This window comes from Gordionus sp. m RMFG-2023, chromosome 3 (genome assembly GCF_954871325.1).
Source record: "Gordionus sp. m RMFG-2023 chromosome 3, tfGorSpeb1-WG-v2, whole genome shotgun sequence".
NCBI classification, from domain to species: domain Eukaryota; kingdom Metazoa; phylum Nematomorpha; class Gordioida; order Chordodea; family Parachordodidae; genus Gordionus; species Gordionus sp. m RMFG-2023.
In genome coordinates, this window is record NC_088777.1 from 33,610,841 (window position 1) to 33,682,645 (window position 71,805).

General features: G+C 27.1%; 2 protein-coding genes across 7 annotated transcripts; one reads left to right on the top strand and one right to left on the bottom strand.

Moving 5' to 3' along the window:
• The first annotated feature begins 21,174 nt into the window (after window positions 1–21,174).
• Window positions 21,175–54,653, top strand: LOC135925864 (prohibitin-2-like). Its single transcript, XM_065461399.1, has 8 exons — window positions 21,175–21,366; window positions 21,506–21,587; window positions 21,678–21,757; window positions 21,814–21,938; window positions 23,330–23,515; window positions 53,324–53,431; window positions 53,886–53,963; window positions 54,303–54,653. Exons 1-8 carry the CDS (start codon window positions 21,240–21,242, stop codon window positions 54,396–54,398), a joined length of 882 nt encoding a protein of 293 aa, XP_065317471.1. The 5' UTR covers window positions 21,175–21,239; the 3' UTR covers window positions 54,399–54,653.
• LOC135925863 (uncharacterized) lies at window positions 53,201–60,140 on the bottom strand. Of its 6 annotated transcripts, none has more exons than XM_065461394.1 (5): window positions 59,967–60,140; window positions 59,778–59,929; window positions 59,456–59,728; window positions 55,416–56,301; window positions 53,201–53,436 (listed from the first exon to the last, which is right to left on the bottom strand). In XM_065461394.1, exons 1-5 carry the CDS (start codon window positions 60,089–60,091, stop codon window positions 53,424–53,426), a joined length of 1,449 nt encoding a protein of 482 aa, XP_065317466.1. In that variant the 5' UTR covers window positions 60,092–60,140; the 3' UTR covers window positions 53,201–53,423. The 6 variants fall into 6 exon arrangements, with proteins under 6 accessions (XP_065317466.1, XP_065317468.1, XP_065317465.1 ...); XM_065461396.1 differs by having other exon boundaries at window positions 59,540–59,731; XM_065461393.1 differs by having other exon boundaries at window positions 59,456–59,731.
• Window positions 60,141–71,805: the final 11,665 nt, after the last annotated feature.

A 71,805-nucleotide genomic window follows, 5' to 3' on the forward strand; every position in this document is an offset into this window, starting at 1 on the left:
TTGTAAATGTCTCTTTAAGTTCGAGGATGATAATTTGGAAGATGATATTATCTTCTTACAGAGATGGCATTAGGTGCTGATCATATTATAAGAGTTGCTTTCATCCATTTCACATAAAGTAAAATACTTACGTAATTTCAAAAATGGTAAAAGATTCTCATTCTCACTTATATCTGCTGTTACATCAATAGTAGAAGCAATAGAATCTTCTAAATCTATAATGGACATTTACATTTACCTATTAAAATAAATATTAATATATTATTATAAATTTATATTAAATAACTTGTAAGAGCTCTAAATCTCGTAAAATTTAGGAAATGAATATTTATATCTATAAAATAAATGGTGGAATGGAAGTTGATAATGGAAGTTGATAAAATATGAAGATAGATATTTTTTTTAAAAATAATATTTTAATTTAATTTTCAAAATTTTTATTTTATTTATTGCTTTTTAAGTAAAAAATTAATTTTTAAAAAGATCGGGATCGAATTTTAAACAAAATGATCTCGATCTCGATCCTCAATTTAAGTCAGAATCATAAATCTCGTAAAATTGACAAATTTGCGATCGAATCCAGGATCGTCGATCTTTTGATTCGATCTTTTAACAACTCTGTGATTATGATATAATGTATAAGAATGGTTAAGCTAAAGAAAATGGAATAATTATTGATTGAACTTAATTATTTTTTGCATCTATCCTTACAGCTGTTAACGCACTTAAAAATAAGCAATTAAGCCCAAATTATATTTCACTCAATTAAAAAACTAATTTGATACATCTGATTAATTAATTAACATTCAAATATTCAATATCTGAGTACAAAATAATTATCCAAAATTCAAAAACTCTGAAATAACTCAAAGTACCAATTTAGATTTATAAACCAGAACATGTCAATAATAAGACTCTCAAAGAAAGAAATATTGCTTAAAAATCTAATATTTATTTTAATTATAATGTAAGCAATATATTAACTGAATACTTCACCTGATAGAAATCTTATCTCATGATATGCTTAATACAATCACACTATATATTTAACAACACAAGAAGAAGTTATAAAATTATGACTTTAAAGAGAAGGCCACATATTTAAAGGCAAAATTCTGTTGCAACTAGTTTGACTATGCAAACCTGAAGATAAGATGCAATAAAAACCTCATTATTATATACTTAGTATACACACTCTAGTTCCACTCACCATCAGCATTTCTCCTTCTTCATCATAATTCCCACAATACAATAATACTATCATAGATCAATTACCCCTTTATGAAACTTTTATTTTGCAATCAAAGCTTTTATATCATGATCACATATAATAAACTGATTTAAAGTTGGACAATGAAAATTATAAAATCATTCCAGAATGAAAATTTTAAATTTATTAAACAATACATAGATTTATCCATAAACACATTTGTGATTTTTAACAATAATGATATTCACCTTCATCTTAAATATGAAAAAAATTCCTAATCCATGAGCCTACCAGACCTCGGCACAGCACCTACCAAATGGAACTGCCCATTATGCAATAAACTTATTAAGGTAACCAAATTGGGGCTATTGCCATCTCATAGTAACCATAAAATAAAGTGTCCTCAATCTGGGCTACCCATCTTATCACCAGCAATTCCTAGAACTCTTAACGCCTTCTCTGCCCTTGCCCTCACAACTAAACAACCCATAGTCACCATTCCCACATCATTGACTGATGTGCTCACTTACCCAATAATCCCTACCTTCACTGTCACAAATGCTTCTCCCTACCTTCACTGTCACAAATGCTTCGACGTTCGACCCAGCCGACTCAAATGTAGAAATATTTCTAACTACACCAAAACCATTTGTAATTTCACGAATACCTAAAGGAGCAAGGCTTCAAGTTGCGAGACACCTGTCAAAAAACTTGACTTCCTTGTTAAATAATTATTCTTCTGTAAGACACTGGCTAGACACCCTGTCATTTGCCTTTACTACCTTACAAGTTCCTGATCCTACCAGTAAAAAATCCCTGACCCAACAAATTAAGGATGCTACTATCTACCCCTTACCCATCAATCATATTACCACATCTTTTACGAGTGACGACACAGATAAAAATAGAAATCACAAAAATGACCTGCTCACCAAGACCAGGCTAATATCTAAAAAATTGGATAACCTGAGTTAAATCCGCCATAAGTCTGGCAACCTCCGACAATAAACTGGCTCCCTATGATTTAGTAACTTATCAGGCCCTTCTCCTAAAACACCAATCACACGATTTTAAAAATGAAATACCGAATTACCCTGAAACTCCTCTAATTGCGGCCACTTATACCGCAAGCGACGTAAGAAAGGCTATTCTCTCCTTCAAACGCGATTCCTCACCTGGGTTCGATGGGTTTCGCCCAATATTCTTACAAGACCTAACCGCACCTTACATAACACAACAATGTGATGTTCTAGAAAAAATTACCCAATTAGTCAACCGTATGCTTACTGGAGGCATAACCACCCGCCATTATTCCACTGCTATACGGAGCTAAACTCATCGCTCTCCATAAACCCAATAAAGATATTCGCCCAATCGCTATTGGAACCACTTGGCGCCGATTAATTGCCAAACTTGTAATTAGCAGATTATTGTTCACAATATCCAATCACCTTTGCCCGAAATTAGGTTAATGATGCTTGGTACCTTAAGGTACCATCTATCAAATTTGAATTTTATTCATTTTTCATTTGGATAGGCACTACCAAATATATTTATAATATATATATGAAAAATCGTGATTTTTGGAAAGCCTCTATGGTCTAGTAGGCAAGAGCTTGGTATACTTATCCCGTGCTCCCGGGTTCGAATCCCGGGAATATCATGTTTTTTTTCTTATTCTAACTTGGTGGTTCCATCCTTGGGGGGATAATATATAGGAGGCCGGACTCGACCACGTGATTCCGTATTAATATATTAAATAATAAGGATCTTATTACATTTTAATAAATTTTGGTCGGTATTTAGCAAATTAGGTTGATATTTAGAATATTTCCATACATTCACTTGGTAGTAAGCATCATTAACCCCGAAATTAGGAGTCAACGTAAAAGGTGGATGTGAGGTATCCCTTCACATGACCCGGATGTACCTACAAACGGATCCCACCAACGATATCCTAGTCAAAATAGACTTCTCGAACGCCTTTAACTCTCTAAGGCGTGGAGCTTTTCTAAATCCTATTCTCACCCTCTACCCAGAATACTCACAATTTATCTTCGATTGTTATGCTAATCCCTCACATCTTCAATTCGGAGATAAATTGATTCTTTCTAACGAAGGTATACAGCAAGGTAACCCTCTAGGTTCCTTTTTGTTCTGGCATTAATAATCTAATACGAGAAATTAATGACCAATGCAACCTAAATCTCCATAACTGGTATATCGACGATGGCATACTAGGCGGCCCACCGACTGAAGTCACGAAGGCAATCCAAATAATAAAATCCAGCTAGAAAAGTTTAGGACTTCGAGTTAATCAAGACAAAAGCGAATATTGTCCTCTTGGAATCATTGACCTTAACCACTATACTATGTTCAATCATACACCTTTGAACGTTTTAACACATCTCGGATCTCCAGTAGGTAAAGACGAGTCATTTACCAAGTTCTTTGCCGATATCCTACGAGAGATATCCCTTATGCGAGATACACTATCTCGCCTCCCAGCTCACCAAGCTTTCTTCTTATTAAAGAACTACCTTTTAATTCCAAGAATTTTATATACACTTCGAGCGTCTCGGATCTTTCAATATGACGTCAACCTCGCTTCACATGAACTGGAGATTAAACGCCTAACAGAAGATATACTCAATCTTAAATTTGGAGTTATCATGGCTATAGGCTACCTTACCAACCAAATCCGGCGGTATTGGTATAAGGTCACCTTCCCTACTTTCTGTTAGTGCGTTCATATCCTCTCGCTTGTCCTGCGAGCCCATCATTCAAACGCTAACAAAACATCCTGACCCCTTACTCCAACAGGAAATTGATATATGGAAATCCCTCTCATTAGTCGATCCTCCATCGTCGGCATTACAGAAGGATTGGGATAAACCCCTTGGCAACTCCGTTGCATTCCTTAAATCGAGGAGCCAACCAGAGGACCATTCTCTACTCTTCTCCATTTCCGAAGGTAGTGGATACGAATTTCTTGAAGCATTCCCATCCCGAAACCTTGACCAGCTCCTAAGCAATGATGAGTTACGTCACGCCATAGGTCTTAGACTGAAAAGGCAGATTCATTAGGCATTCAAAATGCAACGATACCATTGCCAGGGCCTTAAAATCCGCCGGCATACCATCAACCCTCGAACCTACTGGCCTTTACAATCAGATGGTAAGCTGCCCGATGGTTCGACTATGATCCCTTGGAAGAGGGGGGAATTCCTAACTTGGGATTTCTCATGCATCGATCCTCTTGCCCCTTCCAATATAAATAGAGATGCCATACTAGATGCCGAGGCGAATAAATTAGCTAAATATTCACCAACTCTACCCGCCAATTATACATTCCTACCATTAATCGCCACAACCTTAACGTCATTCGGCTCTCATGCCCTAGACTTCTTTAAAGAGTTAGGAAAACGGATCTCTGCTAGGACCGAGGATCCCAACGAGGGATTCTACCTACGCCAACGATTAGCCATAAACATAGTAAAATACAATTATCTCAGCTTTATTTTTTCAATATCCGAAACGCCGTAATTGAACATCCTATATGCATAGTATAGACTTTGGCCATTTTGTTGCATATTATTATAATGTTAGCGCTAAATTTATATTATTGTTTAATTAATTATTATATTATAATTAAATCATATTAAATATTATAATTATATATTACTAAAATTTATATTAATACAATTTATATATTTTTATTTATATTAAATTAATTTAATTACTTTAAATATTATATTAATAATATATTATGTTAAATATTACAATTTATTAAAATTTATAATATAATTGCAAATGCTTTATCGCGAAATCCAATAGAGAAAAATAATGATAGAATAACAAGCGAAAATAAAACAGTGATGTATATAAAAAAAATCTTACTTATGACACATTAACCCTATGAAAAAAAGAACTTAGAGATGAAACCGCTAAAGATCCAATTTTAAGAAGGGTAAAAATATTAATAAATGGTACAAATATCAAAATCAAGCACCAGAATTACAAGCTTTTAGAACAAGAATAGATGAAATAGAAAATGATGATGGTATTTATTTTGGAATGGCAGATTAATCATTCCGTACTCACTTCAAAATAAAGTTTTACATATATTGTATACGGGACATAATGGTATTACATCAATGAAATCCATTACGAGACATTATATATGGTTGGAACAATTAGATAAAGATATCGAAAAACTAGTTAACAGTTGGATGTAAAAAACATTGCAGAGATATACCAGGTGTTGCCGTATACCCGTGGAATCCACCATCACAACCCTGGAAAAGGGGAGAAGAAAAAGGAAAAATCGTAAGAAAACACGACCAACTACGAACAAGGGAAGAACTAATTAAATCCCGAATTAATAAAAATAGATGACAATATAAAGTTAGAGGAAGGTAAAATAAAATCAAGTCAAGAAGGAATTTAAAACCGATATCCAACGAGGTAACGAAAGCAAACAAAAAGATTAATAAACGAATTTGAACTTGGTAAAAAAAAAGATTAATGACAAACTTGAACTTGGTAAACAAAAAGATTAATAGACAAACTTGAACTTGGTGGGAAATAAAATAATGTTATATTTTATAAGGTTATATTAAACGCTATTTGTTGAATATTATATTTGTCATACAATATTATAACTTACCTATATTTATTATATTATTGAGGTCAATCTAATTGCATAATATTAGAAACTAAATTACATAATTATAAAATACTATATATAGATAACAGTACATTTACCAATCCCTTATTTACATTTGCGAATTTGATTAAAGAACCAAACACGAGAAGAAAATGATGTTTTATTTGAAAAATTATTCCTTTATTGAATGATAAAAAGATAATTTTTAATATTTTTAAAATAAATTAGACAATAAATATTAATTTGTTTGGGTTTCTTATTATACTGCATTTTATGGGAGATGATAGACTTACGCCAAATGACCTATTAGCAAGAAATAAAAGCTATATTTTTTCTTATTTAAACGCATTTTCCGAATCGGTAAAAAGTTATGAAAATATATTCATCATATCATATCAAGCATGTTTGTCATGAACATTAACGAAGTTAATTGCCCAATATTTTTTGGTCAAAAAATGGTTGTATAAATAATATCGTGAAATAAATTCAATTACCTAAGAAATTAAATAAAAGTGATAGACCATTAGGATTTACAAAGTACATTGACTTTATTTATTGTTAATAGTAAATTATATAAAAAATGCATAAAATTCCAAAGAAAATCATAAATAAAAAGTTAAAAATTCAGAACATAGTGATTTAACTACAACATATGATGTTGGCTATCAAAAACAAGGCCTTAATTCCCAAAACTCTGTTAACCCTTACCAAAGGTAGGTTGATATAGACAAATTTATAAAAAAGATGATAAAAAATTTTCTTTATAAAAAATCTGGGCATGACTAAAATACGCGCCCTCGAAAATTACGCGCTCCAACGCGCCCCCTATTAAAGAAGTTTAATATAAATTATATTAATATAGAATGGTATTTAGCGTAAGATGAATTAGAAATTTTTTTTTATTTAAAAAAAAAATAACATAATGAAATTATTAAAAAATAATTTTTTTATATGACTGAAATACGCGCCTATACGCGCCCCCTATCAAAGAAGCTTAATTAAAAAATGAACTCAAAATCATATATAGCTTATTAAATGGAATTAAAAAATGAACTCAAAATCATATATAGCTTATTAAATGGAATTAAAAAATGAACTCAAAATCATATATAGCTTATTAAATGGAATTAAAAAATGTTAATATTATATTTTAAAACTTTTTATAACTTAGTAAGCTTTTGAAAAAAACATTTTTTTAACTACGCACCCCTATGAGCCCCCTATCAAAGAAGCTTAATTCATAAAAAAATTAAAGCATAATCATATTAAGCTCATTAAAAGGAATCAAAAATGTTAATATTAAGTTTATAAATTATTCATAACTTAGTAGGCTTTGAAAAAACACTTTATTTATTTTTTGACTAAACTTCACCTAGGCGCCCTCGGTAAATATATATTATTTTTAAAAAATGAATATAGAATCATGTTTATTAAGGAGATTTAGAAAATGGTATTATTTATTTTATTTAAAAGAAATTTTAATTATCAAAAAAAAAATTTTTTTGACTAAACTACGCGCTACTGTTGTTAAACGACTGAGCCAAGCCAGCTTAGCCGAAAACTCAGCAAGTTTTTGAGCCAAAAATTTGGGTCAGGCTCAAGCTGGCTCATTGAGCGCTCAAGCCGTTGGCTCACTCAAGCCGATTATTGAGGCGAGATTTATTTATTTGAGATTAGTGTTAGTGTTGCTAAACTGCTGAGCCAAGCCGGCTTAGTCCTAAACTCAGCCAGTTTTTGAGTCGAAAATTGACTCAGGTTCAAGCCAGCTCATTGAGCCATTTTAGTCGGCTGGTTCGAGTCGGCTCAAGCCGGCTAAGGAGTTGCCTCAAGCAGTCTTTTAAGCCAAAATTTATTTATTTTTGATAAGTGTTGTTAAACGTCTGAGCCAAGCCGGCTTATCCCTAAACTCAATCTAGGTTTTGAGTCGAAAAATGACTCAAGCCGGTTTCTTGAGCCAAATTAGTCGGCTGTTGACTTGGCTCAAGCCGACTTTTGTGCCGAAATTTATTTATTTGTTAGTGTTGTTAAACGTCTGAGCCAAGCCTGCTTAGCCCTAAATTCAACTTGTTTTTAAGTCAAAAATTGACTGAAGCTCCCAAAAGAAAGATCCCATACTTAAAAAAGATCTACCACACATATTGCATCGGTATGGCAGACTATTGTTTTTTTCTACCCGCATTATGAAGTTGCAAAATGTATATTGTATTCATGACGATACTAATTGGTTATTTAGACCAGAGACCTGCAAAGGTACCATTTGCACGGCCCGGCTCGAATTTTTTTTAAAAAATGATTCAGACAAAACTCATTCACAAGTTACTTAAACATTTTGAAAAATATTCATTTTAAAAAAAAGACTGGATATTAAATAATCGGAACCAGCTATTTTAAAATATCTTTAAAAAAATGATATATTCATTTTTAAAAAAATAACATAAAAAAGGATTGATTCATTTTATTTATTATTATATTGAATTTGTTTAATGTAATTTTTTAAATTATTATTTTAATTATTTATGCTTATTAACCCATGCTATAAATGAAAAAAAAACACAAATTTAGAATTTTTATATAAATTATACCCCTCATATATATTTTTTAATAATATTTTATTTTTTTGTTATTAAATTTTATTTGTACATGTTATTTTATTTTATAGGTATATAAATTAAAATATAAATCATTTTTTTCTTTTAAGCTAAAGATATTTAGATAAATAATCTTTCATTAACTCAACATTTTATTTCTTTATTTTTTCATACAATTTGATTTAAATATTAATTAATTTTTTTTATTAAATATTTTTAAAGGTGGTTTTATTAATATTAAGTATTATTTATGAATTTTTAAATGTGTTTTTTTTAAATATTAATATCAGATAGCTTCAGAGGTAATTTGCATTGTTCAAATTTTTAAAATAGAAAAATTTCGTCCAGGATCGTATTTTCAAAAAAAAAAATTAGGCCTGGCAAGGATTGTTTTAAAAATATTTAGACATAATCCGTGATTTATATACTCGGGGCCGGCCCGTCCCGGACTTTTTTAATGTTTTTTTTGGTCTAACCACCATCTTTCAATCGCTTAAGTTGTTATTGATATTTCTATCTTCAATATCAACAAAGATTTTACCTTATAATAATATATATATATACATTTTGTTTTACATATTATGATTTGATAAGAATTTTAAATCTTCTTTGTAAATAAATCATTTTTGAAGAATTCTTTTGAGAATTTTATTATAAATAAACAATCTTTTAACTAAATCGTTTATAGTTTTTTTTAATCATCTTTAAAATTATCTATTTTTTTAGTATATTAAAAGATGTTGTTTTTTCTAAATAATATTTTACAAATATTTATATCTTTTTTATGTTATTTTATATGATCTTTTTAACGAAAATATTTTAATGTGACAATTGTCATATTTGATTTTTGAAACTTTTTGACATAAAGGGTAAAATAATATTTATATTGTAAAGATGTTAAATTATAAATTCAATGAAGATGTTCCTTGAAAAACTGGCAATTATCATAATCAATATTTTTAAAATATTAGATTTTTTTGACGCTATTTAAAACATGCTAAATTACAATTTCAATTAAGATGTAACATATAAAAGTGACAATTGTTATAATCGTTGTTTTTAAAATTTTTTTGATGTAAATGGGCTAAATATTGCTAAAATGTTTAAATAAAGCTTCAGTGAAGATGTACCCTAGATAAGTGACAACTGCCATAATCGTCATTTATAAAGGTTTTTGAATTTTTTTAATGCAAATGGGTAAAAATATATATTGTAAACATGTTAAATTAAAATTTCATGAAGATGTACCATGGAAAAGTGACAATTGTCATAATCGTTATTTTAAGTTTTTTGACGCAAATGGGCAAAAATATAGATTGCGTACATGTTAAAATAAAACTTCAGTGAAGATGTATAGATAAGTAGCAATTGTCATAATCGTTATTTTTAAAGTTTTTTGAAATTTTTTGACCCAAATCGGTTAAAATATATTGTAAAAATGTCAAATTTAAATTTCATGAAGATGTAGGAAAGTGACATTTGTCATAATCGTAATTTTTTAACATTTTTGAAATTTTTTGACACAAAAGGGTAAAAATATATTTATATTGTAAAGATGTTAAATCATAAATTCAATTCATTGGAACAATTATCAAAATCGGTATTTTTAAACATATTAGATTTTTTTGACGCTAATGGACAAAAATATGTATTTTTAACATGTTAAATTAAAATTCAATTAAGATGTAACATATAAAAGTGACAATTGTCATAATCGTTATTTTTAAAGTTTTAAATTTTTTTTGATGTAAATGGGCTAAAATAAATATTGCTAACATGTTTAAATAAAATATCATTGAATATGTACCCTAGATAAGTGACAATTGTCATAATCGTTATTTTTAAAGTTTATTGAATTTTTTTGCCGCAAATGGGTATAAATATAGGTTGTTTATTGTCACTTTCCTACATCTTCATGAAATTTAAATTTGACATTCTTACAATATATTTTAACCCATTTGGGTCAAAAAAAATAAAAAAACTTTGAAGTTTTATTTTAACATTTACGCAATCTATATTTCTTCCCAGTCAATAAAATTCAAAAATCTTAAAATAACGATTATGACAATTTTCATGAAATTTAATTTAATATGTTTACAATCTATATTTTAACCCATTCGTCAAATAAATTCACAAAAACTTTAAAAATGACAAATATGACTTGTCACTTTTATATGCTACATCTTCATGAAATTTTAAATTAATATGTTTACAATATATATTTTTATCCATGTTAAAAAAATTCAAAAAACTTTAAAAAAAACGATTATGACAATTGTCACTTATCTATAGTACATCTTCACTGAATTTTAATTTAACATGTTTACAACCAACCTATATTTATACCTATTTGCGTCAAAAAAATTCTGTAAACTATAAAAATAACGATTATGACAATTGTCACTTATCTAGGGTACATCTTCACTGAAGTTTTATTTAAACATGTTAGCAATACTTATTTTCCCCATATACATCAAAAAAATTTAAAAAACTTTAAAAATAACGATTATGACAATTGTCACTTTTATATGTTACATCTTAATTGAAATTTTAATTTAACATGTTAAAAATACATAATTTTTGTCCATTAGCGTCAAAAAAATCTAATGTTTAAAAATATCGAATATGATAATTGCCAATTTTCCAAGGAACATCTTCATTTAATTTATAATTTAACATCTTTACAATATAAATATTATTTTACCCTTTTGTGTCAAAAATGTCTAAAAATATCGAATATGACAATTGTCACATTAAAATATTTTCCTTAAAAAGATCATATAAAATAACATAAAAAAGTTTAATATAAATAATTTTAAAAAAGTTATTTATAAAAACCCAATTCTTTTAATATACAAAAAAATATATAATTTTACAAAGATGATAAAAAAGCTATAAGATTGTTTATTTATAATAAAATTCTCAAAAAATTTCCTCAAATACAAAGAAAATTTAATTCTTATCAAATGTTCAAAAATCTTTTTCAAAAGATTTTTTTTGCTTAAAATTTTGGACATGAAAATCACTAATAAATTGTAGCAAAAATAATATTACAATAGCAGCATATTATTTTTTTTTATTAAAAAAAACATCAAATAATAATAATATAATATAAATTATTATGTTTAAAAAAAAATTTAAAAACAAAAAAAATATTTATTATATTCTTTTAAAATATTTAAATAAATAAATTTTGGCTCAAAATTAGACTCGAGCCAACTCCTGAGCCGGCTTGAGCCAATTCCTGAGCCAGATTGAGCCAACTTTTGGGCCGGCTTGAGCCAACTACTGAGCCAGCTTGAGCCAACTCCTGAGCCAGCTTGAGCCTAAGCCAATTTTTCGGCTCCGACCTCGAGGTTCGGAGCCGTAAAAACTCGGCTTAACACTACTACGCGCCCTCTATCAAAGAAGTTTAATTCATAAAAAATTAAAGCATAAACATATTAAGCTCATTAAAAAGAATCAAAAAATGTTAACATTAAGTTTATAAATTATTTATAACTTATTGGGATTTAAAAAAATACATTAATTACTTCTTTTTTTGACTAAAATGTGCCCTCGGTAGTAGACATATAGTTGATAATCCTCTATTATTTAAAATTGGTTAAAAAATATTAAGTAAATGCCACTTTATGGACGTATTTGTTAATATTTTAATAAATTTTACTAATAAATGCTTTTAATAATAAATCTAAATAATAATTTGCTCAATTCTTTAACGCCATCTATTTTTTTGAATACTTTATTAAAAATATTATTATCTATCCCACAATGGATGTAATCTTATGATATCTTTTTTTCTCTTTTTTACGTGTTTTTAGGAATGCTATTTTTTTTACTGTTAAATTTTTAATACCAGTATATTTTAGATATTATTACAAACTACTATTATTTTAAGATATAATATACCAACAAGAGGTGGTGCGACAATAATATATAAAATCCTAATTGCTTTCATCATATCACTCTGGTCTTTATTTTATAATTACAAAATCTTTCATTTCTAATATGGCATCCTTGCATAATTATTTTTTCTAAAAAATTTTAGTGTTTTTATTTTATCAATTTATATAACATAATAAATTTTGATATAATTATACTAATTAAGTTTATTTGACTGGCAATCACCTCATGAAATATATTAATATATGATTGATTTGTATCTATGACATTTATAGCATTGATAATATATATATATGACATTTATAGCATTGATAATATATATATATGACATTTATAACATTGATAATATATAATATAAATCTCATTTATAACATATCCCCACACATATGATCTTACAATTCCTCAATAAGCCGATTTGTAGGTTTCCTGGCTCTTTGTGATTTCCGCGTTTCTAGTTTTCCGTTATCTTCCACATTTTCTAAAATCTCAACTATATCCGACTCTTTATTTTTTATATTTTCCTCTTCTCTCTCTGACTCCATATTTTCTCCATTATCTTTCCCTGGCCCAGACTTCTCCATTTCTTTAGCTACCTCCCTTTTTCGAAGTTGATCCGCATGCTTTCGTATCATTCTATCCTTGCTTTCTACCAAACAAGAATATCTGCCAGTTCTGAATTTTATAATTCCTTCTCTCCAACCTGAATTTATTTCATTATGCACCCATACCGGTTGTGCAATCTCAAATTCTCTCATATGACTATGTTCATCATGCGCTACTTTTTGTCTTATATTCGATCGTTCCATTTCATAACTAACATTAGGACGTAACCAATTCAATCCCGTTTTTAAATTTCGCCCCAATAATAACTTAGCCGGTGAACGTCCAGTTGATTGATGCTCACCCATTCTATATGCTAGCAAAACTTCTCCCATGGCTTCCTCGGGCTCCCTGATGTCTTTCCTAGTTGCAAAATATCGACTCTTGAGGGTTCGTATCGTTCTTTCCGCTAAACCGTTCGTTTTTGGATGGTACGGTGTTGTATGTATCTATTTAATATTTTTCTCGAAACAAAATTTTCGAAATTCTCCAGAAATAAATTGAGGTTCATTATCTGATACGATTTGTCTAGGTGTTCCAAACCGTGCGAACCATTTCCTTAAAACCCTGATCATTGTCGTGGACGTGGTCTCTCTCATTAACTCAACCTCAGCCCATTTAGTATGTGCATCAACTCCAACTAACCATGAATACGAATCAATAGGCCCCGCGAAATCCAAATGAATTCGTTCCCATGGTATATTAGATATGTTCCACGAATATAAAGGAACCTCCATAAAATTCGACCGATTACTTTGACAAGGCATACATTGACGAACATATTGTTCAATATCTTTATCGCAATTCGGCCACCAGCAATAATTCTAAAAATTGATTTCATAGCATTTATTCCTGGATGCCCTCTGTGTATAATCGTTAAAATTGATTTCCTCAAAATGGTTGGAATTACCAACCCCCCATTCCATTCAATAACATCATGATCTACTGACAATTCCTCTCTACGATTATAAAAACAAACTAACTCTGTATTTTTTTTCGCATCAAAATCCATCCATCCATGCTCAATGTTTTTAACTACTTTTTTAAACAAGCTATCATTCCTTGTTTCCTTTTGGAGTTCAACTTGACTAATATTTATATCGTGCAAATTTATAGCTCTAATTTTTAACGCGTTTTTTTGATCATTATTTAATTTTATGCCATCTATTGGCATACTAGATAATGTATCAGCTACTTTATTATCTATTCCAGGAACATATTCAATATCAAAATCATATGCGGACATTTTCCAAACCCAGCGCGTTAATCGACTATTGGATATTTTTGGTAGTTCCCGTTTATCACCAAATAATTTTTCCAAAGGTTTGTGATCTGTTCGTAATAAAAATTTTCGACCAAAAATGAATGTATGAAATTTTTCCATACCAAACAAAAGTGCTCGTGCCTCTTTTTCTATTGGTGCATAATTTTTCTCTGACTCTAGAAGTGTTCGCGAGGCAAATGCGATTGGTCTGCTAATATCTATTTTCACTAAATGACATAACACAGCTCCAAAACCAGTGTTGGAAGCGTCACATTCCAATATAATTGGCAAGTTTGGCGAATATGGAATTAGCGTTTTATTTGTTGACAAAAGCTGTTTTATTTTATCAAATACCTCTTGTTCCTTGTCCGTCCAACCCCAGCAAGATTTAATGCTTGTTAATTTATGCAGAGGAGCGGCAATTCCATGTAGATGTGGCAAAAATCTCTCGTGATAATTCACAAGTCCTAAAAAAGATCGTAATTGGTGTATATTATTAGGAGTTGGTATCCTTCGAATAGCATCTATTTTTTCTTTCGCTGGATGTATTCCATATTTGTCTATTATGAAACCCAAAAAAGAAACTGATTCATTTAAAAAACGTATTTTGGCCCATTTTGCCTTCATATCCACCTGTTTTAGTTTCATTAGTACTTTTTTTACGTTATTCAAATGTTCTACATCATTTTTCTTCGTTATGATAATATCGTCAAGATATACTCCAGTCATTTGGCAGTCTTGTAATAAATTGTCCATATATCTTTGAAATATGGTCGGCGCACTAGAAAGACCGAAAGGCATACATTGATATTGGAAATAACCAATGTGGGTCGATATGGTTAAGTATTCTTTTGAACTTTCTTTTATTGGTAATTGTAAATATGCATCTTTCAAATCTATTACCGTAAATTTCAATCCATCTTTTAATTTGGTTAAAAGATCATCCACCGTTGGTATAATATGATAATCGTACAAAATATATGGGTTTAATGTCACCTTAAAATCCGCACAAATCCTGATTTCTCCATTTGTTTTTCGTACGTTTACCGTTGGAGTGGCCCATGTCAATCGTTTTTGTGTTGGATCAATCCATTCAATATTCCTGATTTAACCAATCTATCGAGTTCCATTTCAATTGGTTTTCGTAATGGAAAAGGTACTCTACGAGCTGGCCATGATTTCGGCCTTGCTGCCTCACTCAAATGTATGCTAACTTCTATATCATTCACCCGTCCAGGCTTGTCATCAAAAACACTAATAAATTCTGTTGTCATGCCAGCAATTTGTTTATTGGTTGTCATAACCTCTTTATTTGTGATACTACGTATAGTCACTTGTCGTGAATAATGGAATATCATTTGAACGGGTCACCACAATCGGTAGTGATCTGCTTATCTTTCCAAGACGAACCCTCACCATAGTTTCACCCAGCACATCTAGCGGTTGGTTACCATATACTGATAAAGGTTTGGTTGGTCCAAGTTTGGGTCGGCCAATTTCATCCCAATATTGTTTCCCAATCACCGATACCTGTGCCCCCGTATCATAGTCAAATTCTATAGGTACTCCATTTATCCAAACAAATATCTTTGCACTATTTCTACCACTTTGGGAAATATTATTAATTGAATCTGATGAATCATTGTCATCTATATGCATAGCAATTAACTTCTGTCCCTTACAATATTTAGCATAATGCCCTACCTTTTGGCAATTATAACATTTTACCCTTGATGCAAAACATTGAAAAGGGGGATGAGTTCTTCCACATTTTGAGCATTTATTAAACTTATACATATCATTATTGTTAAATTTATTGTTATCTCTAAACTTAAAATTATTATTATTGTAATAACTAAAATTACCCTTTTCTTTGTTATTATTATTATATGAGTACTTTTGATTTGAAAAATTTTCTTGATTATTCTCTATCTGCTCCTTAGGTTTATTGACTTTTTTTACCATCATATTTGTCACTTCATCCTCAGCCCTTTCTATTGCCAAAGCCATATTTAAAACCTGTTGAAAACTCACCATTTCTCCTAAGTCATTTATTCCATCTGGAAATCTAGTGCGAATATCTTTCTCCAATGCACTCATTTTGATTCCAGCCACCATCTGACCCCTCAATCTCCTATCTAGGTCAGATTCAAATTTACATTCTTGAGCCAATTTTTTAAGTCGAGCTGCAAACTCCGCAACTGATTCACCAACCCCTCTTTCTATCCGAATAAATTTAATTCTCGAGCTAAATAATGTTGAAATAGGCTTAAAAACTTTCTTACCAACTTCAATAATCTCTTCATAATTAAGATCTTTCAATATTTTTGGATAAACAAAGGACCTCATCTCTGCTAAATTACTAATACCCATATACGCAAATAATATTTTTTTTTGGTTTCATTATTTATTAATATACCTCTTATCTCCAACATATCATCAATATATTCAATTTAATCAGCAAAGTTGTTTTGATTATCGAAATTATCGATTTGATCATAATGTTATAATTTTTTTCTTATTTATTCATAATTACTTTATTTTTGTCTTCTTTGTTCATAATAAATCATCGACAACGTCGCCAATATACTAATTAAGTTTATTTGACTGGCAATCACCTCATGAAATATATTAATATATGATTGATTTGTATCTATGACATTTATAGCATTGATAATATATATATGACATTTATAACATTGATAATATATAATATAAATCTCATTTATAACAATAATTACATCGTTAGTGTCATGGCTATATCTGCAAATTAACCAACATCTATTATTTGTATGGCAATGTAATTTAAGATTATTATGCTGAGAGCATAATATTTCATAATTTCAGTGGCGTCGCTAGGGGGGGCGCGCGCAGGGGCTCGAGCCCCCTGAAGGAATTTTTTTTAATGACTCCTTAATACCCCCTCGAACTAAAAATAAATTTTTTAAATTGCTCCCTGAACGATTTCTTTTATAATTCTATTGAGTAATATATAGATTTATTTTATTATTTAAAAATTAATAAGGCTATCTAAATTTTTATTAAATGAATACTATTTTAATTATTAGATTAGATTAATACATTTAAATTATATTTTCACTATGCCAACTTGCGATCAAATTCTGTGTTAAAAATAGAATATCAATATCACTCACTAAATATTAATTTGGCATTAACAGTAGAAGCTTAATTGACTTTTATTATTTAAATTATTATATAACCCGAAGTAACAAATTTAGTATTGTAATTAGCCGAGTTTAACATCACTAATCAACTATATTATTGATTTTTAAATTTAATTATCATGTCTCTTTCTAAAATTATTTTCAAGGTCCAAATCCAAATAAGTATAAGAGATTTATTTATAAAACGTAAGTAGATATATATTTTATAATCCTCTATTATATATAATTATTTATAAAATATTAGGTAAAATGCCACTTTTGCAAACGTATTTGTCAGTTATATAATATATTACAGTTGATATTTTTAAAACTTTACTAATAAATGCTTTTGATAATAAATATAAGTAACAATTTGCATTCAATTATTTAACGCCATCTATTTATTTACAATATTAATATTATTAAATATTTTATTATTCATCCCACAATGGATGTAATAAATTAGATATCTTTTCTTCTCTTTTTTTATGTGTTTTTAGAAAAGTTATTTTATTCTTCTTTGAAAAACAGTTTTAAGTTAAATTTTTAATACGAATATATTTTAGATATTATTACAAACGACTATTATTTTAAGATATAATATACCAACTAGAGATGGTGCGACAATAATATACAAAATTTTAATTGCTTTCATGTTATCACTCTAATTCTCATTTTATAATCACAAAATGTTTCATTTTTAATATGTCACCCTTGCCGTGTAAATAACTCAAGCCCAATATATTTGCATATTTGTTTCATCAATTTATCTAAACATAATAAATTCTGATATGGGTTACCATCATGGGTGACATGGCGATGACTGTAAATTAACCAGCATCTATTATTTGTGTGGCTATGTAATTTAAGATTATTACTACAGCTGCTGAGAACATATGATTGCATATTTTAGATAATCAATAATGGTCAACTGTGTAGTAGTTTATGTATCATAAAAAATGGAAGATAATCTTTTATAAATTTAATATCTCACAATAATTTTCTCGATTATTTATCCACCTTACATCATGTAAGAGGAAGCTCTAACTCCCATATTATTTTATGATTTGGATTGGTCGTTTATATTCTCTTCTTCAAGAATTGTTGAATTGGTAAAGCCTATAAATTTCTTCTTATTAGTCCATTTTATAAAACAGTGTCTACTGTAATAAATAGATTTTGTATTATAAAAATATTATTTTTAGATATTATTAATTATTTATATGCTACTTTATTTTGTATGCAAAATATAATAAATGACAAAATATGAATTTCAGAATAATTGTTTAGAGTTAGCAAATTTTAAAAAAGTTCAATGTATTAATATAAAACCCGGCCGAAGGCCCGCAAATTGGGATAAAAATTTTTTAGTTGAGCCCCCTGAGATTGTAAAGGCTAGCGACGCCCCTGCATAATTTAAATGAACTGTCTAGTCATTTATATATAATTAAAAATGGAGATAATCTATTTGAAATTTAATATCTCACAATAATTTTCTCTATTACTTATCTAGCTTCATAATGCCATCTAGGTCTAACTACCATATAGTCGATAAATGATATCTACTGCTTCAAGGTAGTATCTATCAAATTTGTATTTTGTTTTTTTTCAGTTGGATAGGTACTACCATATTTATTTATAATATATATTTGAAAAATCGTAATTTAAAGCGTCTATGGCCTAGTCGGCAAGGCGGCGCTTACCAATCCGATGGCTTTGGGTTCGAATCCCAGCAAAGATCATTTTTATTCTAATCCAACTTGGTCGTTCCGTTCCGTCCTTAAGGGGGGGGTGATATTTAGGAGGCCGGACTCGACCATTTCATTTCGTTATAATATGTGTTAAATAATAAGGGTTTTATTACATTTTAATAAATTTTTGTCGATATTTAGCAAATTAGGTTGGTATTTAGAAAATTGCTATACTTTGATTTGGTAGTATCTATCATTAACCCATATAGTCCTTTGGGTTAGTCGTTTATATTATCCTCTATAAGAATTATTGACTTGGTTAGGCCCACAAATTTTTCTTTATTAGTCAATTCTATAGAACATTGTCTAAAATGGTAACACTATGTTATATTAGTTTAATGATTTTTTGTCATTGCAGGTTGCTAAGAAATATATTGCCCTGTGTGGTTTTTAAAAATCATTATCAATTGAAGTTAACCTTTTTTATCAATTCTTTAAGCAAAATTTCTTTCATATTCGCAATCGAAAATATTTAAATAGTAATAAATGGATATATTGTATTAAAAAATATTATATTTAGAAATGTCTTGTATTGTTTTATTTTTATTATTTGTATGCATAATAAATGACAAAAGACTAAATTCAGAATAATTGTTGAGATTTTGCAAATTTCAATTAATAAGTATAATATAATAATATAAAACCCGGCCGAAGACCCGCAATATTATGTGTATAGGGGTCTTCGCCTCCTATAAATTTTTTTTAAATTGAACCGACTGAGATTGTAAAGGTCAGTGACGCTCCTGGGCCTTCATCTTTGCATTCATATTCATACATCATCCTTGTTAAACTTATTCTAGTTTTTAACATTTCATTTTGTATCCAGATTTTATCTAGCAGCTTTAAATCAGAAATATTTTTATTTAAATTTCTAGACATTTTTATGGCTCTAATGAGGTGAAGGTTATACAAGATATAGAAGATTTGGAATCTTCGATTATTTTCTAAGCTGATAAATCTTCTTAATTTTTAGTAAATATATAATGAAACCCGCTATTATTTTAAAAAAATCAAAGCAGATTTAACGCTTTAAATTTTATTGATTCTCAATCAACGATTTAGCTATCGATATGTTTGGTTTTTGATTTATAGAGATCGAGAGTAGCTAATGATGTGTAGTATATATTTGCAACATAATTGTGTGCTCCCTATTTGCCTTTTTTAATATTAAATTAATTTTACTTAGAATAGCATTAATTACTTATTAACGGTTGTTTTGACATAAATTTATTAGAGAACTTCTTCCCTTGAATTATGATTAATTGGAATTTTTAAGTTTCCTATTCTATGTTTGTTTTATAATTAGCATTGTTTAAATGCTAAGTATTTTAACATTTCCAAGGAACTCCCATGATTTAGATTTTTTAAAAATAGTTTTTACTTAAACACTTTATTATCTCAAATAAATGTTTTATTATATGAATATTATTGTGAATCTCTCCATTTTTTAAATTAATGTTAAACCTATTGAACTATTTCTATTAAAAAATTATAAAATAATGTATAAAAATGTAAATTATATAAAACTTAACTTCATTTTAACGACCCTCTTTTTTTTAGAAAATAAAAAAACCCATATAATAACATGGAAACGATAATCCTCTAGAAATATATTCAAAGAAAATATGATAGCTTTTAATATATAAAATATGTGAGTAATGAGAGAAAAGTTATAACTTATATAATAAAAATATATTTATTTTTTTCCTGATCGGCCTCTTTTTTTCATTTTTTTACTGATAGGACTCAATAAATGACATTTTTTGCAGCCTCGTGGGCAAAATGCTCACTTGGTCTTATGGGCAGTCCGTCCCTATAGCAGATTATGTTTAAAACCAATCTGACGCTCCATTTGAGTATGCTATCTTGAAACTAAGTAGTTTTATATCGAAAAAGATTTTAGATTATATGTAATTAAATTTAAAGCAAAGGTTTGAATTCAAAGATATAATGGAAAAATTCAAGGTATGAAAATCATTTTTGTAACACTAAAATATTCACTATATCATACACTTTTATCGAGCAATCATTTGTCCCTTCACAAAACGTGATTTAAAAAAAAAAACTATATCCTATTTTTATAGATAAAAATGCAGAATAAAATCGTAGAGATACTCAATCGATTGGTTGCTAACCCAAAAGGAACAGGTCCTGCATCAAAGTTATTAATAGGTGCCGGAGTTTTAGGTTACGGTGTATATAAATCCATGTATCAAGGTAAATCATCTATATTATTTTATTATAATGATTTATATCTACACATGATTTGGTATGGAAAAATTTTATGCAAATGATTATAATTAAATTTAAAAATTATATGTTATTTGAAATTTAAAACTATTTTGATATTTTTTAGTTGAAGCAGGTCATAGAGCTATTATATTTAGCAGAATTAATGGTGTTCAAAAAGAAATTTATAGTGAAGGCATCCATTTTAGGTGGTAACAGATTAAGATTTATAAATAATCTAATAAATTATATGGTTCTTTTTATAAATGTATTTTTAAAAATGCATAAATTATTACCAGAATACCATGGTTACAATATCCAATCATTTATGATATTAGAGCTAAGCCTAGAAAGATATCTTCTCCTACTGGTAGTAAAGGTTTAATGAATTTGTTTTGGAATACTATTAAATTTCATTTATTGAATGCATTTAAGATTTACAAATGGTCAATATAACATTGAGAGTATTAACCAGACCTGACCAAATGAAACTTCCAACAATGTACAGATTTTTAGGCATGGAGTATGAAGAAAGGGTTCTCCCATCCATAGTCAATGAGGTTAATATTTTATTTTTCATTTAAAAAATTTGATTTAAATTTAAGTAAATGGAATTTTATAAAAATAATCTTTATTTAAAATAAATTTTTTTGTGGAAAAAATGTAATATTTTTATTAGCATACATTGGACCTCTTTAATTGTTTTATTAAAAAAAAATTTATATTTGTTCTTTTATCTTTCTTTCAAAATGGGCCAGGCTGAATTTTTTTAAAAAATAAAATTATTTCAATTGGTTGATTGAAATTTAAAATATCAGGGCCAGGCAGGAAATAAAAACTTGAAATGAGCTGGGTCAAAAAGATAATTAAATAAAATAGCTGGGCCTATAAATTTGACTTCTGCAGGTCTTTAACGTCAATATCAAAAGCAAAATAAAACATTAATATAATGAGGTTTTGAAAAAATAATTTTTGTGGCTGAGCAGATTCAGTTTTTTATCAAATGGCCTAGAATTATATAGATAGGATTACACATGTTCAGTCTAACTTGAGTCTAGGGTGAGGAAATATCCACTTTGATTGATATGAGAGATATAGGAATCAGGATTCCTGGACAAAAATTCCTTAAAAGCAAGAATTTTTCATGAAATTAATGAAATATAGGACAGAAATAGTGGCTAGCTAAAAAAAACTCAGATGTGATAAATGAAACAGCTGATTAAAAAATAACCCTTTTTCCTTATATTAATTAATATTTTTTTATTTTCAAATGAATTAACATAAAAAACGAATGCATTCATCAAAAATAGGAACGCTTTTAGTTCAAAGTCATAAAGGGAACGCCATTCATCATTTTTTTTTCAAAAAAACGAACTTTATTTACCAACACGATCTTTTACAAATTCACATCTTCAAATCCTGAAAATATATCCCACATATATTCATTAACCAATACCTCTGCCAAAATTACTTAATCAACACCTCTCTTAGTTAAGTATAACCTTGCAAGGCAATAAAAAGTTGACTCTAATTTCAAATAATATTTTACAATCAGCAATTCATCAGAATGAATAAATTTAAGTATAAAAAAGAGGGATTATTTTACTGAAAAGAAATATTTAGAATTGTTTTTTAATTATTATAAAAACATTTAGGATGCACTATGCCCTAACCAATTTTCTGGAAAGCATGCTCGATCTCTTTTAGGATTAACTGCAAAGCCACAGCCAATTTATCTAATAATTATAACAAATTTAAAAAATAAAAATTATTTAAAAAATATTTCAAAACAAAACTTTTATTTTTTGGTTTACCCAATTGTATTAAGACTGCTAACTATTGAGTTTACAAATTTATATTTTTAATATTAGTACATAATATTTAAAGGCACTAATTACATTTTTTTTAAAGGATTATTAATTAGGTTTAATCACATATAATTTAACACTAGACACTCAAAAGCGTGGTGGCAAAATTTAATGCCTCTCAACTTATAACCCAAAGACAACAGGTCAGCTTATTGATTCTCAAATCCTTAGAGGACAGGGCTAGGGATTTTAACATTTTACTAGATGATGTTTCTATCACGGAGCTCAGTTTCAGTCCACAATATACTGCCGCTGTAGAGGCTAAGCAGGTTTATATATGCTTCTTGTATGGGAGGAGAGAGAAGGAAGACAAAAAGGTATTTAAAGATTTAGGTAATTAAGGGTTTGAAGAAAAAGGTTAAGAAGGAAACAATAATGACATGAATATAATGTAAACCTATGGTGTAGCAATAGCAATAATATTTTTATTTGGGGGGAGGGGTTACGAATATATCTTCAGTTCCACGAGGCTTACCCATTTTAAAATTGAAAGTAACGAGTCATACAGGACTACCAATAAGTGTCTCTACATCATATGTCCAGCGAGATTTTTTGGAAAGGGACGGATCGACGACGCTCGTTATTAATGGGGTATCTGGGACTAGAAGACCTATTTTCGTGAAGTTTTACTCATCAATAATAGGACGTAGACCTAAAAAAAAGGAAACACTCGACGAATAATTTATTTTAAACCTTAAGTTACCAAAAAATAAATAAAATAATTTTTAGGGGGAAATCTATGTTAAGGTTTGTTTCCTTGCTATTTATTAAAACTAGGGCTATGCCGATATAAAATATCGGATCGGGACGTTACCTGTAAAACCCGATCCGATTTTTTTACTTTTCTTTTTTTGTATATTTATTTTACATTAATAATATTTTCTAAATAATTTTTTTTAACAATGCAAATGCACAACACCCCTTAAATTTTATTTATTTTTTAAAATGGATTTATAGTATTTTAAAAGTTTTTTTATTTTTAAATCTTTTTAAATAATAACAATTTTATTATTTATACTTTAAATAAAAGAATTTTTTTTAAATATATTATCTTAATTATGGAAATATTTTACAAAAGACAAGGATAATTTTGCAAAATGCATTATATGCTGAATTCTAATTCGGGGAGGAATAATGAAAAATTTATTTAATACTGCCAATATCTGTACTTTTTTAAATTATTGTAGAAATAAAAAAAATAAATTAATTGCATAATTCGATTTTTTGCATAAAAAATATTGATTTCTTAATTACATTTGGTTCAAAGGGGGGTGGTGAAAAATCAATATAAATATCAGATCGGTTTTAAACCAATATCGGATAGGTGAAAATATGTGGATCGGCACCACCCGCAAAGGTAGAAAAAACCCTAAAGGATAAATATTTATAAGGTCCAAAAGGTAACTGCTTTCTGATTCGTGGACTATATAAAATCATAATAGGAGGGAAGATATCTTCCAAAAAATTTAAAATTGCAAAATTTTTATTTAATAATTTATATTATAATTCTTTTTGAATGATTAAATTCTATAAAGATATTTGTCTTTATATAACGAAGGGTAACACATAATCGATATAGTTAGTTGAGATAGTTAGTGTATTTTAAATTTTTATACATTGAATTTTCATTATAAATAAAACGTTGATAATTTCATGTATATAGGGGTATAACAAAAAAAAATTGCTATAAAAAAATGTAATTAAGTGTTCATAGCAAATTTTTGGTAATATTTATTGCCTATTAGTTTTATCAGTTTATTGACTAAAAATTTTACTAGGTAATAAACAAATTTTAACCAACTTCACTCTTAAAAATTGATAGAAAGTATACTAATTTGGGATTTCATTTATCTTTAAAACTTTATTAGTATATTTATTCTGCGTTTAATAGATATGATAGTATAGAGGGAAAAATATATTTATTCAATCCGTTTAATAGATATGATAGTATAGAGGGAAAAAAGTCATTTGCAATTTTTAAAAAAATTGACATTACAGAACGGAAAATAATGAAGCGCTATTTAATAATTCTAGGTAGAAAACCACAAATAATGCTATCATGAAGATACTAAATGATTTATATTTTATATCCTTGACAAGGTTATGTAAATCTAAGCAAAAAGGCTGGGTCCAATGCTTTAGTTGAATGCTAGCTCGCGGCAATGACGTGATAGCTGAATAGAACAACAATTATCGAAGTTTTAAATAATGTTGAGACAAATTATAAACATTTACGCCTATTCTCAATAAGACATAAATCTTCTTCCTGAATAACACCACCATAGATTTACCTCACTATAAAATTGTTTAACTTAATAACTTATTTCTATTGGGCTCACTTTTATCAAGCATCTGAAAAATATCAGCCAAAATTTATAAACATCTTCAACTTGGATTAGGTCCCAATCCTTAAATGCTGATATCTTGCTAAAATGTTACCTCTTTTGCGCATTATCATTTTTTTAAAGAATTAACATTCTGGGAAATTTTATTAAACTCTCAATCTATTCAATTAAAAATTAGCCCTTCCCCCGAAAAAGGATGGCATTGACTTAATATCCATGAAAACCTTGTCGCTCCCTTTTTCTTGTCTTCCCACTAGTGATGTTAAACAGCTATTTTGAGCCGATTTTTAAAAACGGCTTACTCAATATTTTAGCCAGAAAAATATTACCTAAGCCTCGAGATTTCGCTAATAGATATTTAAACCTTGATTCCTTCTACAGACAAAATCTTCAGGCTTGCGTAATATTATTCTGGGTGAAATATTGAGTTAGCCGTTTTAAAAAATGCTCAAAACGAGCCGTTTAACAACAGTACTTCCCACTGATTAAACGATTCTCTTTATCCAACATAGGCTTCTAGAAACAATTCAATGAAATCATTCGATTTATAAGTCTCGAATCAAATAATTTCCTATTCTTAATACAGATAATTCGATTTTTTTTTAAAAAAACAAGATATTTTAAAACACATAAAAAATTCAACATTTTATTGCATATTATGATAAAAACTAGCTGATAACCCGTCAAGAACGAAGGGGTTGACGGTACTAAATAAATAATTAAAAGTTCGAAAAAGAGGTAAATTTTTGACCACACTTCATAAGATATGCTTAATTTCTGATTCATCTTTTATCGAATAAGGGAGAAAGGCATGATGTCCCGTCTTTACAATATATTGTTGAGTTAATCTCCCAGCATTAAGAAGGGGGTTAAGAAGATTTTGTTTAACTGCCATACGGGAAATTTGAAATTGTAGCAGATATTTTTGAACGTCAAAAAAATCATATTAGGCTCCCAACTAGGATCTCCATGAGGAAATAATATAGGATATACTATTGAGTCTAAATTAAGACTTTACACGTTAAGGATTACTAAAAATTTTATATCTCGTTTAAAGGGACGTTCTCCATCATTTGTAGATATTATAACTAAGTTATCAAAGGTAAATTATACCGCCGAAGGTCGCTAGAATGATCTCCGCGAAATATCATATTAATCTTTAACAGTAATACATTTGAATGTTTTGCAAGAAATAACTCAGCTTTCTCAACTTCGCCTAAGGTTTTGAAAGTTAAAGCATATGGATCAACATCAACACATCTAAATGTCTCATGATATTTATATCACAATCAGAATTGGCAGGGTGCTGAAGACGTCCTGCAATGGCCTGAGATTATCTAGTACATACTGTGCAAATTCATGTAAAATATCAGTATGGGGATATAAATAAGATGTGCGATAAATTTGCCCATGAAATTTAAAACAGTAAGGCCCATTACCTGATAACTCTGAAATCTGTGCTTCCAGAAATGCAAAGGCAATAGAATATTGTAAGAACGAATATGACGCATAAAATTTTTGTGCAAGGGATTTAAAGGGTTTGATAAAAGATTTTTTAAATAATCAGAATATTGAGTAAGTATGACTTTACCCTTATGACAACAATAGGTGGATTTACCATCTGAAAGTCTTTCGGCTAAAAAATTTAAAGATTGACGAAATTGGCATATTAAATTCATAGAAAGACAGTTATGTTGCTCCACTAATGGATTAATATTTGGGAAAATGTTAGCAAGATATGTTTAATTTTTTCCTAAATCGTTTAGTGCAAGCACGCATATCAGATTTATCTTATAATAATGTTATAGAATAGCTATTAAATGTCTTTTTTATTTAAATGACCAATTTTAAAAACATATTACTGTATATTTATAAAGCAGGGGGTCTAAAAGGGGTAAATATTATACTGGTCATCAGTGTCCAAGAATTTATAAGTCATGAGCATGGATTTTTCTTTTTATCTGACTATTTGGATTTTTATAAATTTTAACTATATAGGTGAACAACAATAAAAAATACAAATTCTCTTTTACCTAACAATCTTATCCTTTCAATAAAAGAGGTAACCTTATTTCCTAAATTATTTTTTCATTTATTTTAGTATAAGTCTATTTCAATTATATCCCACCAATAAAGGATCTGTAATAATTAATTTTTTCTATTAAACACCATCAAACCTATCATTGACCCATAACCAATACAAATTTTTTTATGAGTCTCAAGTAGGGATGTACCGATATTTTGCCCATTTTAAAATATCGGTTATCGGCCAATATTATAAAATTTTTCGATCCGAACCGATATAAAATGGCATCTATTAAAATGTTATAAAATTTTAAAAAAAATATTTAAATTCATTTATTTTTATAAAAAAATCGAAATCCATTTTTATGTATATTTTTTAATAATTAATTAATAAACATTCTGCCATATTGTTATTTTTTTTGCGCATTCTATTTGTAATGTATTTTTAGTAGTCATAGAATTCTTTCATTTTTTTTATTTAGTATCCAAAATCATAATTTTATTCATATATAATAATAAAAAATAAACATTTAACAAAAACAACAATTTAATACATATCATTTATCCCCAGTCTATCTGGTTTTGATCGTATCCTTTTGGGATATAGATCTTGAATTGTATCTTCTTCCTCCCTCTCCTTTATACTCATTTCATCGTTATTTTTTATTACATCCTCTATGTTTAATATCTCTTCGGTTTTCTCTTCTACTTCGGTTCTTTTCCTTAATTGGTCCGTATGACGTATAATCGTATTACCCACTATACTTACTTTATAACGTTGTGATCCGAGTATGCCTTTAATGGCTTCTTCTCATTTTTTTTCTTTATTATTGTAAAGGCGCGACCAAACTTTTTCATTTATCTGGAATTATTGATTGTGGTATTCTAACTTCTCCTTTTTGTTCCCCCGTTCGAATATTTGATCTAACAATCTTCTAGGTTTAAATTTTAGTAGTATTTCAGCTGGACTTTGTTCAGTTTCTGTCCTTGGTGTATTTCTGTAATTGTAGACAAAAATAGCTAGACTGGTTTCTAAATCCCTCTCGTTTCTTTTATTCATACTCCTGTTAAAAGTTCGAACTAAACGTTCGGCCATGCCGTTTGTCTGAGGATGGTAAGGACTTTCGTGCACTAATTGAATCCCGTTTTTTCACAAAAATCATTGAAATCTTTGCTGCTGAATTGGGGTCCGTTATCAGAAACGATTATCTTAGGAAATTCGAATCTTGCAAAAATATTCCTTAATATTTTCGTGCTTTCGGTTGTAGTGCTAGTCATGGGAACTATTTCTGGCCAGCGACTGCTAGCATCTATCACTACCAACCAATAAAGATTTTGAAATGGTCTAGCATAATCAATATATACTCGGTGCCATGTTTTTGATGGTTTTGGCCAATTTTGAATTGCTGTCTTTTGAGGCATATCGTGTTGTTCCTGGCATTCTCTTCATTTTTCGACCCATGTATCTATATCTTGGTTTATATTAGGCCACCACGCGTATTATCGTGCTCTCATCTTCATTTTTACCATTCCGATATGTTATTGATGTATCATGTCCAACACGTTGTTTCGGTATTGTTGTGTTATTATCATTTTAGTTCTCCATAATAAACAACCTGTTGTGTTATTATCATTTTAGTTCTCTATAATAAACAACGTCTCTCCTTTGGCTATACTCCTTTAAACATGCATCATAATTTATTGGCCATCCAATTTTCTTGGATGAAATAAACTCATTAATGGCTTGTGGTCTATTTGTAATGTGAACTTTTTTCCATATATAAATTTTTTGAATTTTATAACCCCAAATACAAGAGTTTCTCTTTCTATCTGTATAATTTTTTTCAGCTGCATTTAGCGTTCTTGAGGCGAATGCAATTGGTCTCTCCTTATCCCCTTCTATATGTGATATTACTGCACCAATTCCTATGGCTGATGCATCTGTTGCTAATATAAGGGTAATTTTGGATCATAATGTTGTAATATTGGAGTACTACTTATTTCTTGCTTTATTTTTTATATACGCGTCTTTGCATTCATTAGTCCATCTCCAAACAACTGCCTTTTCTAATAATTTGTATAATGGTTTGGCTTTGGCTGCAAAATTTGAAATAAATTTTGAATAGTATGTTGCTGACCCTAGAAATGACTGTAATTGTTTTAAATTTGTTGGTTCTGGTGCTTTTTTTACTGCCTCAATATTTTTTTTCGGTAGTTGTTATCTCGTTTTTTTGAAATATTGTGTCCTAAGTATTCAACATTTTGTTTGAAAAATTTACATTTTTCTATTTTTAGCTTGATTCCATTTTCATCTAGACATTTTAGTACCTTTTTTAAATTTGTTTCGTGTTTCTCTCTATTTTTCCCGGTTTTTATAATATCATCTAAATAACAAGCTACTCCTTCAAAACCTTTTAATAAATTCTCGATGGCTCGTTGAAATATTGCTGGAGAAGACGATATACCAAAAGGTAGTCTTGTATATTTAAATAATCCTCTATCCTTATTGATTACAAGATATTTTTGAGACTCCCCCCCCCCCCCCATTTTAATTTGAAAATAGGCATCCGAGAGATCCAATATTGAAAATTCCTCTCCTTTTCCCAAATTGGCTAATAAATCTTGGATTCTTGGTATTGGATATGAATCAATATTTTGATTTATAGTTCGTTTAAAATCTCCGCAAATTCTTAATGTTTTATCTTTCTTTTGAAAAATTACTATGAGTGAATGATTAATTTTCTCTATTACTCCTATTTTTTGCAATCTATCTAAAACTTCTTCAACTTTATCTTTTAATGCGTATGGTACAGGACGTGATTTACAGAAAATTGGTTTCTCGTTTTTCATATATATTTGTGCCTTAAAATCTTTCAAGCAGCCTAATTCTTTGATAAATAATTGAGGAAATTCATTTTGTATATTAATATTATTTATTTGTATGGTCCTTATCCAATTTCTTCCAATTAGATTTTTGGTATATCCTTTTGTAAATATGAGAGGTAGTTCTAATGTTCGCCCTTTATTTTGTACTTTTACTACAGTCTGACCTAATAGTGGTATATTGGTTCCTGTATAGCTTTTAAGTTTTAGCATGCAATTTGTTAATTCAGGACGATTAAGTTTTTTGTCCAATCTATTTCCTTAATTATACTTACCTCAGCTTCAGTATCTAATTCCATTCTGATATCGCTGTTGTTTATTTTGACATCCACCCAAAATTTAGGATTATATTCGTTTGTTTTATTATTAATAAAATTCACAATTTCTTTTCTACAGACTCGAGCAATGTGCCCAATTTTTTTGCATTTATAACAAGTGGCATTCTTGAAAAAACAATTTTCCCTTCCATGGTTTCCGCCGCAGGAGTGGCATGTTTGGTTTTTTGTAGTTCGCATTATAATTATTATATGATTTTGATTGTTTATCATTATCATTATTAACTTTTTTAATTTTATTTATATTAACATTATGTTCCTCTTCTAAATGATCGATTTAAGTTTCATCATTTTGTATTAATTTTTTATTGCTGTTTCTACTGCACTAGCTCTCTGAATAGCTTTATCTATGTCTATATCGTCTTCGGATAGTAATCTTTGTAAAATTTTTGGATTTTTTATTCCAAATATAAATTTATCTCTTAATGGGGTATTTAAATATACCCCAAAATCACAAGTCGTTGCTAATTTTCGTAGATTTTGTATATAGTCTATTAGTTTTTCATCATTTTGTTGATTATATTGATAAAAATTATATCTCTACTATTATATTAGGTTTGGGATGAAAATGTTTGATTAAAATATTATGTATTTCTAATGCCTCTTTTTTCCCCGGACTATCAGGTGGGCATAAATTTACCAGTATTTTATAAGTATCACACCCTATTGTTGTTAATAACAGATTTTCTTGTGATGATGTTAAACTTGGTTGTGTGTTTTAAATTCTTGAAATAAGTTGTACCAATCTTTGTAACACAGGTTTGAATCCGTTAGACTTTTTATAGACTGCGCCATTTTTGTAATGTATTTTTAGTAGTAATAAAATATCGAAATCTTTTGTAATGTATTTTTTGTAGTCATAGAATTCTTTCATTTTTTTATTTAGTATCCAAATCAAAATCATAATTTTTATTCAAATTCATATCAAAATACATAATAATAAAAAATAAGCATTTTACAAAAATAACAAAAACAACAATTTAATATTCTATTTATAAAAGTGTGCGATAATCTCTTCAGAATCTGTTTTTAGTGAAGCTGGTGAGATTGACAGTTAGCATCGCTGCAGGTTGACCTCTGATAAATTGAAATTTTGGTATTTCTAAAAAGAAATTAATGTTAAATATTATTTTAAATTTCATAATATATTTATTTATTACTTATTATATAATAGATTAATGTTACTACTAATTGATTTAACAATAAAAATATTTTATATACTTTTAGAATTGCAATTGAATTGAATATAAACTATAACTGATCATTATAATATATTTAAATGACATAAGTTATGGCATAATTAAATTATAGATGTTAAATTAAAACCATTAGTATCTTTACAGAATACAAAATTAGATATGATATCAGATCGGTAATCGGCCGATATCAATTTAATATCGGATTGGATCGGCCTCCAAAAGGTGGTATCGGTACACCCCTCGTCTCAAGTATATATTTTTCATTTTATCTGACTAGATTTTTATGAGTAAATTTATACCCTAATTTTGCTTGACATAATAATTTACTATGTTATTTATATATTTTTTAAATTAGTATATTATTTTATATAGATAAGCTATGAAGAATATAATTTCTTATATACCTAGGAATCCAATTTTTAAAAAAGAATTAACATTATTTTCTATTTATTTTAAGATAAGTTAATTTCAATTAAATCTCACAGAAGGATGAAATTGAAAAATATAAAATTTACACTCTCCATTTTAGAAACTCAAGCAGAAAATCGCCGTATCTATAATTAGAACTAATTATCAAATATTTAAAACATCATGGCCCCACCTTGCCATTTGATTTTTTTTTTAAAATGTTTTTTTCTTTTTATAAAAATATACATTTGTATCAATCTTCTTTTTTTTTTAAACTTAAACAGATTTATTATATTCTCTATATTATAATGTTAATTTTTAATTAATAATATTTTATCATATTTGTATATGAATTTTAATAAAAGATTGAATTTAAAAAAAAAATATATCCAAACAAAATGATTATATTATTTATTTGCCTCCAACTATTCTCATTTCTAAAAGGGTTTTATATTTTGTTTAATTATTATTTATTGCTATAAAACATTAATTTTTTTTAAATTTAACTTTTTACAAATAAGAATAGTTGAAAGTAAATGTGTAATTAAATTATTTTGTTTGAATAGAATTATAGATGTAAATTTTATATTATTTAATTTGATCCTTTCTCTGTTGTGAGATATAATTATTGACTTATCTTAAAATAAATGTATAAAAAAGAATATAATATTTTTTTTGAAAAGATAGGATTCCTAGGTATATGAGAATTTATTGTTATTCTTATCTGTATAAAATAATATAGATAACTTAATATATAAATAACAAAGAGTAAATAATTATGTCACAAAAAATTAGGGTATAAATTTACTTATAAAAATCTAAAGTCTGATAAAATGAAAAATATATACCTGAGTCATGAAAATTTTTGTATTGGTAAAGGGTCAATGATAGGTTTGATAGAGTTAATAGAACAAATTATTACATATCCTTTATGTAGTATTTGGACCGATGGGTCCCCCAGTCTGAATGGGAAAAATACAGTCCGTGATCGGGGGTCCGGGATGGTCTATGACGGGATCCAGGGGGCCGGGTTTTATCGATTTAGTCATGGAATCACTTGGACAACGTAGTTAAAATAATATTTTCAAAGTTTACTCATCAAAGTAAAGTTACAAAAAAATATCAATTTACAAAAACCACGAAAATAATTAATGATCCATAAGGTGTTTTGTTTTCAACCTTTATAATTTATAAAACAAAAAGGAAAAAAAAGAAGTTGTTATTTAATCGCGATACCATCATTCATGAAACTGGTAAGAACCAGTTTCAAATGCAATATAAAAATAAGGTATAATATATCAATTTCATAACAAAATAAAGGAAGATGGGAAAACAAAAGAAACAATTAGAAAAAAAAGAAATAAGTTGTACGGGACAAAAGGGGGAGGTAGAACATAACACTCCTCCCCTCTTAAATACGGCTACCCGGCCGTCGGCGCTAATTTCATTCTTTCCTACGAAAATAAACCAAGACGGCATTCGCCGCACCGCTGGTTTAGAGCGGATTTAATAACGAAGGTAAATCCTACCTTAAGTCAATAAAATAAATAAAACGGCATTCGCCGCACCGCTGGTTTAAAGCGGATTTAATTACGACTAAATTTTGAAAATACGTAGGACATATAAAAAAAAGGGATTTGTAACAGGTGGATGACCACACAAAAAAAATCAATATATATAAAATCAAAATACAATGTTTTAAAAAAAAGGTTTTTTTTTGTGTACGGCATTCTCCTCCCCGCTTAAATTGGGCTACCCCGGGGTGGTAGGTATAAGAGATCTTGTGGGTTATTTGAAATTTGTTGAGTCTGTTTGTACGCAGTCGTTTTGTTATTTTGGTTAAGTGATTCAGCCATTTCCCAGGTTTGCGCAATTTTTAACTTCCCTTTAAACATTATATTATCGGACGTAATTACGTGACCTCTTATTCCGGAGGATTGTATCCCCGCTCCGAATTGGGAGGACAGGAAAAGGTCCCAGCTGGGGCCTAGATCGCACTGGGAGGCCAAAGCTATCAAGGCTTCCGCATATTCAGTAATCGTTTCGCCATCTTGCTGGATGCGTTGACGAAGCTTGTTGATTGATAGACCTTTGTTGTTATTATTGTTTCCCAAAATCGTTTTTACGTCCTCTATTGACATTTCCAACATAGGCCTTGGTGTAAAGGCTAACTTTAATTTTGAATATAGACTGTGACCGCATGATGATAAGAATAAGGATAGTAAATTTGCCTCAGGTTGATGTCGGTGGATAAACATAAAACGTTCGAGGTAATGATCTGTTGGTTCTTCCGGGTCGTAGATTATCGAATGTACGTTGGGCGCCAGTGTAGTATTTGGACCGATGGGTCCCCCAGTCTGAATGGGAAAAATACAGTCCGTGATCTGGGGTCCGGGATGGTCGATGACGGGATCCAGGGGGCTGGGTTTTATCGATTTAGTCATGGAATCACTTGGACAACGTAGTTAAAATAATATTTTCAAAGTTTATTCAACAAAGTAAAATTACAAAAAAATATCAATTTACAAAAACCACGAAAATAATTAATGATCCATAAGGTGTTTTGTTTTCAACCTTTATAATTTATAAAACAAAAAGAAAAAAAAAGTTGTTATTTAATCGCGATAATGCAATATAAAAATAAGGTATAATATATCAATTTCATCACAAAATAAAGGAAGATGGGAAAACAAAAGAAACAAGTAGAAAAAAAAGAAATAAGTTGTACGGGACAAAGGGGGGGGGGAGGTAGAACATATCAAATTTAAAATAAATGAATATTAAATTAAAAAGAATATGGAAAATAAGGTTACCTCTTTTATTGAAAGGATAGGATTATTAGGTGAAAGAGAATTTGTATTTTTTATTGTTATTTATCTATATAGTTAAAATTTACCTATAAAAATTAAAAATTTAAATAGTCAGATAAAAGGAAGAATCCATATTTATGACTCATAGATTCTTGAACTTGGTTAAGAGTCAATAGTAGGTTAGGCAGTGCTAATTATATTTAGCCCATCATTAGTAATTTTAATTTATGTGCACAATAAAAAATCATTTGAACTAGATTTTTGTTCATTTATTTGCAATTTATATTGTTGTTAATTAGTCGAGTTCTTTCGACTACGACTAATAGTCGTAGTGATGGAAATCGACTAAATACTTTAGCGACTAAAGCGAGTCGACTAAAACGACTAATATAGTCGACTAAAACGACTAATATAGTCGACTAAAACGACTAATATAGTCGACTAAAACGACTAATATAGTCGACTAAAACGACTAATATAGTCGACTAAAACGACCAATATAGTCGACTAAAAAGACTAGTATAGTCGACTAAAAAGACTAGTATAGTCTAAAACAACTAATTGAGTCGACTAAAACGACTAATTTAGTCGACTAAGTTGATCTATTTAGTCAGCATATAGGTAAAAATATATATTGTAAACATATTAAGTTAAAATTTATGTGAAGATTTACCATAGAAAAGAGAAAATTTAATCGTTATTTTTGAACTTTTTTGAATTTTTTCAAAGCAAATAGGTAAAAATATATATTGTATAAAGATGTTAAAATAAAATTTCAGTGATTTACCATAAAAAAGTTACAATTGTCATAATCGTTATTTTTTAACTTTTTTGAATTTTTTTAAAGTAAATAGGTAAAAATATATATTGTAAAGATGTTAAAATAAAATTTCAGTGAAGATGTACCATAGAAAAAGACAATTGTCATAATCGTTATTTTTTGAATTTTTTTAAAGTAAATACGTTAAAATATATATTGTAAAGATGTTAAAATAAAATTTCAGTGAAGATGTACCATAGAAAAATGACAATTGTCATAATCGTTATTTTTGAACTTTTTTAAATTTTTTCAAAGTAAATAGGTAAAAATATATATTGTAAACATGTTAATTTAAAATTTTAGTGAAGATACCACAGAAAAGTCATAATCGTTATTTTTGAACTTTTTTGAATTTTTTAAAGTAAATAGGTAAGAATATATATTGTAAAAATTTTAAAGTAAAATTTCAGTGAAGATGTACCATAGAAAAGTGACAATTGTCATAATCGTTATTTTTTAATCTTTTTGAATTTTTTTAAAACAAATAGGTAAAAATATGTATTGTAAAAATGTTAAAATAAAATTTCAGTGAAGATGTACCATAGAAAAATGACAATTGTCATAATATTTATTTTTCAACTTTTTTGCTGAAACGAGCTTACTTTAGCCTACGCCATTTATTATTAACTGCCATAATTGACGTGTATGGTTTCGCAAACCTCGCTAGCTCTAAATTGACAAATCAAGATTGAAATAATATCTAGATTTCATAAATACTCATAAAATTTATTCAATTTATAGAAGAGTTTATAAACTTTTCAATAAAATTTAAAATATATAAATTATTATATATTTTAGTAAAAATTAAAATTCTGTCATGTAAAAATCTTTTAAAAATTTTATTTCTAAATAAAATTTTAGCAATCATTTATTAATGAAAACTATATTAGGATAAAATTTTAACCTTCTGGTTTATTTAATTTTAAAATGAGATTAAATGGTTTTCCAAGCCCCTGGGTTTACCTAACCCTAGTATCCCCTATACTATTTTATAATTATGTAATTTAACTTCTAATATTTTGCAATTATATTGAAGTCAATATAATTGATATAAGAAGGTTATAATATTATATAACAAAATATTCAAATAATAGCTTTGAATTAGTGATCTGCATTGGGCCTATTTTCAGTCTCGGCCCGCCCCGAAATATTTTTAAAAAAGTTTACCCAGACGAAACGAAATTTTTTTTTTAAAAAATATACCGGCCGGCTCGAATTAATTTAAATACAGAAATTGATTTGTATAATTTCTCTAATTAAACGATATTTATTATATGGTATCTAGTTTCTATAAATAAAATATTTATATTTTACATAAAAAATTAATCATAAAATTGATAAATTTATATAAAAAAAATTCTAAGGCCCACCCGACCCTCCCGAATTTTCTTAAAAAAATATTCGGCCCCACCCAGCCCAAATCTAATTTTTTTTTTAAAAAAACCCTGCAGAACCTTGCAAATGGTACCTCTAAAGGTCTCTGATTTAAATCATGATTTAAAATTTTACAATTACAATACTATTCTTAAAATTAATCTTTTTATTATATCAGTATATTCTAAAAATTAATATCTTTTCTTAAAAAATAAAAATTGGTACCTCTAAAGGTCTCTGATTTAAATCATGATTTAAAATTTTACAATTACAATACTATTCTTAAAATTAATCTTTTTATTATATCAGTATATTCTAAAAATTAATATCTTTTCTTAAAAAATAAAAATTGGTACCTCTAAAGGTCTCTGATTTAAATCATGATTTAAAATTTTACAATTACAATACTATTCTTAAAATTAATCTTTTTATTATATCAGTATATTCTAAAAATTAAAATCTTTTCTTAAAAAATAAAAATACCCCCCCCCCCCCCCGCCTTGGTAAAAAAAATTATTTAAAAAACAATGAATTTTATATCAAAAAAATAAAATTATTTCCCTCCCCTTTGGTGCCAGCTAGACGATAATAAGAATAAAAATATTTTAAGTTATTTATTTTTTTTATCTTGGAGAAAAATTATTATTAAAAATATAAACAATTTAATTAACTTATTTTTGCTTTATTTTTAGTGTTTAATATAAAATTTAATATAACAAATTAAAATAAAATATAAATAAGTTTTACAATAATAAGAATATAAAAATATTTTGCGAATAAGTCAAATTTGAATATTAACTTTATAAAATAAGGAAAAGGATCTATATTCAACATTTTAAAAATTAATTGTTTTTTAATGTTATTAATATTGTAAAATCAAAATAAGTAAAAAAATAAAAATATGTTGTTAACTAATAAATATTACACAAATCAATATATATATATGTTAGCGGCAATGTGAGGTAGTGGTAGGCAGGGTAATTTTGTTATTTCGGCAAAGTATACATTGCCGAAATAACCAGGCAATGTGTAATTTTTGTAATATTATATTATTAATAATTTTTTCGTTATTATTAATAATTTTTTAAGATTAATATTATATTTTAATTTTAAATATATTTTAATTTGTTACAATATATTTTTTGATTGATATTTTTTTTAAAATATATTTTAATTTGTTAGTGTTATGTTCTACCCCCTCCCCCCTTTGTCCCGTACAACTTATTTCTTTTTTTTCTACTTGTTTCTTTTGTTTTCCCATCTTCCTTTATTTTGTTATGAAATTGATATATTATACCTTATTTTTATATTGCATTTGAAACTGGTTCTTACCAGTTTCATGAATGATTGTATCGCGATTAAATAACAACTTTTTTTTTCCTTTTTGTTTTAAAAGTTATAAAGGTTGAAAACAAAACACCTTTTTGGATCATTAATTATTTTCGTTCGTTTTGTAAATTGATATTTTTTTGTAATTTTACTTTGTTGAATAAACTTTGAATATTATTTTAACTACGTTGTCCAAGTGATTCCAGGACTAAATCGATAAAACCCGGCCCCCTGGATCCCGTCATCGACCATCCCGGACCCCCGATCACGGACTGTATTTTTCCCATTCAGACTGGGGGAGCCATCGGTCGAAATATTACAGTTACAATATATTTTTTGATTGATATTTTTCTTTTTGATCGGTAATTTTTTTATTTTTTGTGTTATATGTTTTTTTAATAAATTTTTTTAAATATATTTTTTTGATTGATATTTTTTTTATTTTTTGTGTTTATATGATTTTTTTTTAATATATTTTTTTAATTGATATTTTTTTTAAAATTTATATTTGATATATCTTTTGATCTCTAATTTTTTTAATTTTTGTTTATATGATTTTTTTAATAAATTTTTTTGATTGATGTTTTTTAATAAATTTTTTTAAATATATTTTTTTTATTGATATTTTTTAATATATTTTTTTAATAAATTTTTTTAAATATATTTTTTTGATTGATATTTTTTAATATATATTTTAAAAATGATTATAATATATTTATATTTTACGTAATTTTATCTATTATATATCTTTTGATAGATAATTTTTTAGGTAATAGTGATAAATGTCATAATCGTTATTTTTGAACTTTTTTGAGTTTTTTTAAAGCAAATAGATAAAAATATTTTTTGTAAATATGTTAAATTAATATTTCAGTGAAAGTGTACTATAGAAAAGTGACAATTGTCATAATCGTTATTTTTGAACTTTTTTGAGTTTTTTTAAAGTAAATGTGTAAAAATATGTTTTATAAACATGTTAAATTAATATTTCAGTTAAAGTGCACTATGGAAAAGTGACAATTGTCATAATCGTTATTTTTGAACTTTTTTTAGATTTTTTAAAATAAATGGGTAAAAATATGTTTTGTAAACATATTAAATTAATATTTCAGTGAAAGTGTACTATGGAAAAGTGACAATTGTCATTTTTAATCGTTATTTTTGAGACTTTTTTAAAGTAAATGGGTAAAAATATGTTTTGTAAACATATCAAATTAATATTTCAGTGAAAGTGTAGAAAAGTGACAATTGTCATAATCGTTATTTTTGAACTTTTTTGAGTTTTTTTAAAGTAAACGGGTAAAAATATGTTTTGTAAACATGTTAAATTAATATTTCAGTGAAAGTGCACTATGGAAAAGTGACAATTGTCATAATCGTTATTTTTGTACTTATTTAAGTTTTTTTAAAGTAAATGGGTAAAAATATGTTTTGTAAACATGTTAAATTAAAGTGAAAGTGTACTATGGAAAAGTGACAATTGTCATAATTGTTATTTTTAAACTTTTCTTAGATTTTTTAAAGTAAATGGGTAAAAATATGTTTTGTAAACATATCAAATTAATATTTCAGTTAAAGTGTACTATGGAAAAGTGACAATTGTCATAATCGTTATTTTTGAACTTTTTTGAGTTTTTTTAAAGTAAATGGGTAAAAATATGTTTTGTAAACATGTTAAATTAATATTTCAGTGAAAGTGTACTATGGAAAAGTGATAATTGTCATAATCGTTATTTTTGAACTTTTTTTAAAGTAAATGGGTAAAAATATGTTTTGTAAACATGTTAAATTAATATTTCAGTGAAAGTGTACTATAAGTGACAATTGTCATAATCGTTATTTTTGAACTTTTTTGAGTTTTTTTAAAGTAAATGAGTAAAAATATGTTTTGTAAACATGTTAAATTAATATTTCAGTGAAAGTGCACTATGGAAAAGTGACAATTGTCATAATCGTTATTTTGAACTTTTTTTAAAGTAAATGGGTAAAAATATGTTTTATAAACATCTTAAATTAATATTCAGTGAAAGTGTACTATGGAAAAGTGAGAATTGTCATAATCGTTATTTTAAAACTTTTTTTAAGTAAATGGGTAAAAATATGTTTTGTAAACATGTTAAATTAATATTTCAGTGAAAGTGTACTATGGAAAAGTGACAATTGTCATAATCGTTATTTTTGAACTTTTTAAAGATCTTTTAAAGTAAATGGGTAAAAATATGTTTTGTAAACATGTTAAGTTAATATTTCGGTGAAGGTGTATTATAGAAAAGTGACAATTGTCCAAATCGTTATTTTTGAACTTTTTTGAGTTTTTTTAAAGTAAATGGGTAAAAATATGTTTTGTAAACATGTTTAATTAAAATTTCAGTGAAAGTGTACTATGGGAAAATGGCAATTGTCATAATCGTTATTTTTGAACTTTTTTAAGATTTTTTAAAGTAAATAGGTAAAAATATGTTTTGTATACATATGAAATTAATATTTCAGTGAAAGTGTACTATGGAAAAGTGACAATCGTTATTTTTGAACTTTTTTGAGATTTTTTAAAGTAAATGGGTTAAAATATGTTTTGTAAACATGTTAAATTAATATTTCAGTGAAAGTGTACTATAGAAAAGTGACAATTGTCATAATCGTTATTTTTAAACTTTTTTGAAGGGTAAAAATATGTTTTGTTAATATGTTAAATTAATATTTCAGTGAAAGTGTACTATAGAAAAGTGACAATTGTCATAATCGTTATTTTTGGAATTTTTTTAGATTTTTTAAAGTAAATGGGTAAAAATATGTTTTGTAAACATATTAAATTAATATTTCAGTGAAAGTGTACTATGGAAAAGTGACATTTGTCATAATAGTTATTTTTGAACTTTTTTAAGATTTTTAAAGTAAATTGGTAAAAATATGTTTTGTAAACATGTTTAAATTAATATTTTAGTGAAAGTGTATTATAGAAAAGTGACAATTGCCATAATCGTTATTTTTGAACTTTTTTGAGTTTTTTTAAAATAAATGGGTAAAAATATGTTTTGTAAACATGTTAAATTAATATTTAAGTGAAAGTGTACTATGGAAAAGTGATAATTGTCATAATCGTTATTTTTGAACTTTTTTTAAAGTAAATGGGTAAAAATATGTTTTGTAAACATGTTAAATTAATATTTCAGTGAAAGTGTACTATGGAAAAGTGACAATTGTCATAATCGTTATTTTTGAACTTTTTTGAGTTTTTTTAAAGTAAATGGGTAAAAATATGTTTTGTAAACATATTAGATTTGGTAAATTTTATTTAAAATAATAGAGAATTTACCCCTATCAATTAACTAAAAGTGCGTATATTATGTTACAAAAATATAAAAAAATAAATAAAAATAATGACCTTATAAAATTTGTGAAAAATATTTTAAAAAAATATTATAAACCCGAGGAAAATTTAAAACATAAATTGGCCAAAGGCATTCAAAGAGAGAGCCTAGCATAATTCAATAAAATATAGTAAAAAAAATAATATCTAAAGGCTTTATTTTTCGAAAAAAACTTAGATAAACTTAGAATGTTTGGTGTATAATCTTAGTAATTGTTTAAAATAAATATAAATATGAGGGCTAACTTTGAAAATGCTAAAATTAATTTCGTAATTATATTCATTTTTGAAAGGCTATTTAATACTTTGATAGATTTAAATTTCAATAGTAGCTCTAACTTGTAATTTCAGATCGTTCACTAAAGTGAATAAATATTTATATTTACTCACAGAATTGAAATAAATAAGTCAAAGATATTATAGTTAGTTGATATACAAATAACCGATGCAGGATTCTATATTTAAATATATTTTGTAGTTAACATGTTAGGAAAAAATAAATTAATCTTACAATTATTTTAATCTTATATTGGCCTACTATTATAAATTATATTAAAAAAACATTTCCGGATGTTATGAAGATTAAAATTTAATCATAATAGTGGAATTTATTTTCATTTAAAGTAATAGATGTTTAAAAATAAAATCTTGAATTTAATCAAACCAAGGAATGACGATTTGCAGGAAAATATCTCATCATTAATTTTTAATATATAAATAAAAGCGAATTTAGGAATTTTATTGTTGATATTACTGTTAGTGACTTAAAAATATAAAATATATCTAAACTGAAATTTTAATTTAATATGTTTACAAAACATATTTTTACCTAGTTACTTTAAAAAAAGTTCAAAAATAACGATTATGACAATTGTCACTTTTCAATAGTACACTTTCACTGAAATAATAATTTTACATGCATACGAAACATATTTTTACCTATTTACTTTAAAATATCTTAAAAAAGTTCAAAAATAACGATTATGACAATTGCCATTTTCCCATAGTACACTTTCACTGAAATTTTAATTAAACATGTTTACAAAACATATATTTACCCATTTACTTTAAAAAAGTTCAAAAATAACGATTAGGACAATTGTCACTTTTCTATATTACACCTTCACCGAAATATTAACTTAACATGTTTACAAAACATATTTTTCCCAATTTACTTTAAAATAACTAAAAAAAGTTCAAAAATAACATTTATGACAATTGTCACTTTTCCATAGTACACTTTCACTGAAATATTAATTTAACATGTTTACAAAACATATTTTTACCCATTTACTTTAAAAAAAGTTTTAAAATAACGATTATGACAATTGTCACTTTTCCATAGTACACTTTCACTGAAATATTAATTTAACATGTTTACAAAACATATTTTTACCCATTTACTTTAAAAAAAGTTTTAAAATAACGATTATGACAATTGTCACTTTTCCATAGTACACTTTCACTGAAATATTAATTTAAGATGTTTATAAAACATATTTTTACCGATATACTTTAAAAAAGTTCAAAATAACGATTATGACAATTGTCACTTTTCCATAGTGCACTTTCACTGAAATATTAATTTAACATGTTTACAAAACATATTTTTACCCATTTACTTTAAAAAAAGTTCAAAAATAACGATTATGACAATTGTCACTTTTCCATAGTACACTTTCACTGAAATATTAATTTAACATATTTACAACATATTTTTACCCATTTACTTTAAAAAAAGTTCAAAAATAACGATTATGACAATTATCACTTTTCCATAGTACACTTTCACTGAAATATTAATTTAACATGTTTACAAAACATATTTTTACCCATTTACTTTAAAAAAAGTTCAAAAATAACGATTATGACAATTGTCACTTTTCCATAGTACACTTTAACTGAAATATTAATTTGATATGTTTACTAAACATATTTTTACCCATTTACTTTAAAAAATCTAAGAAAAGTTTAAAAATAACAATTATGACAATTGTCACTTTTCCATAGTACACTTTCACTTTAATTTAATATATTTACTAAACATATTTTTACCCATTTACATTAAAAAATCTAAAAAAAGTTCAAAAATAACGATTATGACAATTGTCACTTTTCCATAGTGCACTTTCACTGAAATATTAATTTAACATGTTTATAAAACATATTTTTACCCATTTACTTTAAAAAAAGTTCAAAAATAACGATTATGACAAGTGTCACTTTTCTATAGTACACTTTCACTGAAATATTAATTTAACATATTTGCAAAAATATTTTTATCTATTTGCTTTAAAAAAACTCAAAAAAGTTCAAAAATAACGATTATGACATTTGTCACTATTACCTAAAAAATTATCTATCAAAAGATATATAATAGATAAAATTACGTAAAATATAAATATATAATAATCATTTTAAAAATATATATTAAAAAATATCAAAAAAATATATTTAAAAAAATTTATTAAAAAAATATATTAAAAAACATTAATCAAAAAATTTATTAAAAAAATCATATAACACAAAAATTAAAAAAATTAGCGATCAAAAAATATAAAAAAAAATATCAATCAAAAAAATATATTTAAAAAATTTATTAAAAAAATCATATAATACAAAAATAAAATATAAAAAAAAATATCAATCAAAAATATATATTTAAAAAAATTTATTAAAAAAACATATAACACAAAAAATAAAAAAATTAGCGATCAAAAGATATATCAAGAAAAAAAATATATATTTAAAAAAAAATATCAATCAAAAAAATATATTTAAAAAAATTTATTAAAAAAACATATATCACAAAAAATAAAAAAATTAGCTATCAAAATATATTTAAAAAAAATATCAATCAAAAAATATATTGTAACAAATTAAAATATATTTTAAAAAAAATTTAAAATAAATTTATAATAATAAATTAATATTAAATAATAATTAATAAATCTAAAATAAATAATAAATTTATTAATTTGTAAAATAGAATACATTGCCTGGTTATTTCGGCAAAGTATATATTGCCGAAATAACAAAATTACCCTGCCTACCACTACCTCACATTGCCGAAAATATTCCGGCAATGTATACATTGGCGAATATTTCACATTGCCGCTAACATATATAAACATAATATGAAATACATAATCGGAAAAAAATTATATATTAGATATTTAAAACATAATTGTTTAATTATAACGAAAAATATTTTTTTGTAGTTAAAATCTAAATATAGTTGCGATGCAAAATTTAAATAAAATTAACAAAACAGTTTTTAATATATAATAAATAACTATATTTGATAAACTAGGAGGGAAATGGGAGTGTTACGAAGAAACATTTGTAGTTCCCCTTTAGGATTTCAAATTGAACTTTTTGTTTAAGAGATAGGGACTCGTTTTTGACCCCTGTACTTAACGAAATTCTTCTACCCAATTAATTTAAGAACTTTAGGGATTGGGGACCGGGGTTTCCAAGGACGCTAAAAATTAGGGGAATAAATATAAAAGAATTAGGGAGGAATCTATATTTATTAAACTTATTGGTTTCTTGTAGTTCCAAGGGGTCGGTATTTCCGTTAGCCGGAAAGGAGGTAGCACAAGAGACGTCCCAGACAAGTCTTTTGCTGCTGTGCCAAGTAGACATGCCGTCGGGGCGCTTACCGTCTGCATTTAGGAGACCTAATGGCTCCAAACTATTGGAGAAACCGGCCGAAATCAAGGCTTTGCCGATTAATCTATTAAGGTTGTCGTGCCTCAGGAAACGGCCACTGACTTTGAGGCACGAGAAACAATATCTAGAGAAAGGATCAACCTGTTTCTGACAGGCAGCACAGGTGTCCACAGAAGGGATAAGACAACCAAGCCTATGGCCAATGACAGTTTGAAACTCATCGTCTGCGAGTAACGTTTCCTTTTTTATTAAAAAAATAAAAATTATAAAAAAAGAACAAAATAAATAAAATATAATATTATCCAGAAACTTTTTTTTTATAAACACTTTTTTCATATGATCATTTTTAACTTATTTCGTCATTGTTTATTTTATTTTCTATAAAATTTACCTTTCTTATATTAAAGTTTCGAAAATGACTTGTGAAATCTTTATTTAATGTATATTATATTTTATTTACATAATAAAAGATCAAAAAATATTTATTTTTCTATTTGTATTGCACATAATATAACGAAAAAATATATCTATATTATATAATAATCTAGTGTAATAATTTATTAAATTAATTGTTCAAAGGAATAGATCGGATTCCCTCTTCGATATATCGTATCGTATGTGAATATAAGGCTGTGAAATTGAAATTAGTGAAATTAAGTAATAGGCTAGTAATTGCCTCAATTATATGAATTCTGTTTTGGGTTTGGGATATATAGAACGATACTGATTTTTCAAAACGCCAAAAAAATTCTCAAGGGGTTTAATTGAGGGGAATAGGGTGGAAGGTATACTATATTTTGATAGTTTTCAGTTATTATATGAGCTCGGTAAATGGGGGCATTATCTATTATTATTAGCGAATTCAACGGTAAAATGTATGATAATTCATCCAGGTAAGTTTTGAATTTTATTGATGTAAATGCCCCGTCTATAATCATGTATTTTTTGAAACCATTAATTCCTATGGTGCATAAAACCGATACGTTTTTCCCCTTTGAAGGAGGGAGTTTGACGGATGGCCTCTTACCCAGAGGTGCCCATCCATAGTGGGAATTGAAGCCTGTTTCATCTAAATAGAATATATTTTGAAATGGCACGTTCATCATATTTAGGCAATATTCTTAGCGAATATTTATAACTGGGGAATTCCGTATATCGGGTTCTTTTTTAAACCCTTTTCCTGCTCCATCCCATTGATTTAAGGCATCTAGATATTCCCGAATCACTCATTTTGAGATGAGGTGGTAAATTTTCCACTATATTTTTTATCGTCAATCCATTATTATATTCTAGTAGCTGTATAATTTTAGATTTTAATTCTGAATCATCCTTTTTGTTCCTTCCTCTTAGATGAATTATGTAATCTGCCAAGGGGGTACCGTAGTATTCGGGGAATGGTACATCTTAACTGAAATTTTATTTTAATATCTTTACAATATATATTTTTGCCTATTTACTTTAAAAAAATTCAAAAAAGTTAAAAAATAACGATTATGACAATTGTCACTTTTCTATGGTACATCTTCATTGAAATTTTATTTTAACATCTTTACAATACATATTTTTACCTATTTGTTTTAAAAAAACTCAAAAGTTAAAAAATAACGATTATGACAATTGTCACTTTTCTATGGTACATCTTCACTGAAATTTTATTTTAAAATCTTATATATATTCTTACCTATTTTTAAAAAATTCAAAAAAGTTAAAAAATAACGAATATGACAATTGTCACTCTTCTATGGTACATCTTCACTGAAATTTTATTTTAACACATTCACAATATGTATATTTTTACCTATTTACTTTTCAAAAATAACGATTTTGATAATTAATATTTTTCTATGATGGTACATCTTCACTGAAATTTTATTTTTACATCTTTATAACATATATTTCTACCTAAAAAATATAAAAAAAGTTCAAAAATAACGATTATGACTTAATTTAGTCGACTTAATTAGTTCTTTTAGTCGACTTAATTAGTTCTTCGACTAATAGACTAATTTAGTTGCTAAAGTTTTTAATCGAATTTTTCGAATAAAACTATTAGTTAGTCGTCTCACTAGCAATTTATAATCTAAAAAATTTCATAAACATATTTCATTAAAAATAATTAAAAAATTTAAAATAACCCCTGATCATAATAAATATAAATTTCTGAATAAGATCTCATAAAATAGGAAAATTTCTAATTTATCCATCATTGAATAAAGGAGAAAATTATGATTCCCTCATCAATCTTGATGGGCTATCAGCTAGTTTAATATATAATGATATAAAATGTTAAATTTATACATAAATTCAGGAATTAAAATAGTCTTTAAATTAATATCTGATTCCTCTTGAATTGGTACTTGATGCATTAAAAGTTCTACTGATCCCTAAATTTTCAGGAATAGGTATGATATAGGTGTTTATTCAATTTTATCATAATCAATAATATATTTTATAGGCATTTCCAACTGAGCACTTTATAGCTTTAGAATTAATGGCAAACTTATCAGTACTTATACCAAATGTGCATTCAGTCACTACTTAACTTATAATGTTTTACTTCTGGACTGGTATTTTTCATAGGATAAGGTTTTATAAGTTTTTTAAGGTGAAGGCTAGATCAGACAATGATATTATTTGATATAGGTTTTTCTAATTCTAAAATAATTAAAAATTATTTATTAATATTAAAAATTTACTTTTATATAAAATACTATTTCTAAGTGCCACCATCACTTTGTTTTCCAGATATGTGCTTACCATCTAATGAGCCAAGGCAGTTTGGAAATCCATGTTTCCCAAAATATTTTTGTGCAATCTAAAAATATATTGATATCTAAATTTATAATACCTTCTTCCAATGTTCTCTTGTTGGAACTGGCATATGAATATCTTTTAAAGTTTTCCATATAGCATCACATACCTCTGAAATGATGGTAACAATGCATTTTGCTTATTCTGCTTTTTAACTTGGTTTGTTTTTTCTTATTTTGGTAATTGGGTTTTGTTGAAGCATCTAATTTATAAAAAATAATATAATTATAAAAAAACTGAAAAAATTATACTTGGTTGTTGGATACCATTGCTTTGATATGTGAACTGAAGGAAATGGTAAGTGTATGAATGTTTTAATTTGGTATGATATTATCATTAGCCCGAATAAGATATAATGATTTTTATTGGACAAATATTTTTTAAAAGAATACTATTGGCTAAATTTGATTGACATTTTTTGAGGATTTTTATAATAGATATTTACAATACGCTATTCTTTCAGATGTAGTTTTCCTAATAGTTTCTTGGAGATTTGTTATTTGAAAATTAGCATTTTAGATGAATTGTTCTTTTATTTAGTCATTTATTAAAAATGATATAAATGTTACTTTAATAAATTACACACATAATACCAAATTCATATTCTAAATTGTTTATTCATGAATTCCATTAGTATCATTAGCACATGGTGAAAAGAATATGATCAATATATGCAATTTTTTAAAAAAGTGCAGTCCCTAGTTTCCCCAAGCAAGTATTACCTACACCCTTGATAAGGCTATACTTTAACCGACTTTCATTAGTAAAACACCCTATTCTATCAGAAATTAAAAAAATAAATACAAAAAAATAGGGCTTTGCCGATCCACATATTTTCCGATACTGGTTCAAAACCGATCCGATAATTATATTGATTTCTCACCCCCCCCCCTCCTTTGAACCAAATGTAATTAAGAAATCAATATTTTTTAGGCAAAAAATCGATGCATTTAATTTAATTTTTTTATTTCTACAATAATTTTAAAAATTATATTATAATAGATAAAATAAATATATTTAATAATATATCCAGTTGGTATGAATTATAAAATTGGAATATTTAATATATAAAATTATAATATATTAGATTTTTTAAATAAAATATTTCCATAATTTAGATACCATATTTAAAAAATTCTTTTTAAAATATAAATAATAAAATTGGCGTTATTTAAAAATATTTAAAATAAATAAAACTTTGGGTGTTCTTTCTATTTTTATAAAAAAACTTTTAAAATATTATAAATCTATTTTAAAAAATAAATAAAATTTAAGGGGTGTTATTAGAGAACTGCAAAGTAATTTTTTCGCAACCCGAGCCCGAATTTAAAAGATTTTTTTGTCCGAGCCTGACCCGAGCCCGAGTACACATTTTTTAGTCCAACCCGACCCGAGCTCGACCCGAATAAAATTTTGCAATTTAAGTTTTAATATTATAATAGCCAAAAAAAAATTTATGTGTATTTATTCAGTTCAGCCACCTTAAATAAAAGTTTATTTGACGGCCATAATCTATTCAAGATATATATTAAGTTGCATTTTATTAAATTTGTAAAAAATATTATAAAACGATTAATATACAAGCGAATTTAAAAATTATAACGATTATATAATACAATAAGCATCATTTATGCAAATATAGATATGATATAAAAGTTAATAAATATATAAAAAATATAATGAACATATTATATTATATTGACCTCATCAATATCATTATCAAAATTATCACAAAGTGAATAATTATGATATATAAATAAAGAGGCGTCCAGTTTATCTGGCTTTAAACGAGTCCTTCTCTCCTCAAAGACCCTACCAGCAGCTGAAAACGCCCTTTCACTGCTAGCCGACGAAGCAGGGATAGCCAGGAATTTAAGAGCTAAAATACTTTTGGCAAAATATTGGCAACAATCAACAAAGCCTTCCCCATGAATTATATCAAATGATCTCAAATCACGTCCACAAAACATAGTAAGCACCTTTGTGCACTCTTTTTTCAATTTTGTACAACTTTTGAGTTTTTTCGGATCAGTACCAAAAAGACTATCAATTGTTAATTGTGTCTTTTTACTCTCTGCTGTTGTACTTGTATTTGTATATACACATTTATGTCTTTTAAGTTGATTTGTGCCTAAAATAATTTAATAAGATCATATTTTATGTATAAATATTTAACCTGTTGTTATTGAATTATATATTGCATTTAATACAAATGACATAATTAAGCTTTTCTTTATTTTCATCATATATAAATGAAAATTTCTTCCATACATCGGATTTTCCATTAAGATTCTCCCTTACTTCATACTCTTTTGTCTTAATCTTTTCACCAATTCTTTTTAATTTTGCATCCATTGAGATAATTTTTTTAATATGGCTGTGTCTAAAATCTAAAAAAAATATTTAAAATGACTTTAATCAATTAGATTGAAATAAACAGAGTTGGGCAGTACTGCGAATACTTGTATCTAAGATACATGATACAAGATCCCTTTATATCTTGTACTCAGTATATTTTGACATTTTTAATAACTACTAATATCTGTATCTAAGATCCTTAATTCTGAAAAGAATCTTGTATCTTTTTCAATTTCTTGACAAAAGATACAGATACAGATTCTTTTTAATATTCATGTTTTAAATTTTATATATCACAGTATACATCTTATTTTCTTTGAGAATCTTGTATTTATTTCCTAATTTTTTTCTGCCATATTTTAAAATATTGACAACCAAAATTAGCTAGAAAATTTACAACTCATATTAAGGTAGATAGATAAAAAAATAATAATACCAAAACGAAATAAGTAAAGATTATATTTTATATATAAATGTAACTTAGAATATCATTACCAATTTTATATAATATTTTTTAATTTCTAGGATGATTAACATTTATGCTAGTGAAATTTAAATTATAGAAGTAAGTTCCCCTGAATCAAATCCCAATCTTAAATTTTATATGGAAATTTTTTAAAACAAATGCTAAAAAAGACAATGTATAGGCTAGATAAATAATAAATAATGAATAAAACTTATCTTTAGTACATATAATATGTCTTATCTTATAATTCACGGGAAACACACAATTTAGTGATAAAATAGTTTGGTATCCGGTTGTTAGGTTTAAAAAATAATAATTAATAATGTCATGACATGACATGTTAATATGATTGACATTTTAATTCTAAAATGTGATAAATATTAAATAGTATGATTTTATAAATAATATTATAAATTATACTGACTATTTAAGATATTAATATTATTATTTATTTTCGGGTCGGACAGCTTTTACAACCCGAGCCCGAACCCGAGAAATTTTTTTTTAAATGTCCGAACCCGACCCGAGGTTCGGGTAGGGCTACGGACAGCCCGTGCAGTTCTCTAGGTGTTATGCATTTGCATTGTTTAAAAAAAATTATTTAGAAAATATTATGTAAAATAAATATACATAACATAAAATAAAATAACAAAAAAAAGTAAAAAGATCGGATCGGGTTTTAACAGGTATCGACCCGATCCGATATTTTTGGAAAACGCTAAATATCGGTGTCAATCCGGCACAGCCCTAATAATCACATCTATAAATGCACTATTTACTCCAAACGCCTTTATTTTTTTTAAAAAAACTTTACTCATAAAATCTGAATTCAAACATTGGAACCCAATCTACTTATACGACAAAATATAAATCGAAAGATATAAATGCAGCTCCTTTTTAGGGATTCAATTATGCTTTTCTTAATTACGCTCCTCCCTTTTTAAAGCATAATTTTCCTTTTTTTAAATTTTATCTCGTATATAAAATAATTTTTTCTGTACTTTGTTTTTTATAAAGTTACATTGTAATTTTTAAAATTCCAAATAAATTATTAATCATCAAAAAAATTGTAACTTAGATCATTAAGATAGTCTATCTAGAGGTCAGTAATGGATGGGTTATAAATCCGAAAGCACATAGTTGTTGGAATGTAAAAAGTTTGGCTTTTTTAAAGGAAGAACCTGCCCATTGTTTAAAATTTTAAAATCTCATCCCTCTGCCAGTAAAGTAATTGACTCGCACGCCAGCCTATTTACTAAAAAATTTGTTTAAGCTGTCTGCTCAATGTATTAACATTTGATTAGTTGGTTTGGCTTTTTATTCTAATGTATACAATATTATAAAATAAAAATTTTTTAAATGAATATAAACCCGTTTTTCATTTTTCCCCAAAAATAGTTTAAATTTATAAACTAGTCACCTTGTCCAATGTTTTAAAAACATTTTTAATCTGCTCACTGTTTAAATTTTTAACCTGTTCACCCATACAGCCAAAAGTATGTACAGCCTAGCTAAAACCCAAATCGTTATATACCTCTAAGCAAATACTTCATAAAGAATTAAAAGCATGTCAGCATGTAATTTTCTCCAAAACATTAGAAATTTGATAAAATATACCTATATGAAAGTTATTATTACTTAAAAATATTATTTGAATATTTATAAATTTAATTAAAATTTTCAAATAAGAATAATAAAGATGAGATAAAAAAATTTGATTTGATCAAATTTAAAATATTTTAATCCAGTTTGAATATGTACAATTCATAATATTTTTACTTTATATAATAAAATGAAATATTTATATTTCCCCAATATTCTAACATCTTCTTTTTTCCTAAATGTAAATCATCAATGTTTTTCTCAATGTAGGTAGCTCAACAAGAGGCTCAAAGAGCAGCATTCGTAGTGGAGAGAGCCATACAAGAAAAGCAACAGAAAATTGTTCAGGCAGAAGGCGAAGCTGAAGCCGCTAAATTGATATCCTTTTTTAAATTAATTAAAGGAAGAGTTGAAATAATTTTGTAATTAATAATTAAGTTAAAAGTGACAGATTAGGTTGGTAAATATTATTAACGAAGATAAAATGCTATAGAATTCGATATTTATCACACCTTTTATTTCAAATTGAAACATTTAATGCGCAAATCACTCCTCACCTTTAGGGGAATGGTTGGCGACAATTTTATTTTTTTTAAAAAAATATAACGCTTAACTAACTTTTCATAACATTTTATTTTATAGCTGAACACCTAACTACTTTATCGAATACTAGGTTAATTTTAAGGAGTTACACTTATTTTATATTAAAGCTGGTGGACACCTTTCAAATGCTAAATTGACTTTTTGGATAATAAGATAGTCTTTCTTTATACCCAATATTTTAATACTCAATATCCTTAACTCTAATCTTATCCCCTGGGTCGATCAGAACATAGGTGAAGCCGTTTCGAAAAATCCCGGGTACTTGAAACTTAGAAGGATAACAGCCGCACAAAATATAGCTAGAACAGTAAAAATCAAGATTACATTTTTGCGATTAAAATTTTTTAATTTAATTGGAATAAGTTATTTGTATGTCAGTATTATGAGCCATTTCACTTATATATAATTCAGAATTGCTATGATAATCTTGCAATTGATTTAAATGGAATGAGAATCTGGTTGAATTGTTAATTGGTTATTTTTTCTTTTAATTCTAAGTTCGATTTTAATATTACACATTTTTTTATTAAATTATCCGTTCCCCCTTTTTTTGTTTTCATTTAGATTAAAATTGTTAAGTTCGCTATTTTATATACTTTTTTATGAAAATATACTTTTGGTAAATGCATTTTATGCATATATTTAGATCGCTAATTCTCAAAACAGGACGTATTTGGATTCAAATAACTTACTACTTAATTTTGGGGTATGTAGCCCGGATAAAGATAGCAAAGCAAAATAAAAAATAATAATTTCCTTAATATATCAAACATGTTTTTTACCAACCAACTTATTCTATTCATATAATATGATGTACATAATTTCTTTTAAAAATCAAAATTTTGGTAGTTCAGAAAATATCATATTTTATATGTGATTTGAATTGATATTATCTTATACCAGTAGTAAAATTAAGCACAATGAATAGCATACTTTTAAAACTAAAATTTAATTTGATATATTTTTGGTTAACCATAAAAAATCGTAGCTCAAAAGCAAAATCTAACTAAAAAGTCTAAAATTAATCTTTCTAATAAGGCAATATAAAATGTAGTATCCTCAATGCTAAATTTCTCATCTCTCATTACTGTAAAAAAGAAATTATCTAAATAGATTATCATATAAATGTGATCACATATTTAATTAATAAATAAATATAAAATGTAAAGGCATAAATATTTTAAATAATGATATCGACTAAGAATCGGAATGCTCCTCTATACATTTTTTTTTCTTGAAATACGGAAAATTGAGGTTGGTTGTTAACGCAATATTTTATAATCTAATCATTTTAAAAAAAATATCAATTTAGCAATAATTTATACGTTATTTTAATATATAATTTTTTAACGTAATTTATTTATTAAAATAATTTTTATAAAAAATTATGATTTTTGAGGATTACTTATAAAATGTTTAATACGACTGCCTTTAAGATGTAATAAATATTTTAAAAAACAATTTCGATATTTTTTAAAACAAAATATTAGGATTTGGGATTTTTCATGTTTTTTAAGAATATAAAATTCTGATTAAAATTAAAAAAATTCAATTTAATGGAAGCACATTTTACAGGTCAATTATAATTCAGTGATATTAGGTATTAAAAAAATTAGACCAAAAGCACCGGATTATATCTTTACAATATTGTGATTATAATTGCTCGTCATAATACATGCATCAATAAAATAATTCTAAAACGAAAATAGGGCATAATGCCCGTTGTTTTTAAATATTCAATAGTAGTCTATTTTAATACCAAACAGAAAGCTTTTGCTGAAGTTTAGTTCCTGCCTTAGATTCTGACTTGTTCTTATTCGGTATGTATAACGGTACATCAGGATGACTACTCCCCGTAATTGCCTCTTCTTCAATGATGGGATCATCACAATCGATAAAATGATTATCGGATGCATTTGGATTGGTCAGATGAGAATCATTTATATTTATGATACTTGTTAAGTTGGTTCCATTATTATACAATTTTCTGTTATAGTGATTAATATCTAAATTACGAGAATCGAAAGAAAAATTATGTCCTATAGTAGATTGTTTATTGGAACAAGCGAGTGCTATCTTATTTTTGATGGGAGCAAAAACTTTGGCCCCTATAACCCAGGATGTCTTTTTAATGAACGAATAATCAGGACTATAATCATTTTTGGTTAAGGAAGATATTTTTGAAGTCTTTAAAATAGTTTCGTAAAATTGTGTATCTAGTATAAGTTCTATCTCCTGAAAGGATTCAAGAGAGGATAACTGTTGGTTTTTTGTCAGCACTGTGTTTGGTAATTTGCGAATTTTTAAGAAGTTTGTTGCGTATTTCCAGGGAAATTGGTCATTTTCATTTTTGGGAACCTGTTTATCTCCTTGGATGGATGATCGTTTGCTAAAATTTGTTTGGGCTATTTTTTGGATAAATTCTAGGTAAAGAGGTAAGGACATGTTAATGCGACATCTTTTATAATCATTAACAGTTAAAATCTGGAAAAAAGGTTGATTATATAAATTCGATGTTATCAATTGTTTAAGACACTCAAGACCAAAACCTTCAAGAGTTAAATGCTGGTTTGAAAGATGGTTAAGATGTATTTCGACAAAATCATGAATAATGGAGTCAGCTATTCTTGCCTTTATAATGAAATCTTTTGTTATAATATTGAAAAATTATAAAATTAATGAGCAAATTTCCCCATTTATTTTAATATATAAATGATATCTATATTCCATATGTGTATCCATTTTTCTTAAAAAACACATTTTATTTGTGATTATTCTAATCCATTAAACTAATTAGAGATTGATAAAAATGCTTAATTTAGTTAGAATTAGAATATAAAATAAATATTTTATACGATTTTTATTTTGCCTATCAGAAGTTAGATTATCTTAGCCGAGTATTATAGTGTTTCATATCCACCTTTTTGTGAAATGTTTTTTTAATAAATTTATTCTGTTACTTCTATATCAGTTATAAAAATCAGAGACCTGCAGAGGTACCATTTGCACGGCCCGGCCCGGTTTTAAATTTTTTAGGCCCGGCCCGGATATTTTAAAAAAAATTTTTACGGCCCGCCGGATTTAAAAATTAAAGGCCCTCAGAATTTTTTAAAATTATATTCGACCTGGTATATACAAAAATTCACCTATGAGGTATTTTACCATATTTTTCAGCGAGTATTATCGCTTATTATTTAAAAAATGCATGTAAAAAGCTAATATTTTGAGAATATTATATTGAAAAAAATTATAAAACTGTTATTTATAAAAATGGATATTTTGAGCATATACTATATTTTATATTGCATTTATAAAAATAAAACTAATATTCATAAAAATGGTAATAATATTTGTCATAAACTATATTTTATATTACATTTAAAAAAATAAAACTAATATTTAATCTATAAAAATGGAAAATATTTTGAGAGAGAATATAATATATTGTATTTAATTTATAAAATAAAAATAAATCGCTATTTAAAAAAATGCATGTATAATAAATAGTATTTTGAAAATATAATCTAATTGCACAATATTAATATAATTTATTTTATATAAATTTTTAACAAAAGAAGATAATTGTATTATATAATATTGTAAAAAAAAATAATGAAAAATGTTGGATTAAAAACTTTCATGACTCAAGGTAAATATAATAAATGCAATAAATATTTGACAGTTTGCAAAGTAATAAACCAGCATGATTGACGAAACCCTATACTCAAGAAAGATATTAAAAATTCACAAATTATCATGAAGAAAGAGAAGCATATCTACCTTTTCAGGTTGAAGATTACTTCTTCTTTCTTCAAGAATTCTCCCTGGAAAAATTCCGCTCACAGCTTGCACTTAAAGCAGGAATTGCCAATTTTGCTAAAATTGGAAATTCGCTTTGATGAGCCGCCCACCACTCTAACAATTATCCACCTTAAATGTTTTATCTATTATTTATGTAATTATAATATTCATCATCGGGTATTGACATATTACCAGAATTACCATCGCCCCATTTGTCATAAAACGATTCAGTTTGTTTAACAACAGTCGTAATTTGACTGGTCGATGGTATTTCATTTACTTCCTGAGCCTCTTGTAATTTAATATAATCTTTTATATAGTTTTCCGTCATTTTGCGATCTGTCCCTGACTACATACGTAATTGCTTGAATTTGGGACAGAGAAAAAAAATGATACTTGTGTAAAACAAATTTTTCAATTAAAAAATGCTTTATATTAAGTAAAATCAATTACAAACTTTAAGAAGTGATAATCCTTTATTTGATTGTTTTGGTAAAATATATTCTAAAAATTTAGATATGAATTATAAAAAAATATATTAATAATACTTGAATATTGGGGCTTATGTAAGATTTTCCTTTATTTGATTGTTTTGGTAAAATATGTTGTAAAAATTTAGATATGAATTATAAAAAAATATATTAATACTTTGAATAAATTTGCAGGAAATTAATAATTAGATCGATCTGTGGGTTGTTAGGTAGTGTTAACCATCACCCAATATTATATTAATCATAACTATAATATAATATAATCTTATAACCATTAACTCAGAATGTAAAAATTTTTATAAAAAATATTAAGGCCCGGGTTTAACAATCTTAAGCCCGGCCCGGATATATTTTTAAAAAAAATTTTTAGGCCCGGCCCGGCCCGGATATGTTTAAAAAAAATTTTTTTAGGCCCGTAATATTTAAAAAATTTAAAATACGGCCCTGCCCGGGCTGGGTTTAGGGCCGGGCTGGGCTTAGGGCCGGGCCTGCAGGTCTCTGATAAAAATAGTTAAGAAATATTTTTTACATTAATATTATTCAATGTCTATTTTTAAAATATAATATTATTATAATGTTCCATATACTTAATCATAATTCTAAAAATCAAGTCATGTAATTTATATAGTTGGCTTCATCTGAAAATATCTTAACTAACAATAGGAAAAAAAATCTTCTTAATAAAAAAAAGTTATAGATCTAAAAGGAATGCAATTTTTTCATGATTCTGATAAAAAAAAGTTATAGATCTAAAAGGAATGCAATTTTTTCATGATTCTGATAAAAAAAAATTAATTTTAAAATCTTTAATAAAATACTGCATTATATTTAAGAATTATGATTTTATGGTGATAAAGATAATTTTTTTGAAAGTAGAATGTTCTATTTTAATTTAAGCAGATAAATTTAACAATATTACATATTCTTTTAAATAAAACTATATTATTTTGTTCTATTATAACTTGCCTACCTAAAATTCTAAGCATAATCTAAAAAATTTATTCTATAATGTCTTTCCATAATTAAAATACAAAAGGAAATTTTTAAAAATTCTCTCCTGTAAAGTAGAAAAAAATGGATATGGGACATGAAACACCTCTATTGGTGGTATGTTTATATCCTATTGTCACATTTTGTGAAGTTTATTCTTTCTCCAATAAAAATTTGAGTTCTCTAGAAAATTATATATGGAAATTGGTTTACTTACTATTTTACAGACACTTTTTTTAAAAAAAACTCATACATCTTATGGTACTGCATATAGGATGACCAATTGTTTTAAAACATTAATCCAGAAAATCCGAAAATGAGGAGATGGGGTATTATGATCTTCAACCAACAATATGTATTTTATATAAATATACAATTATTACAAGCTTTCTAAAATAAACTTATATTTAATCTATTAGCTTAAAATACTATAAAGCCATAAATACTTTTACTTAAATTTTTAATATTCTAATTTGTTTGGGACTAAATATATTTTAAACAAAATTATATGTCAGACCTGTATTATCTGTAGATGGATGTGAGTTATGAATCTGATTATTTTTAAGTAAATTATAATTTCCACAAAAGTGGCAATAGATACCCTTATCTGATGAATTAAGATCTTGAGTTTTGTCAAAATTTTCCTTGTTACTCTTATATGATCTATCTTTTATTTGTGGTTTGGCATGAATAAATTTAGGGTTTTGTAAGTAATTAGGAATAATTATCAAATTGTCAGGTGATTTGTTAACACTATCACTGAGATTACTTATATTACATTTTTTATTATCTGCTATAATGAAAAAAAAGTGAATCATAAAACTTATAATTTAAAATACTAGTGTTCAATAGATTTATGATATTTTGGTCATAAGTTAGGTCATGGGGCAGTTGATTATGAAAGCTTTTGAGAGTTTTATCCGCTCCATATTTTAACAACAAGGCCACAATGGATAAATGATTTCTTTTACAAGCCCAATGAAGAGCTGTCCTAATTTGACTTTAAGCTATTAATATATATTTTTTACCATCCATTGTTAGAATTTTGAGAGTTAACGTTGATTCCTAAGTTAGCTAAATAAGTTGTACCTTCGATGTCACCAATACAAGCATATTCTCTCAAAGACTCCTCTTTTTCTCTCATACTCTCCATCTCTGACCTATTTTTATTCTCTAAATATATCAAAATAACACTGACTACACATGTCAATCACTGACTAATATAATAAACATTTCAAATTCACATGACATTTCATAACGGTTTAAAAATAAAAATGCTTACTACATGCAGTGAAAGTGATGGTTTATTTCTAAACTGTATAAACGGCTGGGTGAGTGGCTTCCTCTCAGCCCCCCTCTCCCATGTTTACCTGTACCCCGTATGACTAATTAGTCATTATGTTATGGAGACCTATGGGGCGTTTCTTGGCTTTCACTAAATTTGGTATTTCTAAATGACTAGACTTAAATACATATTTAAAAGATAAATTAAAAAGTCAAAATTGGGTCGATTTTTAAAATGGCCCGATTAAGATAATATTAAGCCTAGAGATTTTGCTTATAGATGGCTGAACATATTGATCCTCTAATTGCCAAATCTAGTGACCTACATAATATTATTTTGACTACAGGTCATTTTTGAAAATCGACCCAAATCAGAATTCTGTTAAGTGAGGGAGCACTGTTAGAAAAATTTTATCCTGATTAATTTTTATTGGAGGTCTTTAAGTCCATCATAATAGGTGTAGACAAGAGGGAATTCCCTCTCCCTTCAGAAATATGTTATTTTCAGGAAATATCATTTTTAGCTAATAAAAAATATCCTCCTCACCCCCTGTGTAAAAAAAAAAGCGCATTTCTTAAACAATAATTTGAAAGAAAGATTGTTATAGTTAATAATTTTATAAACTAAAACTAATGACTATAATATTTTTTGTAAGAAGCATTTATAATAAAAAAATGATTAATTTATATGGATTTTATTATATTTTATACAAACTAATAAACATATATTTCCTATTTGTTTCAAACTTTGCTTATTTTATGATGGCATTGAAATAGTTGGAGCAAGTATCATAGGCTGTCCAACCATCGGGGAGGGAGAGGGATCGACGGAATTTGAAAGCCCAGGGTTGTCGGAGATTGGAACTGGGGGTTCGGATTTAGTGGGCATTTTTATCATCGTACAAAATAGGTTTTTATGCAGAAAAATCAAGAATTTATTGAAACTAAAATTGTAAAAGTATGCCAAAAAAAACTATTATGATATATTCAATTTGATAAAAATGATAAGATAAAATACAAAAATAAATTAATAACCCTTATAATTTTTTGGGAGTTCTTATATACAAATAATTTACCAAACAAAACAAAAAATTCTATCGAAGTATTTTTATAATATTTTTTTCATGTATCGGCCTAATTGAAAATGGCTAGGACCAGTTTCAAGTGAATAAAATATAAAAACAAGCTTTGTCTATAAATTACAATTAGGGTAAAACAAAATAAAGAATAATACTGTTTTGAATGGAAAAATTTATTACTTTTATATTACCAAAGGTATAAATAAAAAATAAGATGATGTGACAAACAATATGGGTAGGCTTTGGTGGGAGATTGTATTATAAGCGATTTTTTAAGTGAAAAACATGTCCCAACGAGATTAGGTATTGAAACATTTTGGGGAGAGTAGTAATTGGAGAGAGAGGGGGGTGTATAAGAAATTTTTTTATTAGTTTAAAATATATTTACAAAAACAGGAAAATATCTGGAGGCGGAGAAATTTAAACCTCCACTCATGTCTAGATTTATGAGTGTAATTATTCAATTATTGTTAAATTAAATTAACAAAACTATATATTTGATTTTAATCAACTTTATATGTGGGAGATGATAGTTGTAGGCCGTACACTCGCCCTTACCAAGAAAATAGGATATTCAATTTTTCTTGCTCATACGCCATCTTGAATTTACAGATAAAGATATTGATAAGGAGTCGTAATATATATTCGTAAATTTAATCAGAAGTCAAATATATTTTGTTAACTTAGTATTTATTGAATATAATATAATAGTTCTTCTGACGATTTTTTGCTTTTAGAAATATACAAATTCAGTAATAAGATACCGCATTTACATGATAGGATTTTCACGATAAAAACTTCTCTCAAAAACCTATGCCTATCAACAAAAACATTATTGATTACTCCTTTTTAATCATAACATAGGCAGAGCCAAGGAGGAGGGGGCAAGGGGAAATCCCCCCCCCTTCAGAAATTTATCACCTTTTGTGAATATCATTTTAAGCTAATAAAAAATATCCCCCTTAGTCCTCCCCCCACTCCCTGACCCCCAAAAATGTATGCATATATCTTAAACAATAATTTGAAAAAAAAGAATGTAAAAGTTAATATTTTTTTATAAAACTATTCATCATAATTTATACATTCTTGGAAAAAAAGCATTTATATATAAAAAAAGTCAACCAAAAATATTTTTTAAGATATGGAATATAAGCCAAAAATAAGTCTTAAGACAAAGTGAAATGTTTTATAGTTATTAATAATAGATCCATAAAATTACTAAATAATATAATATATCAAATATAATTTTTTATAAAATGAGTAATTTTAATTTATTTATTTTAATAAAAGTAAAATATAATTATAAAACTATTGATAAAATGAAATCATAAATTAAATAAAAAAAATTAAAACACAATACAAACAGTGGAATATTATATGTCGTAGATTTACAGTATATCTAATTTTATCAATTATCATATGACAATCAAATTTTTACCAATATAGCGAATTATATATTTTACAGAAAACTATTAAATATTGATAAGGACATCAGAAAATATCTTTTAAAGGCATTGTGGGATGAATAATATAAGGGTTTTTTTTAATATAATTTTTTATTTAAAATAAATAGATGGCGTTAAATTATTGTATGCAAATTGTTGCTATATTTATTATCAAGAGCACTGATTAGTAATTTATGTTAAAATATTAACTGTAACATATTCTCTAACTGTCAAATATGCCTGTAAAAGTGGAATTTTACCTAGTATTTTGTAACCAATTATATATAATAGAGGAATATCAACTATATGTCTACTTACTTTTTATAAATAAATTTCTTATATTGTTTGGAATAAATTATTACCATGCTTTTATATTAATGTATATGTCGTAATTTTTAAAGGGATCATGACTATCCGGGATCTTCACGGGATTTAAAGGGATCCCTTTAAAATTTCAATTTTTTAAAGGATAAAGAACTATACTGTATTATCACGTTTTAATCGTGATAAAGAGGAATCTTATTTTAAAAGCGTTTTCCAGGAGTTTCGTTGCTTTTTTAATTTTCAATGTTGTTTTTTTGGCCTTATGATATAAGATATGTCTAGTATAGGGTATCAATCGATAGCTAATCAAAAGATCTATTCAACTGGAAGTCAATCTCTCCCCCATAATGGGCGGTCTAGGGGGTAGGGGTGGGGGGGTGTAAAAAATAATTTTTTTTGATATACATATCAATCGATAGCTAATCAAAAGATCTATTCAAAAGGGAGGTCAATCTCTGCCCCATAATGGGCGACCTAAAGGGGGTGGGGGGGGTGTGTAAATAATATATTTTTTTGATATGGGTATCAATCGATCAAAAGATCTATTCAACTGAAGGTCAATTTCTACCCAGGGGCGGACTGGCGACGTTACGGCCTCGTGGGCATTTTTTTATAGCGGCCTTATTTTTATGATATTTTTATTACTTGTTTAATTTACATTTAAAAAAAAGAAAAGAATAATGACACGATAATCATATATTTTATTTTAAAAAATTGCACATATAAAAAAATATTCATTGCACATATTAAAAAATATTCATTGCACATATAAAAAAATATTCATTGCACATATATATTTTATATTAGATTTACAAGGATATTGCACTATAAAATCAAATCATACATCACATGTTAAATATAATATTATACATACTCAATATATAAAATCAATTAATTACACATATAAAATTATAACAATTATACAATATTGCACAGAGAATAAAATTGTTGCACTTAGAAATTAGAGATCATATTGTAATAGATATAAATAAGATTTAAATAAATGTATTAATAATATAAAATTTTTATGTTAATAAATCTCTCATTAACTTTGAACCTTTGCGTAAATAAACAAGAATATCTTCTATTTCAATCTGCGATAATAGTTCTCGTTCAACTGACATCATTAAAAACGCTTCTAATTTTTCTTGGCGTATATTAGCTCTCAGCCTATTTTTTATAATTTTCAATTTGCTAAATGTTCTCTCGCAATTAACCTGCGTAAATGATAAAGTTAAAATGTATTCATACGCCAAAAATTAATTAGTGTATGCGCTTGTATGCATATTGTACCTCTTAAGAATTTCATACACGCATATTAAACAATTGTTACATTTATCACACTTCGAGTTATTATCATATTGTAGTATTCCATCTTCTTCATTCGACTCCTCACTTGTACATAAGATATCATCGTCCGTTTCATTTAATTCTGCTATTAAATCTTTGAATACACTAGAAAATGAACACAATTCGTGATGTAATTTATCACTCGATATATTTTCCAATTGCGCCAGTTTTTCCAAGGCCATTTCAGAAATACCTTTACTATTTTTGTCATCAAAATGCCTTGGATGCAAATATCGCACATTCAAAATAAGCTTTCTATTCGCAGAAAAGCGTTCCGACAAACTGTTTATAATTTGATCAATTATAGGACGAAATACTTCAACCCTATAAAGGTCAATCGATTCTTGAGGACGTTCATCCTGGCCTTCATCATTATACTGTACACAGATACTCTCCGGAAGCTTTAAATATGAAAGTGTTTCATTTAAATCAGAAGCCATTTTTATTGCTTTATTTTGAATTGATGTAATAGTTATCGATGACACAGAAGACTTAGCATCTTCTATCATCTTCCATGCCAACAAAATATCTAAATTTTTGGTTTGAAGATACAATGACAATGGCCCCATTATTTCAAAAATTTCTAAATATATTACAGCTGTACTAAGAGTCTTAAATTTACATAAATTTCTATCAACGACTGCGCTTCTGATGAGGTTTTTGCCTCAAATGATTTATTATCTATTATAAATCGAAGTGCACTTATCGTTATTGGAAGTAAGCTCTCTTTGCCATATATCCATTAAAGGGCTTTTTCACGTGCCCACCACCTTGTCTCACCTATTTTTTGCAGCCTTCTCAGTTTATTTTGGCCAGTTGAGTTATTCTGTTTCACCCAAGCGTCCATCCTTTTATATGATTCACCAAAGAAAGTTGCTAGTCTGTTCAATAATCCAAATAAAATTTTGCCTTCAATATTATCGCATGAATCACATATACAGAGATTTAATATGTGACTATAACACCAAATATACAAGCTACCTGGAGCCTCTTGTCTAATAAGAGCTTGCAACCCAACAAATTTCCCCCGCATATTTGCAGCACCATCAAATGATTCTCCAATTGAATTCCATGTTTTAAAAAGCATTCACTCAAGATATCAAAAAATCCTTTTCCAGAAGAGTTCGTAACTTTTGTAAGTGCAAAAAGCCTTTCTGTTATTTTACCATTATATATGTATCGTAGGCAAATGGTTGCTTGATCATAAACGCAAATGTCTTGAGTACTATCCATTTGCAAACTAAACCGTTTGTTACCAATCTCCTTTTTTATTAAATGCCTGATTTGATCAAGAACAGCATCAATAACTTTGTTGACAGTTGTTTTTGACAACAAGGTTATGAGAGAACCTCTTCCCTTCGATTTTAATTTGTTAGACAGTTTAAGCGTTTCTTTTCTACGTTTGCTTTTTAAAATAGCTTTCTCTAAATGATCTCTAAGTATTTGATCATTCTTTGATATAATATGGATCATTTCCAGGAAATTGCCATGATTTAAATTTTCATTATCAAAGAGGCTAAGTATTTCAGTAGCATTTGATCCTCTGTATGGTAAGTTTTGTTTACCTAAAAACTTTATTATCTCAAATATTTGTTTTATTATGTGGATTTTGTTATGAATTTGTCGATTTTTTTTATTTAATATTTTAACGATAATTGAATTATTAAATGACTGGTTTTTTGAAGCTCTGAAGTAAGCCTCGACAGCACTAATATGCATTTTTGAATTTTCATGTATTTTAATAACTGAGTGCATGTGACAAAAATTTGTAGAGCCTGTTGTGAAAGTGTTTTCACATACTGCAAATGCCAGGCAGACTGAGCAGTACACAGCTTGGGCTTTATTGCATATAATTTTTATGGTAATCCATTTTCTAGGTATTTTTTCACTCATTACCATTCGATAATATAATTTATCATATTTAATGTTTATTGGTTGTATAGGTTGTTGCATTAAAAATCTAAGTTTTTGAGGTATAGTGGCTGTTAATTGCAACTTAAAATTTTCATGTGTATGCATATCCAATTATGATAATCCACTTTGAGAAATATCTGAAGGCATTATTGATATAGTTGCTTCTGAAAAGTGTGAGGATAGTGGCAATGATTGAACTGATGCCATAATACATGAAGATGTTGCAGATAAGGTAGTTGTTTTAGGTAGTGGTGAATGGGAGGCAGTTGTTGATATCTCTAAAAAAATAGTTTATTTACATGAAGTAATAGTATTTGAAATACTTGGTATTGATTTATCAAAAAAAGATAATTTAAGTTGTTTTGGATCAGCACCAGCTGCTTTGAGACCAGCAGCATTTTTTTTTCTTAATTTTTCAGCTCCACCTTTAAATTTTCTTTTGGCATTTCTATGCATATATGAAAATATATCAATTCAATTCAACTAAAATAAAATTTTTATAATTTTTTTAAAGAATTGTATTTTAATATAAAGCATAAAGTAATCTATTATGTTACCGGCCAGTAATAATAAAAAAAAACATTACTATCTTTGGGTTATGAAATATAAATAAGTTTTTTAAAAATATATCAATTAAACTAAAATAAAATTTATTATAATTTTTTTTAAAGAATTGTATTTTAATATAAAGCATAAAGTAATCTGTTATGTTACCAGCCAGTAATAATAATAAAAAAACATTACTATCTTTGGGTTATGAAATATAAATAAGTTTTTTACTGTTGACTATTTACATACATCTCAATTTACGTGTAAAAATAGTATATAAAGTTGATTCTTTTCTTATATTGTTTGTTTGCTAATGATCAGTAAATTGTTGTAATACAAATATTAGGCGCACAAAAGTTTCCTCTACAATAAATTAATGTATAAAAATATAATATAATAAATTAATGAAAACTTAGCTTTCACTCTACTCAAGCCCAAGCTCAAAAGGATCAATGAATTAAGAACAAGAAATACAATCAATCACAATAGTTTCCTATATACAATAAATTAATGTATAAAAATTAATATAATAAATTAATGAAAACTTAGCTTTCACTCTACTCAAGCCCAAGCTCAAAAGGATCAATGAATTAAGAACAAGAAATATAATCAATCACAATAGTTTTCTATATACAATAAATTAATGTATAAAAATATAATATAAATTAATGAAAACCTAGCTTTCACTCTACTCAAGCCCAAGCTCAAAAGGATCAATGAATTAAGAAGAAGAAATACAATCAATCACTATAGTTTCCTATATACAATAAATTAATGTATAAAAATTAATATAACTAGTAAAAAGCCTGTCAAAAATGACGGGGAATGAGATTTTTATTCATTTTTTTACGATAGATGTCATGCCTGATCCAAGCTCACATTATTAGGAAGCATATAATTATTAAAAAGTTTATCCAGCCCAGCTCAACCCTTAATAATTTGTTAAAGATATTCCCATGTCAGGTGCAAGCTAATATAAATTTTGAGGTTCCAAGCCCAGTCGTATCCAATATAATTTTGAAAATTTTTCCCACCTCGGAGATAGTTAAATTTTTATTGATTTATCATCTTATGAAGGGGAATTATCTGATTTAAGTTTAAGCTGTAAAAAAAAACATGTGAATTCCGTATTAAGGGAAACTGGGAAGGCCTGGGTAAACCACTTATTAGAGAATCATGACAAATAAAATTAAAATAACCGACTCTTATACTTTGGTAATATGATCAATTATAATTATATATAAAAAATAAATTGTTGTTTATTATATAGGGTTATTGTAGCTTTTCGGATAAATTTAAAGAATGTCTTGCATTTCCCAAATTATTTGTCTATATTTTATGTTAAGTAAAAAAAAATGCTATCTATTTAAATAACAAAAATGACATTAAACACTAATGAAACTTATATGCAAATTGTAAAATATTTTTTATTGACATAAATTTAGTCAAATTTTTTTAACAAATAATGAGGAATAATTATTATGTTGTGTATTTGATAAAATTAAGAGCAAATCCTTGTTGACATTTTTATTTTTGATGGAAAAAGCGACAAAATAAATCTGGAAGGTTGTCTGGAAAGGAAATAATTAATGTACAATTTCATATCATTTAGGGTTGTAGATGAAAGTAATGACGGACTACCAAAGCAGTGTACAAATACGTCCTGATAAAGATGAGTCATATGCCTATGCCCTGGTAAAAGAAGAACGTAAAATGATATTTCTGTCAATGTCAGCATTGGTAGCCCCCTCTAAAATAGAATCATGAACGACAATGTTAACTCAACCATAAAAAGGTAGTAAGAGTTATAAAGGCCATGAAACTACTGCATATTTTTCCATTAATAAAGTTGATGAAAATGGCCGTACTGCAGATTAAAGTTTGAACATTCCTCTAAATAATCATGAAAGTTTCTCAGAGATTTGGATAAAGTAATATTTATAATAACTCCTAGTGAAGTGAATGATAGTACGGAATTGAATGCTTATATTTGTTAAAAAATAAGCAGAGGTGGCTTAGGGATTGTGGTAGTGGTGATAGAAATATCATTAGGAGGCAACTGGGTGAAAATAAAATAAACATATAAATATAAAACAAAAAATAAATAAATAAACCTCCAGAGTTTATTTCAAGAGTAGTTTTTTATTATTTTGGCTACCAGTAACTCTAGAACGGGCAAGGCGTTTGTTTATTTGTCATTATTTTCTTTGCTTATCTTTAATAGATTCATCATGTTTTGTAGCAATGTGAGGGATTAAGGTTGGATTAGCCTAGACAAATAAAGAAATCAGGCAAAAAATATAAATAAACATTATTATTGAAATAAAACGAACATTAAAATTCTGTAAACCAGTAGATGGGTCAATATTAGATGCATACATCTAGTAGTTGGAGGGATATCATCAAAAAAATTGGGGGGGGGGTCCCAGAGATATTAAATATATAATTAATGAAGGGGAAATCTCTGATTTACCAATTAGTCTACGGGTAAAATATAATACTTTATAAAAATATTAACATAAGACTAACATTATTAAAAAATCCCAATATAGGTTCAAGCCTACAATATTTGGGAAAAATCAAGCATCCAAGATCTTAATAATTTAAAAAGATTTTCTCAAGCCAATTTCGATCCCTAATAATTTTTGAAAACCAAGCCAATATTAATTTTGAGAAATATTTTTTAAGCCCAGTCCAACCCATAATGAAAAAATTTTCCCAAGCCTAGAGATATTAAATTTATTGAATTAACTCAGTTATGAATTTCTATATAAAATGTTAATAATTTATAATATTTAGTAAATATTGTAATACTTTGACAATTGGTTTTAATATGGCCTCCTACAGTTGCACTAATTTTGAAAAATATCATGTGAATTGGTAATAAGGGAAATTGAGAAAGCCTGAGTAAAGCATTTATTAGAGAATCATGACAAAATTAGGTCTGCCCTAATATTATTTGTTTTTTTTACATTATAAACTAATGGGTAAATCAGATATTTACCCTTCATGTGATGATAAATCAATTAAAAATTTAACTATCTCCTAGGTGGGAAAAAATTTTCAAAATTATATTGGATACGACTGTGCTTGGAACCTCAAAATTTATATTAGCTTGCACCTGACATGGGAATATCTTTTACAAATTATTAAGGGTTGAGATGGGCTTGATAAACTTTTTTATAATTATATGCTTCCTAATATTGTGAGCTTGGACCTGGCATGACACTATCTTAAAAAATGAATAAAAATCTCATTCCCCGTCATTTTTGATGGGCTTTCTTAATCGTGACGTCATGTCATAGTGACGTCATGTCATCGTGACATCACGATGACGTAGTGAGGATATAGGAAAATTATAATATAGATAAATTAATCAAAACTTAGCTTTCACTCTACTCAAACTCAAACATAAGTGTTTTCATTTCCTTTGAAAAAAAACGAAAAGCACGTGGCAAATGATATATACCGTCAAGCCACGTAATTGATATTTTATGCATCCAAATATAGTAAACGATATGATAATTCTTCTCAGAGAATGTTATATTCAAATAATAGATATCATTAAAAATAAATAAATGATAAGAGAAAATAATGTGAACAAAATAATATATTTTTTTCCTACCGGCCTCTTTTTTGATATTTTCCTCTCATCGGCCTCAAAATCGACATTTTCTCGCGGCCTCGTGGGCAAAATGCCCACTGGGTCTTATGGCCAGTCCGCCCCTGTTTCTACCCCTTAATAGGCAATCTGGAGGGGGGGGGGTGTAAAAAATAAATTTTTTGATATGGGTATCAATCGATAGCCAATCAAAAGATCTATTCAACTGGAGGTCAATCTCTGCCCTATAATGGGCGGTCTGGGGGGGGGTGTAAAAAAATTATTTTTTTTGATATGGGTATCAATCGATAGCTAATCAAAAGATCTAATCAACTGAAGGTCAATTTCTACCCCATAATAGGCGGTCTGGGGGGGGGGTGTAAAAAATAATTTTTTTTGATATGGGTATCAATCGATAGCTAATCAAAAGATCTATTCAACCCAAGGTCAATCTCTGCCCCATAATTAGCGGTCTGGGGGGGGGGTGGGGTGTAAAAAATAATTTTTTTTGATATGGGTATCAATCGATAGCCAATCAAAAGATCTATTCAACTGGAGGTCAATCTCTGCCCCATAATTAGCGGTCTAGGGGGGGGGGTGGGGTGTAAAAAATAATTTTTTTTGATATGGGTATCAATCGATAGCTAATCTAAAAATCTATTTAACTGATTGTCAATACCCCATAATGGACGGTTTGGGGGGGGGGTGTAAAAAATAATTTTTTTGATATGGGTATCAAATAAAAGCTAATTTTAATATGGTTTGACTGAAAGTCTTCATTCTTGGTCTTGATAGGTATGACTTGGTCTGGGGGGGGTCAACATATTAACAAAATGTCTAGTTGGATAGAAATTACAGAAATAAAAGAGAATGAAAATAAAACAATTTTTTAAATCTTTTTTCGGTTCCAATCCTGAACTTGAAATATATAATATGCAGTGTTCTATATTAGCACGATATTCCATAGCTATTTTTTTTAGTATCGATATCTTTAGCTTGCAACATTTTTTTAAAAAGAGAGATAACGGTAGCTCGTTACTAAATAAATAGCAAAAATTAATATAACAATTTTATAATTAATTCTAAAATCATAATCTTTTAATTTTATTCTATTTTAAAATTTAAATTTACATTTAAAAATATGCAAAATATATTTTTCAAAAAAATAAAATTTTTTAAATGTCGACAGTATAGTATGATAATGAAAATAATTTTGGTACAGATCATATCGACAAAGGAATATCTCTTGAAAATGATGATGATATGGAATTTCCTTTTCCTTAATTCACAAATTATTTTAAACTCGATAAAAAAAATTAAC

What these genes read in the sequence shown, in the direction of transcription:
- LOC135925864 (XM_065461399.1), top strand. Translation starts at nt 21,240, where the DNA reads ATGCAGAATAAAATCGTAGAGATACTCAATCGATTGGTTGCTAACCCA. An exon ending in TTCTCCTACTGGTAGTAAAG is followed by an intron (nt 21,758 to 21,813) that starts GTTTAATGAATT and finishes AATGCATTTAAG; the next exon opens with ATTTACAAATGGTCAATATA. An exon ending in TCCCATCCATAGTCAATGAG is followed by an intron (nt 21,939 to 23,329) that starts GTTAATATTTTA and finishes ATTTAACACTAG; the next exon opens with ACACTCAAAAGCGTGGTGGC.
- LOC135925863 (XM_065461393.1), bottom strand. Translation starts at nt 60,091, where the DNA reads ATGGAGAGTATGAGAGAAAAAGAGGAGTCTTTGAGAGAATATGCTTGT. An exon ending in CATAAATCTATTGAACACTA is followed by an intron (nt 59,732 to 59,777) that starts GTATTTTAAATT and finishes TTTTCATTATAG; the next exon opens with CAGATAATAAAAAATGTAAT. An exon ending in TCCATCTACAGATAATACAG is followed by an intron (nt 56,302 to 59,455) that starts GTCTGACATATA and finishes TTATAACAAAAG; the next exon opens with ATTTCATTATAAAGGCAAGA.